We start from the raw sequence: 72,089 nt of genomic DNA, 5'->3' as shown, positions 1-72,089 counted from the left end.
AGGATGAGTTTACTCATGAACTCGGCGAGTCCCCCCATGGACTCGGCGAGTTCATCAGGCAGACAGCAAAAAATTCGACCTTTTTCACTATTTTGCATCAAGTATCAAACAAACAAGCCTAGGCTCTGATACCACTGTTGGGTTTTGAGCATTCTAACACTTCCTAAGTGTACATGCAACCCTATTAAACCTTGGATCTATGTTTGTCTAAGATACATGCAAAATATTATTTTCCAAGGTTTATAACCTATCTAGCATGGCATGGGGTACTTTTAACCATAAAAGAACTAGATGAATTACATACCTTTTGTTGATTGTTGATTCCTTGGAGTTTGAGAGCCAAACACCAATAATGTGAATGCCTCAAATGGAAATCACAAATCACCACAAACTTGGAAAATGTATGAGAGAGTATACTAACTCTTGATTTTGGCCACCACACTTACACACACCTTAGAGTGCTTTTCATGCAACATAAGCTTGTTTATATAGTGTACATGGTTAGGGTGAAACCCTAATAACCCATGTCTTTTCCTCTTCCAAGGATCCATGGGTAAAAGCTCCATGGATCATCCATGGACTTCCATATAAGCTTAGCCCATTCCCAAATGAGTGTTAGCCCACACCATATAAATATAATAGCCCATGATTTAATTAGTCTTCCTTTTAATCACTAAATTAATTCATAATTAATTCAAGATTAAAACTAATTAAGTAACATGACTTTATATTAATATATTATAACTTATAATATATTAATAAATCGTAAGTATACAACTCTCATAAAATTATCCATAACTAGTTTGGGTGAAGTACAACCCAAATGGACCATGTCGGGTCGGGTCAAGTATATACCAAATAAGTTATGGACTTAGACATCTTATCCAACAGGGATCTGCTGGGTTCTCCGCTGACGATACCCTCTTTGCTACGAGGAGTCCTTTTTCTATTCGATGTCTTATGAAGTGATATTTTCTGTCAATGTGCTTGGATCTGCCATGATCCCTTGGTTCCTTGGCTAAAGCAACCGCACTCTCGCTATCACAGAAAATCTCCATAGGCTCCTTTATAGCTGGTACAACTCCAAGGTCTCCGATGAATTTCTTCAGCCATATCGCCTCCTTCGCTGCCTTGCTTGCTGCTATGTATTCTGATTCACACGTTGAATCAGCTACTGTCTGCTGCTTGGAACTTTTCCAAGTTATTGCTCCTCCATTCAGGGTAAATACCCAGCCCGTCTGAGAGCGGAAATTATCTCTGTCGGTCTGAAAGCTGGCGTCACTATACCCCATCACTCTCAAGTCATCACTCCCACCGAGGGTAAGGACCCAGTCCTTAGTCCTCCGCAGGTACTTGAGAATGTTCTTTACCACAATGCAGTGAGCCTTACCAGGATTCCCTTGATATCTGATGACCATGCTCAAAGCAAAGGCCACATCAGGGTGAGTACAAGTCATATCATACATGATCGAGCCAACAGTGGAAGCATATGATACTCGACTCATCTCAGCTATCTCAGCCTCTATACTCGGACGCTGAGTTTTACTCAGTTTGGCATTGCTCTGGATCGGTAAGCCACATTTCTTGGAATCCATCATGTTTAATCTTTTCAACACCTTCACTAAGTAGGTACTTTGACTAAGTCCAATTAGTCTCTTACTCCTGTCTCTCAATATCCTTATCCCAAGAATATAGGCAGCTTCTCCGAGGTCCTTCATAGCGAAACACTTCCCAAGCTAGGACTTGACCTCCTGTAAGGTTGGGATGTCATTTCCTATGAGAAGTATGTCATCCACATACAACACCAGAAAGCTAACTATGCTCCCACTAGCATTGACATATACACAGGACTCATCCTCGCTTCTCGAAAAGCCAAACTCTTTGACTTTCTCATCGAAACAAAGATTCCATCTGCGAGATGCCTGTTTCAATCCATAAATGGATTTCTCCAGCTTACACACTCTATTAGGGTACTTTGCATTGACAAAACCTAGGGTGGCAGTTGATGACACGACACGACAAAAATACACGACACGAAAAGAAATTAGGACGAAACTGAAATTCGAATTCGTGTTCGTATCTTGTTCGTGTCAAGAATAAAAAACACGACGCCGTGTCGTGTCCTACTCATGTTCAAAATTCAACACGAAACTGACACGATTTAGCATTTGTTTGTCGTTTTTTTCGTGTTTGTCGTGATATGTATGATTAAGTATTAATTACATAAATTAGGTGTTATATTATGTCATCTTTGTCGTGTCGTGTCGTGTTTGTAATTTTTTAATTGGTTCGTTTTCGTGTTAGTTGAAAAAACACGACATCGTGTCGTGTTCGTGTTACAAAAAACCTTGTTGTGTCGTGTCATGTCATGCAAAAACACGACCCGATGGCCCGATTTGTCACCCCTAACAAAACCCTCTGGCTGACTCATGTAAACATCCTCAGCCAACTTTCCATTAAGGAAAGCGGTTTTGACATCCATTTTCCATATTTCATAATCATGAAATGCAGCTATGGCTAGCATAACCCTAATAGATTAATTTTCGCTACTGGTGAGAAGGTCTCATCATAGTCAAGTCCCAGAGTTTGAGTAAAGCCCTTCGCAACCAGTCGCGCCTTATATGTGTGTACTTTCCCATCCATGTCGGTCTTCTTCTTGAAGATCCATTTGCACCCGACTGTCTTACGACCCGATACATTGTCAACCAAGTTCCAAACTTGATTGTCATACATGGACTGAATCTCGCTGTCCATAGACTCTTTCCATTTAGCAAACTTGGGGCTTGCCATGGCTTCCTTGTAATTTTTAGGTTCATCCAAATTTACCAGTGTGCTATCACTGATAAATATGTCACCCTCAGATGTTATATGGAAACCATATAACACAGGTGGAACACTAACTCTACTGGAGTGCCTCAGAGGTACGGACTCGTCAACTGGATCAGCAGGAGTTTCCTCCTCAGGTTGATTGCTAGTGTTTGAGGTTCCTTCACCACTTGACTCTTGAAGTTCTTCAAGGTCAATTTGCCTCCCACTGTCTCCTTGGCCTATGAGCTCTCTCTCGAGAAAGACTCCTCTCCTCGTAATGAAGACAACATTGTCACTCGGTCTGTAGAAGAGATGACCAAAGGATTTCTATGGGTAGCCGATGAAAATACACCGCTCACTACGAGGTTAGAGCTTTTCGTGAGTCTCACGCCTCACGAAAGCCTCGCAACCCCAAATCTTGATGTGTGCTAAGGAGGGAACCTTCCATGTCCACATCTCGTGAGGTGTTTTGGCAACCTTCTTAGTTGGGACTAGATTAAGGATATGGGCGGAAGTCTCTAAGGCATACCCCCAGAATGAGACAGGTAACGAAGCTCGACTCATCATGGAACGAACCATGTCCAACAAGGTTCGATTGCGCCTCTCAGCCACACCATTAAGCTGTGGTGTCCTAGGTGGCGTCAACTGTGAAATAATTCCACATTCCTTAAGATAGTCAAGGAACTCGATACTAAGATACTTACCTCCCCGATCGGATCAGAGCATCTTTATCTTCCTGCCCATCTGATTCTCCACTTCTTGCTTAAAATCTTTGAACTTTTCAAAGGTTTTAGACTTATGCTTGATTAAGTAGACATAGACATATCTACTGTAATCATCAGTAAAAGTCACATAGAAGCGTTAGCATCCCTTGTGGCGGTTCTGAAGGGCCCACACACATCGGTGTGTATGAGATCCAACAAACCTTCACCCCTTTCACAAGTACCAGTGAAGGGTGACTTGGTCATCTTTCCAAGTAAGCAAGATTCGCAAGTATCATCCGACCTTAAGTTGAATGACTCAAAAACTCCAACCTTTTGGAGTTGGCCTATGCGCTTCTTGCTGACATGTCCGGGATGACAATGCCACAAGCATGCCTTATCCAATTCATTGGAAGAATCAATGTGCAACACATTATTTCCTAAGTTGTCTACAACCATCATAGTTTAATATATACCATTACAAGGTAATGCTTTAAAATAAAAAACACCATTATAAAAAGCATTAATAGCACCAATTTCATTATCAAATGAAAAACTAAAACCTTGTTTGTACAAACCATGAAAGGAAATAACATTTCTCGCCATTTCAGACGAGTAGCAATAATTATTCAAATCTAATTCTAACCCACTACTCAGAAATAAATAATAAACTCCAACCTTGGTGACAGGTGAAACCTTCCTATTCCCCATGATCAAGTTTATCTTCCCGTGCTCCACATCCTTACTTCTTTTTAGTCCTTGCAAATCAGAACAAATGTGAATTCCACAACCTGTATCAAGGACCCAAGAACAAGAATGTGATGAGTTATTAGATAGAATAGTATAAATACATGCATGGGTGGCCTTAACCTTCCCATCTTTGAAATCCTGCAAGTATTTGGGGCAGCTTCGCTTCTAGTTCCCTTTATCATGATATGAATCAACTTGATTTTCCCATCAATGAGATGATGTTTCTCACTGCTCAATATAAGGCTGTGAATAGATTCAAGAACAAGGATGATTTTTCTCACATGAAGCTGAGGTTCCATTGGGGAAGGAACAAGAAGAGGTTTGGTCATTGGTGAAAATTGTTCAAGTGCTCAGTATAACGAAAGGTGAACTTTTCGAAAATATGCTGCAGAATTTTCGATATCATGTTGTGAGGGCAAATAAAGTACCTTTCAATTTTTCCATTGTTGATTTCCCTTTGATTGTCACACCCCCGGACCAGACGGCGGAAACGTCCAGAGGCGGGTGACTTCATTGTGCAGTATCATAACAATTGAATATAAATGAAACAGAGCAATCCAAACATCATCCATTGAGATAACAAACTTACATTGTTTACATATTGTATTTGTTCTTCGAGTTACACAAAAGAGACATAAGTAGAAATTTCAAACTACACCTAAATAGTCCTGCACCTGCGTCCCTTGTTACCTGCTTACTAGATACCTGAGAATACAAGTCGTTTTGAAAAGCGTCAACTAAAAAGTTGGTGAGTTCATAAGCAGTTTTGTATAAAATCGTTTACACTTGTTTAGAATTGTTCTTATCGTACTATCAGAAAATCCGATATTTTCTATGAAATCGTTTGAAGTCTTGCCTTGAAAATCATGGATATGTGTGTGTACGACATTACTTTTGTTCATCCTTATAAGGAGTGATTTTGAAAAGTAGTGTGATTTGTAAAAGTGAACTGTGTTCGAGAATAGTTTCTTTTGAATAGTAGCATTCAACCGTTTCAAGAAAATCTCTTAATTTCAAAAAAAGAAATACGGTTGAAAATCTTGTTCTTCTTATCGAGTAACATTGAGTGTGTGCGTTCTAGTTTATCGTTATCGAAATCGCAGAAAAATCATTTTCCCCATAAAATCCTATATTTTCTGCTATAAAATAATTGTAAGTTCTAGTTTCCAACTATGTATATGTGTGGGTTAGTTTATCGTTATCAAAAATCGTTTACAAACGTTTTCCATAGAGTCCTATGCTTTTTAATTTGTAAAAATAGCAGTATTACGACTCTATACTTGTAGGAGAAAGAATCAACATGGCTATTGTGGACATTCTACGCAATGAAGAAGGACAGTCAACACAACAAATGCGGACCATCACCTATCATGTGTAGGACAGTCAACACAATGTGCCAAAGTTTATTTATGAGGTTTTCCTTACATAAATTTCTAGTTAATATAACATATTCTAGTGAGTCGTTATAACCATACTAATCTGACGAAGTGCCTGTTTTGGCGTTTCTCAGGCGCCCTCGGTTTGGAAAAAGACATTTGTCACCCTAGACTGGCCTGTCTAGCTGTAGCGAACAGCGAAGGTGCGGGGTGTCAACCCCGTATAGATCTATACACAAATTCCCACTCTCCCTCCAGGAGACTCTGGCTATAACTCCTTACAGGACTTAGACGTACACTAATATTTTTATATTTAGGTACTTTTGAGATTTGTCTGACTAGAATATTAACAACCTTTTGACCAATCATTAGAGATCCATTATTTGTTAGATAAATAATGAAACTTGTACTCATTGAATAAAAATATCGTTCTCGTTCCATATCGTTGATTGTGGTCGTTAACTAGGTGCTCGTGTTCGTTCCTTTTCGTTTATTCAAAAATAAGTCATTTTAATCAAGAAAAAAAGTGTCAAGTTATAATTTATATAAATTTATAACTGTCGGTTATGACACGCATTTTCTGTTTTATGACATATATAACATTACTTATGTTCTTGGAGGTTTTATGACAGCAGTTTATGACATGCAAATATTTCTGTCATAAAGGCTCTATTTGTGTATTTTCTTGACGCAAACTTTTATATTGAATATTTATAAAATACCCCCTGACAGTTTGCAAAATAGTCACAAAGTTCCATTTTCGAAAATTTACTAGAAATGGTGTCCACTTATCAAGATCCCTATTATAACTTTTATCTTCAGACATGAAAACATAGATAAATGACTTAAGTTGGACACATCCAATAGTTGGGAGGCTCTTTTGTACACAAAGTATCCTCTGTTCTTTATGAAATTGAGAATTCTTACGTTCGTAAGTATATTACTAAAATATTAATTTAATAATATTTCATACACACATACAATCATACGTATATAAGCAATTATTCAAGTATTTAGGCAAGATTTGACTTGTACTCTCCCCCAAAAACATTAAAATATTGAAAAGGTGGGGTATGAAGATCACCTTGAGTTGGTTGAGGAGCTGTTTGGAGTTATGGAGTGAAGATCTCAAGCTTAAACTCTTGCTGAGATGAGGAACTTCCTTGGGAGAAAGTTATCCTAAAGGTGATTTTTCACATATTATTATGAATAAAATAATATGGATTCATTTTGAAATATTATAAAATATTAGATGAGTGGAGGAATTTACCTTACAACTCCAGGGAGAAGTTTAGAATTTTGTTTTCAGCAAGTTCTTGTTCTTGCTTGGAGATGAGTTTTGAGAGGAAATGAGAAAAGCGAGAGAGAAAGTGGAGTCTAAACTTCCTCACTGTCGTTGTTTTGGAGTATAAGGAAAAGGAAAAGAATCTTTGATGCATGGGGATCTGGTGGTGCATGCATGGATATTTGGTGGGAAATGAGGAATTTCATCAAATCACAAGGTCAATCATTTTGTCCTTTTCTTGATTTAGGATAAGGTTTTCCTAAATCCTAACTTTTTGTTTTTATGAAGGATATGCTTAAAATAGTTAATTTTAGCATAAAATAGGAGTCTAAGGGGTTTAGGATAGGAAAAATACGAGTTTGGTGTAATTTCCGGCGTCAAAATGCCTTAAAATGATAAAATAGTCCGAAAATAATGAAAATCCGGAGCTAAGAGGTGCATTCCGGAGCTCCTCTTAGAATTCTGGAGCTACAGTTCAAATTCCGGAGGGGAGAGTCAGTCCTGCGAGGGTCCGAAGTGGCCACTATGAGTGTTCCGGAGGTGCTGTACAAGTTCCGAAGTCATTGCCCACTTCCGGAGTCGGGTGCGAGATCTGGTGAGTCCGGACCGAGGATGCGGATCCGGCTGGAGGTTCCGAAGCTGCTTCAAGCGAAATCTTCCGGAGCTGCGAACCTATCCGGATGAGAGGCTTCCGAGATGAGCTTCCTCTTGGCTTCCTTAGGAGACATTCCGGACTAAGAGGTTCCGGACCAGAAGGGTTCCGGACCAAGAGGGTTCCGGCCAAGAGGTTCAGGACCAAGAGGAGTCCGGACCAAGAGGGTTCCGGCCAAGAGGTTCAGGACAAAGAGGATTCCGGACCAAGAGGGTTCCGGACCAAGAGGTTCCGGACCAAAAGGGTCCTTTTGGGGTTTCCTCTTCCGGTTTTGAGCTGTTTTCGACTAAGGAAGGTATTTAGGGAGATTTGAGAGAGATTTGAGATCCGTGGAGAGATTTCACATACTTGGAGAGATTTGGGAGAGATTAGGGAGAGATTTCACATACTTGGAGAGATTTCGCATATGAGAGAGATTTGGGAGAGATTCACTATTCTTGGAGAGATTTAGCATACTTAGAGAGATTTGGGAGAGATTCACTATTCTTGGAGAGATTTGGGAGAGATTCACTATTCTTGGAGAGATTTGGCATTCTTGGAGAGATTTGGGAGAGATTCACTATTCTTGGAGAGATTTGGGAGAGATTTACTATTCTTGGAGAGATTTCGCATTCTTGGAGAGATTTGGGAGAGATTTCACATACTTGGAGAGAATTGGGAGAGGTTTCACATACTTGGAGAGAATTGGGAGAGGTTTCACATACTTGGAGAGAATTGGGAGAGGTTTCACATACTTGGAGAGTTTTCATTCTAATACTTCATGGCTCATTAAGAACTCAAATTGTACACTTAGAAGTGTTAGCACATGTCTCACAATAGTGCTTGCTTACTTGCGGACGAAATTTCCTAGCCAAAAAGGCTAGTTGTGACATTGATGAACTTGAATGATTTGATTCAAGTTGCAAATATACTCAGGGATTTGGATGCTTCTAAACTCCAAAACACAAGCAAGGATGTGTTACATTTTGGTCTGGGTCATATAAAGCTTTTCATAGACAATTACTATGATTGTCTAGCTTTGACAGACGTTGAGTTGGCTGCAACAATGGAAAGAGAAGTTACTTTTCCTCAAACCAAGACAATGAGTGAAGCTCAGTTGAAGAAGTATGTGGATGGTTAAATATGTTTGAAGCCATTTGGTATAGTTTTTGCTGGGAAGAGTAAGAAGGGAAAATCATCGGAGTTCTTTTTCCAAATAAGCGACATTGAAAGATATACAACTGCTCATTATACAAACTTAATTGTGCGTATGAATAGTTGTAAGAAGAATAACGATGGAGATAAGGCTGAACTAAAGAAGGTGATGAATTAGTATGCTGAAATTCGAAGAACATTACACATAGCTGCTCAAGTTTTGATCAACTGATTTCGACACTGCTTACAAAGGGGAAGATTATAAGGGTCAAAGTAGTGTTGTAAGGTGTCGAAATGTAATGTTATTTTGCAAATGTGTTTTACGTCGAAACTATGAAGTTTAGTCCTTTGTAATTTTTTGTATGCTTTACTGTTTTCCTATAAATAGGGAATGTTACTTAGAGTTAGATAAGACTTTTGAAGATTGTCTGGTCTATTTGGAATGGGCTAGGCTTGCATGGAAAGTCCATGGATACTCCATGGAGCTTTAACCCATGGATCTCATGGAAATGAAAAGACATGGGTATTAGGGTTTACATGGATGTAACCCTAATCCACCACACTATATAAAGGAGGCTTTGGTTCTTGAAATTGCACTAGTTGATGTGTGTAAACCAAGAGGCCGATTTCAAGAAGTTTGTGACTATTCTCTCAAGTTTCCAAGTTTGTGGTGATTTGTGACTTCCATTTGAGGCATCCACATTATTGGTGCTAGGCTCTCAAACTCCAAGCAATCAACTACTACTACAAGGTAAGTAATGTTGGATATAGTGTCTAAGTCCATAACTATATTTGGTATGTACTTGACCCGACCCGGCATGGTCCATTTGGGTTGCACTTCACCCGAACAATTTATGGATAATCGTTTGAGAATAGTATAAGTTATGATTTATTAATATATTATAAGTCCTAATATATTAATATAAAATCATATTATTTAATTACTATTGATCTATAATTAATTTAGAATTAATTTAGAGATCAAAAGTATGAATAATTAAATATGGGCTCTTGTATTTATATAGTTTGGGCTAATGCTTATTTGGAATGGGCTAGGCTTGCATGGAAAGTCCATGGATACTCCATGGAGCTTTAACCCATGGATCTCATGGAAATGAAAAGACATGGGTATTAGGGTTTACATGGATGTAACCCTAATCCACCACACTATATAAAGGAGGCTTTGGTTCTTGAAATTGCACTAGTTGATGTGTGTAAACCAAGATGGCCGATTTCAAGAAGTTTGTGACTATTCTCTCAAGTTTCCAAGTTTGTGGTGATTTGTGACTTCCATTTGAGGCATCCACATTATTGGTGCTAGGCTCTCAAACTCCAAGCAATCAACTACTACTACAAGGTAAGTAATTCTACTAGTTTTATTTGATTCAAGTATCCCATGCCATGCTAGTTAGGATAAGAACCTTGGAAAAATAATTATTTGCTTGTATCTTAGTCAAACATGGATCCAAGGTTTCTAGGGTTGCATGTACACCATAGGAGTGTTAGAATGCTCAAAACCCATCAGTGGTATCAGAGCCTGGTTTGTTTATTTGATACTTGATGCAAAAAAAAAAAAAAACTTGAAAAATCGAAGTTTTGTTCAAAAGCTCGTATCAAAATTTCAAGTTTTGTATATGTACTTACGATTCTTGAAATTTTTGATATGAACACTCATAAACATATGAGTTTAGAAGATCATAGAAATTATATGCTAATAATTGATTAGATTAATTCTTGATCTTTATGTGTTTTAATGGAGTCCATAACTAGTTCTTAAATTATGGATAACCAAAAGTCACATTTATAAATAACCATTAAAAGAACACATAGGTTACAAAAAATGAAGGGTCTTCATTTTTAATAACCATTAACTCATAAGTTATGAGAAATGAAAAGTTTTGAAAGTTTACAAAACTTGCCCTCAAGTTTTGGAACATGTAAAGTCATATTAAAAACTTTAGTTCCAACCCCTAGAATTTTAAAAGTTAAAATTCAACCCTTATACTTTATAATATTATAAGTTTAATAATATTTATATATGTATAAGATCAAGTCGTCTTACCGCTAGTACGCCTCATTCACGAAGCCGGTCTATAAGGGGGGTATAAGGTTGTTGCCTATAAAATGGCAACTTAATGGGTGTCCACTCTCACCCACCGCTTTCTTGATCGGTGGAGGGTCGTTAGTCGAACGGGTAGGACAAGGACTTATAAATTCTCATTAAAAGTATAATGATAATACTAAAGTAACTAAACTTTATTGAATTCCCAATCTTAGTTATTTTAGGAAAATGTGAATAAGGTGCTAATCCATGAAATTACACTTTACACTTTGTTTAAGTCGTTAGTGGAGCGTGTGTGGTTAACCGGCACACTAACTTGAACTTAACAAGGTAGGTAAAGGGTGACTTAATGTTTATCATAGTATCGATGGAGCGTGTGTGGTTAACCGGCACATCGGTTGAGGGGTAATACATTAAGGGTACCAAGTAATTTGCATGGTTACTTCACACCTTGTTTTGTGATCCTCGGCATCCCAGTCACAAAACTTGAAGGGCACACTCGAGATTGAAACATGCCATTGAAGAAAGTTCAATGAATCTCAAAGAATCTAGGAGTTTCTAAACCAATTAAAACCTAATTAAATATTTCATTTTTCATGGTGGATATTGGTGAATCGTCATTCACCTACCTTCAAATATCTTATAGCTTAGATTACGGCATCCCTCTTCTAAGTTATAAAATATTGTGTTGGGTCCTAGCCTTAATATTACATTTGGGTGTTTTGTTAAGGACTATCTCTATATCTAATCTAATCTATTCCCTCTTCTTTTCAGATGTCTTCCAATAACAATGCTTCTGGCTCAAACCCTACTAGCTCCTTCTCTCTCATGAATCTTTGTGGGAGAGTCATCTTTGATGGGTCCAACTTTACAGATTGGATCAGAAACATCAGGATGGTCACTCGGTATGAGAACAAAGAATATGTTCTCGACAAGGAGCTGAAGGTACCCGAGCCAACTGCTACTCCTGAAGAGCTTGCTGAATATGAGGTACATGAAAGAGATGCTACAAAAGTGGCATGCATCATGATGGCCACCATGACAGCCGAGCTCCAAAAGTCCTATGAGGACTATTATCCTTTTGAGATGCACCAGGACTTGATGGACCGCTACCATCAAAGTGCTCGTCAAGAGCGATATGAAATAATCTCCTCCATGATAACAACCCGAATGAAGGATGGTGAACCCATCACGGGCCACATGCAGAAAATGCAAAGGTATGTGGACCGTTTACTGAAGCTGAATGTGAACTTCCCTGAGGAGTTAGAAATAGACATCATTTTGCACTCCTTGCCATCGTGTTATGATCAATTCCGCATGACATATCACATGAACAAGGAAGAAGTCACCCTCAGCAAACTTCAAGGACTCTTGAAGACCGCCGAAAGTGGTCTAAAGGGTAAGTCGATTGTTACTACTCCTACTCCTACTCCAACTGCGGCCAATGTCTTGGCAATCGGGCATGGCAAAGGGAAGAAGAGAAAGAACCCTTCTAAGGGTACCAAGGGTAAGACCCTTGAAGGCTCCTCTTCAAGCAAAACCAAGAAAGGTTTTGTCACTCCTTCTGCTAACCCTAATGAGGCTGAATGCTTCTATTGCCATGAAAAGTCGCACTGGAAGCGAAACTGCCCAAAGTACCAGCAAGATTTGAAGGATGGGAAAGTAAAACCCAACCATGCAGGTATATACACTATATTGTCTAATAACTCACCTCATTCTAAGTCTTGGGTCCTTGATACAGGTTGTGGTATTCACATATGTTGTGATTTACAGGGACTAAAAAGAAGTGAGAATGTGGAGCAGGGAAAGATAAACTTGATCATGGAAAACAGGAAAGCTTCACCTGTCACCAAGATAGGAGTTTATTCCTTAGTGCTAAATAGTGGGTTTACATTAGATTTGAATAAATGTTATTATTCGCCAGAAATGGCAAGAAATGTTATTTCCTTTCATGCATTGTATAAACAAGGTTTTACCTTTTATTTTGATAATAATAATGGTAGTATTGATGCTTTCTTTAATAATGTTCTTTATTTTAAAGCATTACCTTGTGATGGCGTGTATGAAACTGTATCTGTTGTAGATAATCTAGGAAATAATGTATTGTGTATTAACTCTTCCACTAGCTTAGATAAAGCATCCTTATAGCATTGTCGTCTTGGACATGTAAGCAAGAAACGCATAGGACAACTCCAAAAGGATGGAGTCTTGGAGTCATTTGACCTAAAGTCAGATGATAGTTGTGAATCTTGTTTGCTTGGTAAAATGACAAAGTCACCTTTTACTGGCACTTGTGCTAGGGGTGAAGGTTTGTTGGACCTCATACACACGGATGTGTGTGGACCCTTCAAAACCACCACAAGAGATGCTAATCGGTTCTATGTGACTTTTACTGATGATTTTAGTAGATATGGATATGTCTACCTAATCAAGCATAAGTCAGAAACCTTTGAGAAATTCAAAGAGTTTAAGCAAGAAGTGGAGAATCAGTTGGGCAGGAACATTAAGATGCTTCGATCCGATCGTGGTGGTGAGTATCTTAGTACTGAGTTCCTTGACTATCTTAAGGAATGTGGGATTGTCTCACAATTGATACCTCCTAGGACACCACAGTTGAATGGTGTAGCTGAGAGGCGCAATCGGACCTTGTTAGACATGGTTCGTTCCATGATGAGTCGAGCTTCGCTACCAATCTCATTTTGGGGGTATGTCTTAGAGACTGCCGCCCATATCCTTAATCTAGTCCCTACAAAGAAGGTTGCCAAAACACCTCACGAGGTGTGGACTGGAAAAGTTCCCAATCTAGACCACATCAAGATTTGGGGTTGCGAGGCTTTCGTGAGACGCGAGACTCACGATAAGCTCGAACCCCGAAGCGAAAGGTGTATTTTCATCGGCTACCCACATAAATCCTTTGGTTACATCTTCTACAGACCCAGTGATAATGTGGTCTTTGTAGCAAGAAGAGGATTCTTTCGAGAGAGAGAATTCATGAGCCAAGGAGACAGTGGGAGGCAAATTGACCTTGAGGAAATTCAAGAGTCAAGTGGTGAAGGAACCTCAAACCCTAGCCCTCAACCTGAGGAGGAAACTCCTGTTGAGCCGACTGAAGAATCTATACCTCTGAGGCGTTCAACCAGAGTTAGGAATGCACCTGAGCATTATTATGGTTTTCATATTACTGCAGAAGGTGAGACATTTATCAGTGATAACACACTGGTAAATCTGGATGAGCCTAACAGCTACACGGAACCCATGGCAGGCCCTGACGCTGCTAAATGGAAAGAGGCTATGGATAGCGAGATACAGTCCATGTATGACAATCAAGTTTGGAACTTGGTTGACAATGTACCTGATCGTAAGATAGTTGGGTGCAAATGGATCTTCAAGAAGAAGACCGACATGGATGGTAATGTACACACTTATAAGGCACGACTGGTTGCAAAGGGTTATTCTCAAACTCCGGGAGTTGATTATGATGAGACCTTTTCACCAGTGGCCAAGATTAAGTCTATTAGGGTTCTGTTAGCCATTGCAGCATTTCATGATTATGAAATATGGAAAATGGATGTCAAAACCGCTTTCCTTAATGGAAAGTTGGCTGAAGATGTTTACATGGTTCAGCCAGAGGGTTTTGTCAGTACAGAGTACCCCAGTAGAGTGTGTAAGCTCGAGAAATCCATTTATGGATTAAAACAGGCACCTCGCAGATGGAATCTTTGCTTTGATGAGAAAGTCAAAGAATTTGGCTTTTCAAGGAGTGAAGATGAATCTTGTGTCTATATCAAGGCTAGTGGGAGTATAGTCAGCTTTTTGGTACTGTATTTGGATGACATACTACTCATAGGAAATGACATCCCAACCCTGCAGGAAGTAAAGTCCTGGCTTGGGAAGTGTTTCGCTATGAAGGACCTTGGAGAAGCTGCCTATATCCTAGGGATAAGGATTTTGAGAAACAGGAGTAAAAGACTAATTGGACTTAGTCAAAGCACCTATGTGGACAAAGTGTTGAAAAGGTTCAACATGCATAACTCCAATAAAGGAGAGTTACCCATCCAGAGTAACGCCAGATTGAGTAAGACACAAAGCCCTAATACTGAGGCTGAGATAGCAGAAATGAGTCGAATACCTTATGCTTCAGCTGTAGGATCGATCATGTATGCTATGACGTGTACTCGACCTGATGTAGCCTTTGCTTTGAGCATGGTTAGCAGGTATCAGGGGAACCCTGGCAAGGCATACTGGACTGCGGTAAAGAATATCCTCAAGTACCTACGGAGGACTAAGGACTGGGTCCTTACCCTCGGTGGCAGTGAGGACTTGAGAGTTGTAGGGTACAGTGATGCTAGCTTTCAGACTGACAGGGATAATTTCCGCTCTCAGTCGGGCTGGGTCTTTACTCTAAACGGAGGGGCAATTACTTGGAAAAGTTCCAAGCAGGAGATAGTGGCTGATTCCACTTGTGAATCAGAGTATATAGCAGCAAGCGAGGCAGCAAAGGAGGCTATATGGCTAACGAACTTCATCGGAGACCTTGGAGTTGTACCAGCTATAAAGGAGCCAATGGAGATTTTCTGTGACAGCAATAGTGCGGTTGCCTTAGCCAAGGAACCAAGAGATCACGGGAGATCCAGACACATTGACAGAAAATATCACTTCATTAGACATCGAATAGAAGAAGGAATCCTTGTGGCAAAGAGGGTATCATCGGATGAGAACCCAACAGTCCCCCTCACGAAGGGACTGACTCGGGCTAAGCATCTCCAGCATGCTCGGAGCATAGGGTTGAAGGATGATATTAGTTTTAGTAGTTAGATAATCTTGAAATTTGTAAAATGTAATTGACATTTGATGATAAATAAAAGTTGTTATTTATGAGTAAAGTGTTGCTATCTCTTGTCAATCGCTTACTATTATTTCTTTTTGCATGTTTTGACTTCCAGAATAATTATGTTTTGGTTTATATCATATTATTCAAACTCTCCACAGTCGGTCATATGTTGGAAGTAGATATGAATCAAGACTGTCATGGGTTGGCTTGTAGAGGTCTAAGATGTTAGACAAAGCGGGGCTACAACACTCATGAGTGCTCATAAGTTCTGAGTATTGGATTCAACCCACGCTCACTTGTATCACTTCATGGAATTTATCTCGAGTGATCGTGAGACGGTAATATCATATAAGTCTTCAAACCTAGAGATATGATTTGTTGCCTATGAGTTGGTTATGCATTGATTGCACGAAAACGCATTGGTAACTCGATGTTATAAACCGTGCTTTTGTGTGTAATTCAACAAGTAGTAGAGCAAACATATGAGTCGAAGTTTATCTGTTCCTTCTAGGATTAGAAGCGATATCTGGGCCCCTCGATATATTGTTTTGACCTATGTACCGGGCCCGGTCAGAACTAAATTGATGTGTTCAGTTAAGTTCTATGTCAAACAAATCGGAAATCGGGAAGCAAATGCTGGACAATAAGCAAGACCTTGTTCCATGTATTTGTCCGGCTGATATCTAGAACAGAGGATTGTATGATCACTTATCTAAAATGACGCTTCATAGTTCAACCGAGTTTAAAGAGCTACGATTGCTGATCGGTTCCTGAAGTCATACTTGCAACTATAGTTATTAGACTTATCCAAGTGGGAGACTGTTGGATATGTTGTCTAAGTCCATTACTATATTTGGTATGTACTTGACCCGACCCGGCATGGTCCATTTGGGTTGCACTTCACCCGAACAATTTATGGATAATCGTTTGAGAATAGTATAAGTTATGATTTATTAATATATTATAAGTCCTAATATATTAATATAAAATCATATTATTTAATTAGTATTGATCTATAATTAATTTAGAATTAATTTAGAGATCAAAAGTATGACTAATTAAATATGGGCTCTTGTATTTATATAGTGTGGGCTAATGCTTATTTGGAATGGGCTAGGCTTGCATGGAAAGTCCATGGATACTCCATGGAGCTTTAACCCATGGATCTCATGGAAATGAAAAGACATGGGTATTAGGGTTTACATGGATGTAACCCTAATCCACCACACTATATAAAGGAGGCTTTGGTTCTTGAAATTGCACTAGTTGATGTGTGTAAACCAAGAGGGCCGATTTCAAGAAGTTTGTGACTATTCTCTCAAGTTTCCAAGTTTGTGGTGATTTGTGACTTCCATTTGAGGCATCCACATTATTGGTGCTAGGCTCTCAAACTCCAAGCAATCAACTACTACTACAAGGTAAGTAATTCTACTAGTTTTATTTGATTCAAGTATCCCATGCCATGCTAGTTAGGATAAGAACCTTGGAAAAATAATTATTTACATGTATCTTAGTCAAACATAGATCCAAGGTTTCTAGGGTTGCATGTACACCATAGGAGTGTTAGAATGCTCAAAACCCATCAAGTAATTCTACTAGTTTTATTTGATTCAAGTATCCCATGCCATGCTAGTTAGGATAAGAACCTTGGAAAAATAACTATTTGCATGTATCTTAGTCAAACATAGATCCAAGGTTTCTAGGGTTGCATGTACACCATAGGAGTGTTAGAATGCTCAAAACCCATCAATAACTTGGTTCCTTTGGTTAATCGGATATTATGAGTTATCGGTCCCTTTCTTGGTGAGACCTTTTGAATGGTCTTCTAGGGATCGAAATCCTGGTGTCCTAGAAGTAGAGTATTCTAGGTCTTAGGAGTTGGTACTATGGTCACCAAGGTTGCGTTTGCGAGTGGTGTAGTTAACCTTATGAGTCTTATATTATCTTGGGGGTTTTCTTCTTATAGTTTTCCCGAGTTACTGGTAGGTCGAACTCTGCCAGTCCTTGCTGTTGGTTGGACATGTCTCCGATTCGGGGGTAGGGAGTATCGATCCTTAAGGATGGGTTTGTTTGGCTTATTCGTAGTCGGTGGTGCCTATGGTAATTTTGTCTTTCTCCCTTATGAGTTAGATATGTGCTTCCTGTGGTTAGGGACTGGGTCTGATGTTTCCCTTACCTATTATGTCGATCTTGCGACCAGACACTATCTGTTCTTGTGATTGTGCTAAGTGGTATCGAGTGTTTGGTTATTGGAGTGGTTCCAGAAGTCGGGGTGATTCTATCTCTACTTAGCACATGGTTAAGATGTCCAAGAGGTTTTGGGAACCTTTGGAGGAAGGTTGGAAGCCTTTCGGATCCCATTTTATGCCCTTTGCTTCTTGATTTTTAAATCTTTATCGGGGCTAGGGAAAAGCGTGTGGCAATTCTTGCACCAGGACTTAGGTGTCTGGTTGCTAGGGATTTGCCGTTACCGGCTGAAAGAGTTTCGTTACCCGGTAGAGTAGGAAGAAAGTCTATTGGCAGAGCTCGAGGTTTGTAAGGTGAGGATCAAGCCTGTCCGTGCCAATAAATGGCATTGGACTTCTTGTTGTTACGTCGATTCGAGGAGCATAGGTTGATAGGAATGACAGGGTGTTCTATGTTCATGTTCTTATCGTTGCTAGTTTTGTTTTCGTTGTTACCATTTGGGTTTACCTCGTTTCTGCTTGTTAGGAGTTCTAGTGTTTGTGTTCTTATCGTTGCTAGTTTCGTTTTCGTTGTTAGCATTGGGTCTATATCGTTTCTGCTTGTTAGGTGTTCTGGTGTTTGTGTTCTTATCGTTGCTAGTTTCGTTTTCGTTGTTACCATTGGATCTATCTCGTTTCTGCTTGTTAGGTGTTCTAGTGTTCGTTTTCTTATCGTTGCTGGTTTCGTTTTCGTTGTTACCATTGGATCTATCTCGTTTATGCTTGTTAGGTGTTCTAGTGTTCGTGTTCTTATCGTTGCTAGTTTCGTTGTCGTTGTTACCATTGGGTCTATCTCGTTTCTGCTTGTTAGGTGTTCTGGTGTTCGTGTTCTTATCGTTGCTAGTTTCGTTTTCGTTGTTACCATTGGATCTATCTCGTTTCTGCTTGTTAGGTGTTCTAGTGTTCGTGTTCTTATCGTTGCTGGTTTCGTTTTCGTTGTTACCATTGGATCTATCTCGTTTCTGCTTGTTAGGTGTTCTAGTGTTCGTGTTCTTATCGTTGCTAGTTTCGTTTTCGTTGTTACCATTGGGTCTATCTCGTTTCTGCTTGTTAGGTGTTCTAGTGTTCGTGTTCTTATCGTTGCTAGTTTCATTTTCGTTGTTACCATTGGGTCTATCTCGTTTCTGCTTGTTAGGTGTTCTAGTGTTCGTGTTCTTATCGTTGCTAGTTTCGTTTTCGTTGTTACCATTGGGTCTATCTCGTTTCTGCTTGTTAGGTGTTTTAGTGACACAAAGGCGCTGTTATAAGTCAAGGGAATTCGTAATCCGAATTCTGCCAGGTCCTTCCGCTATAGATGGATGTGACCTAACCGTACATACTTAAGATCGTTAGAGATGGTTGACTGTAGGGTTCTGTCCCAATCGCTATTCAGCCCAGGGACATAAAGTAAGGCGGAATCGCACGGTCTTAGCTTGTGGAATCCTAACTATATACGATACCAACGTTTATATGGGACCATTCATGGTCCATTAGTAAGGATTCTCTAGCTTCTCCGTGATTCACGGATTCAGTCGAATGGGGAAATAGTTTTTGATTACGTCTTCCATTTGCAAGACCTTTTTGTGAAAAATCGTTACATGAAGTTTATCGTTCGAAACGTACCAAAAATCTCGGTAGGGTTTCTTGTCGTCTCTTCATGCCTAGTTGTCAATTCCCTCATCAGTCATCTCTGTTGGACAATTTCTCTTGAAATGTCCTGTTGCACCGCACCGGTGACAAACTGGACTTACTTATGGGTTGAGGGTCGGAGTGACGTATGAGGCTAGGGCCCTACAGTAGCGGGAGGTGTGCCCCATCTTATTGCACCTTTTGCAACGAAATGTCTGGCAGGCTCCCCAATGATGGTATTTGCACTTGTTGCATGGTGGATTTGTTGGATTAATGTCTAAGTCCATAACTATAATTGGTAAGACTTGACCCGACCCGGCATGGTCCATTTGGGTTGCATGGCATCGGGACAATTGGATAGACAAGATGAGGAAAAAGGATACTAGTGATTTATATTAATATATTATAAGTTCTAATATATTAATATATAATCATATTATTTAATTAGTATTGATCAAGAATTAATTTATAATTAATTAAGTGATCAAAAGGAACTAATTAAATATGGACTCTAAGATATATGTGTGTGATGGGCCAAGTTCATTTAGGTTGGGCTAAGCTTTCATGGATAGTCCATGGAGTGTTTAACCCATGGATCATATGAAATGAAAGGTCATGGGTATTAGGGTTTAACCCTAATCTCCACACTATATAAAGATGTCCTTGGTTGGTGAAATGGGCACTAGTGTGTGTACACAAAAGGGCAAGGCCGATTTCACTAGAGAGAACCAAAGTATCCTTATTCTCAAGGTTATTCCAAGTGTTCATGGTGTTGTGTGAACCATTTGAGGTGTCACACTTGGGGCACTAGGCACTCAAGCTTCATGAAGACAAGTTACATCAAAAAAAGGTATGTATTCTATCTATTTTATTACCCAAGTATATGATATTTGTATGCTAGTATATGGTAATATCTTGGAAACTTCATATTTGCATGTATAATAGAGAAAACATAGATCCAAGGTATTTAGGGTTGTATGTGCACCATAGGATGTTGTAGTATACTAAAACCCAACAGTGGTATCAGAGACATGGGTTGTTTTCTGTTATATTCATGCAAATGTTTGATTTTCAAAGTTGAAAAAAAAAAGAAAAAAAAACACGAAGTTTGTCAAATTTTAAGATAATTACTTGTTTTGTGAAAAACTAATTATTTGTAAAATATGAATCATTTGCTATATGAGTTGAATTAGGTCAAATTTAGTAAAAGATAAAATGATATGATTATTTTATTAGTTTTAAAAGTTTGATCTAAATGTTTTAAGTAGTTACAAATTTTGTCATAAAATTTTGGAGCTCAAAAAGTTTTTTTTAAAGTTGTGATCTTATGTGTTTTGAAACCTCCATAAGTTATGGATATGAAAAGGTTTTAAAAAAAAAATTGATTCAAAGTTTTTATGGAGTTAAAAAATTTGGTGTTAATGTTTTAAAGAATTCCATAACTTATTCTTAAGTTATGGAACATGAAAAGTTTCATCATAAAACAAGCATTTAACTCCATAAGTTATGGATTTCCAAAAGTTCTATGTTTCCTTGATTTATGAGTTAGTTTAGATTAATGGAATTTTTTTTTTTTTTTGTGTTTTAGTTGTTTACAATCCTAATTAATCTAAAAGTTGTTCATAAAATGTTTTTTGTAACTTGTCCTCAAGTTATATGAAAAGTCACATTTATGAATCTTAAAAACTCATAAATATGCCTTAGGTTACAAAAAAATGAAGAGTCTTTTCTTATAAATAGTTTTTATGACTCCATAACTTGTCCTCAAGTTATGGATGTCCAAGAGTCTCTTCATTAAAAGTTTTAAAGTTTTACTTAAAACTCATAAGTTATGAAAATCCAAGAGTTTTGAATAGTTTCAAAACTTGCCCTCAAGTTTTGGAATTTGAAAATTTTTCTCTAATGAATACTTTAATTCCAAGTTAAGCCCTTAGAATTTTAAAAGTTAAAATTCAACCCTTATACTTTATAATATTATAAGTTAATAATATATATATATATATATATATATATATATATATATATATATATATATATATATATGTGTGTGTGTATAAGAGCAAGTCAGTCTTACCATTAGTAGGCCTCATTCACGAAGCCGGTCTATAAGGGGGGTATAAGGTTGTTGCCTATAAAATGGCAGCTTAATGGGTGTCCACTCTCACCCACCGCTTCCTTGATTGGTGGAGGGTCGTTAGCCGAACAGGTAGGACAAGGACTATAATTCTCCCTTCATTAAAAGTATTAATGATAAATACTACGTAACTAAACCTTTTATTAACTCCCAATCTTAGTTACTTAGGAAAATGTGAATAAGGTGCTAATCCATGAAATTACACTTTGCACTTTGTTTAAACCGTTAGTGGAGCGTGTGTGGTTAACCGGCACACTAACCTGGATTTAACAAAGTAGGCAAAGGGTAACTTAATATTTATCATAGTATCGGTGGAGCTCGTGTGGTTAACCGGCACATCGATTGAGGGGTAAATATTAAGGGTACCAAGTATATTTGCATGGTTACTTCACACCTTGTTTTGTGATCCTCGGCATCCCAGTCAGAAAACCTGAAGGGCACACTCGAGATTGAAACATGCCATTGAAAAGTTCAATGAATCTCAAAAGATCTAGGAGTTTCAAATCCAAGTAATTAAATTATTTCGTTTTTCATGGTGGAAATTGGTAAATCGTCATTTACCTACCTTCAACTATTTTATAACTCGGATTACGGCATCCCTCTTCCAGTTATAAATAGGTTGTTGGATCCTAGCCTTAATATTTCATATTGGGTGTTATATTAAGGACTTTATATCAACTATCTTGAATATCTCCCAAAAGATGTCTAGTTCAGACATCTATGATCTTCCCAAATCTCTTGGAACTTTACTTCCTCCACCTCCTCCAATTATTCTCCCTAACCCACAAGTTCAAGGTCACTCAAGCCCTAATGGCAAGCAAGGTCTATGTGTGATCACATCTTAGAGATGAAGTCACATATTGACAAGCCGGGAGAGTTGGGTGTCAAAGTCTTGAGAAAGTTGGATGTTCAATCACTTTCTAAGTCACATAGTGAGTTCCTTTGGGACTACTATGAAACAGACTATGACATGAACCTTAATGATCATATATATGTGCTTGGTGCTGCTGAATCAACAATGATTTGGAACGATAGTAAAGCAAATTTGATTAGAAGATCAACTTCCCAAAAACTTTATGGACAGTGACAATGGTGACACTGGAAATCCAGAAAAAGCATTCTCTTCCCAATGGAAAAGGGTTGGCCATAGTCAACCCGGTTGACCAAATGGTAAAGAGAAAGGCTAAGTCTGAGATAGTCCCATTACCAAAGGGTCCATATGTTTATTTTGCCAAAGGAAGGGGCGTTGATTGCAAAGCTGCCAAATTTACCTAAGGATGTTAAAGTCAATAAGTTTGACTCTACATCAGGTAGAGCCCATTATCTAACTCTGTTAAGTTCTATTCTGAGATCCTAATTACATGATGTGACTGGGTCACATGTTGATGTTTTAAGAATCAAATAATAGAGAGAAATCTTAAAGGAAGTATATGCTGATTCTGATCGCGAAGGTGGATTTCGATCGCATCAGAATTTTGAGCAGTTGCTTAAGAAGTTATGATATATTGCTAAAGAATAGATAACAACAATTTTCCATGTGGATTGTAAGGATAAGTTTTTCCGCAAAGTTTTAAAATAAAAGAAAATTGTTTAATTTTATTTATTTGAAGTATCCTTACAATGGCATTTGTGGAAAATTGTTGCTTATATGATTCCACTGACAACAATATTGGAAAATGGATTTGATTCTTTCGTTTGTGGTAGTGTCATAATTTACCAGATAAGGAAAGATTCTCATTCCCAAGGCTTCAGTTGGATAGAAACTTGGAATCATGCAAGTTGAATAGGATGATGAATGAGAACTTTCAAGCATTGGAAAATTAAGACTTGTTCACATGGATGTGTGAATCAAGTGAAGGACTAAAGGGATCGAGTACACATTCTTGTGCACTGGTCATGTCCACCACAAAGCTCGTTAAGACTATTCGTCATGATTTACTAAAGTTTAGTAAATATGGTTATACTTACAAGTTTAAGTATAATTCTGAAACATTGGAAAAGTCTCAATGTATGGCAGAACGAATGAGAAGAATCAAATTAGGCAGAAAGATAAAAGTTTCTCAAATCTGAAAAGATGGGAGAGTACTTTAGTATCATGTTTTGTGATCATCTTAATGATTAAAGAACCACATCACAATTGGTCTTCTAAGGACATCTTAGTGCATTCTTATGACTAAGAAGAGGAGTCATGAATTGTTGAAATGGTTAAATCAAGAAGATGAGTCATACTTCGTTTCAAAAAACGTCTTAGAGTCATACTCCAAGACTATAAGTTGAGTGACATATCTTAAAGAAATGTTTATAACACTTGTCAAATGTAAGAGTAAAAGTGTCCTACTCTTGTACATTTGAAGTTGGTAAGTTGTGATGTTTTGGATTAAACAAAGACCAACTAAGGCCAATTGTGTGAAGTGTTTGTCTTGATAAAGAATCCGCACTATCCCTTGAATATTTGACAAGAGAGTCTTATATGTCAAGAGGACAGTGGGAGTCTTAAAGGTCTTGAAAGTCTCAAGAACTAATCAAGAATAAAACTTGAGATTCTTCACTAGCACACGACTTGAGGTTTATAACCTATCGTGTTGACATATTCTGTGCCCATTCCAGTTAAAGTTGGCTTTGCATAGGAGTTCTGAAAGTTCTCAATTGGTTGCATAACAACTTGGAAGCAATTGCAGACCCTGTACTGCCAGGTGGCAAGAAGTTAAGATTGCATAAGTTCAGTCCATATGAGTTTGGATTTGTCATTATCCTTGTCTTGTGACTATGGTTTTGACGATTCACATGGATAAGAACACATACACCATAAAATCTAAGGGTCATAAGGTTTCTCTCCGATTCATGAAAATGATGGTGAGGAAACACTTCCGCCAAGTAGATTTGAAGCAGATGGCAAAAGGTCTAAACAATTGAGACTATGATTACGGCATCCCTTTTCATAGTTCTGAAATTGTTTAGACACACATGCATGCTATCTAAGGAAAGGTATATGATTTTGATAAAGTTTTATCAAAGCATCTCGTATCAGAAATCTGAACTTTGATAAGAAAGTCAATAAAGTATTGATTTCTAGAAGTCCAGCTGATTTCTGAGTACATGTCAAAGCTAGTGGGAGCATAAGTGTTATGCTAATAATCATCATGTTAGTGGGAGCATGATAATTATTGTTAGTGTTGCAAGTTAGCAATGTTAATTATAGAAAACAAAAGTTTCAATTCGTGAGGCTGCAGGGATTGAAAAAGTTGTTTTGCTATAATTAAGGGAGAGGATATACTTCATTTCAGTTCTAAAGGCTTAGATTGAGACCTTAATCATCTTTAGTCAAGAATATATATATGAATTTCATGTTGGATTGGTTCAACTTAAGGAAATTCTATATATTGAGTTCTCAAAATTCGATTATGATTACGACATCCCTCTTCATAGTCAAATTTTGAAAACATGGCAAATAAAAATATTGTAGCAAAAGACTGGTCTAGAATCATGTCTTTATGTGAGACATCATGAATCATGTACCATTTGCTTTGGGTACATGATCGATTGCATGTGCTATAATATTTGTCATTTCTAAATTTTTCCAAATGCCCAGAGGCATTAAGAAGGGAAAAGGTCTAGAATTGGATATGACTAAAATGATTAAGCAATTGTCGAGGACAATCTGAGGTTTACCAAAGATTGGTTGCTCAGGGACAGTTGGAAGTATAGTGCTAATTTTAGAAGGACCATATTGACATATTCTGAAAAGAGGCATCTCTTGTTCAGAAGTGATAGTCAAAATGAGAATATGGAGTTGTCTCCATAGGTGGAAGTTATCTGTGTAAGATTAGAAAACTTAATGCAAGAAGCATGTCCAAAGCAATGTACTTTGAATATGAGACTTAGTTTCCATGGAGTTGATCTCCATTGGAATACCTTATAATGACTGTTGACAAGTCTTTGTGACTTTGTACATATTCATTACAGGAGGGTCAGTGCATATAAGTTTAAAATCTAAACATATTTCGATAAATGATAGGAATTTGAAATTCTCACATTTTTCGATAAGGATTTGGGAGTGTGAAATTAGAATCATTGAAATTATGTTCAATTGGTTTATTTCACAAAGTAAGGATCATAGACAAACATAGAGTGCATACTTGGTGTATGGCAAAGCTATTGTTTAGAAAAACATAGTGTACATGCTTGGAGCATGGGATAACTAGTGTTTTTAATTCAGGTATAAAGTTGATAAAACCGAAACAATGAAATAATGAGTAATCAGTATGGTGATAAATAAAAGTGGTCTATTTATATTCATAGGGTTTGATACCATATTGGATTCATTTATTCTTGTGTTTCATTTTGCATGTTTTGACTTCCAGAATAAACTAGGTCATTCTTCCTGAATGACTAAGTTATTCAAACTATCCACAGTCGGTCATATGTTGGAAGTAGATATGAATCAAGACTGTCATGGGTTGGCTTGTAGAGGTCTAAGATGATGGACAAAGCGGTGCTACAACACTCATGAGTGCTCATAAGTTCTGAGTATTGGATTCAACCCACGCTCATTTGAATCACTTCATGGATTTTATCACGAGTGATCATGATACGATAATATCTTATATTCTTAAAACCTAGAGATATGAGTTGTTACTATGAGTTGGTTATACATTGATTGCACGAAAACGCATTGGTAACTCGATGTTATAAAACGTGCCTTTGTGTATGATTCAACAAGTAGTAGAACAAGTCATATGAGTCGAAGTTTATCCATTCCTTTTACCTTCGGGATAAAAGCGATATTTGTGGGCCCCTCGATGATTTAGCGATGACACGTGTGAGTGCTTGGCCAAGCCAGGACTGATTTGATTTGTTCAATCAGTCAGTCATCATAAATCGGAAATCGGGAAACAAAAAATGGACAGAGAGAATGATTGATAATCCATGTCTCAGTCCATATGATATCTAGAATGGAGGAATATATGATCCCTTATCTAATGGACAAGTCATTGACAAAGGTCAGAGTTCATCGGCAAGGTCAGAGTTCGACAGAAGCTTTTGAGAGCTACGATTGCCAGTTGGTTTTTGAAGTCATACTCAATAATAGTTTTAGACTTATCCAAGTGGGAGACTGTTGGATTAATGTCTAAGTCCATAACTATAATTGGTAATACTTGACCCGACCCGACATGGTCCATTTGGGTTGCATGGCATCGGGACAATTGGATAGACAAGATGAGGAAAAAGGATGCTAGTGATTTATATTAATATATTATAAGTTCTAATATATTAATATATAATCATATTATTTAATTAGTATTGATCAAGAATTAATTTATAATTAATTAAGTGATCAAAAGGAACTAATTAAATATGGACTCTAAGATATATGTGTGTGATGGGCCAAGTTCATTTAGGTTGGGCTAAGCTTTCATGGATAGTCCATGGAGTGTTTAACCCATGGATCATATGAAATGAAAGGTCATGGGTATTAGGGTTTAACCCTAATCTCCACACTATATAAAGATGTCCTTGGTTGGTGAAATGGGCACTAGTGTGTGTACACAAAAGGGCAAGGCCGATTTCACTAGAGAGAACCAAAGTATCCTTATTATCAAGGTTATTCCAAGTGTTCATGGTGTTGTGTGAACCATTTGAGGTGTCACACTTGGGGCACTAGGCACTCAAGCTTCATGAAGACAAGTTACATCAAAAAAAGGTATGTATTCTATCTATTTTATTACCCAAGTATATGATATTTGTATGCTAGTATAGGGTAATATCTTGGAAACTTCATATTTGTATGTATAATAGAGAAAACATAGATCCAAGGTATTTAGGGTTGTATGTGCACCATAGGATGTTGTAGTATACTAAAACCCAACAGGATTGTCCCCAAGGTATGATGTTCTCGATGGGGGAGGTGTAGGATTAATAGGGGTAGGGACTGGTCTCGCTTGTTGCCTTTTAGTAAGCCTTTGAGTCGAACTATCTCCTTTTTCGTTCCCGAACTTTCGTTTCTTGTTCTTAGGTTTAGGTTTTTGAGTGCATGGGTGGGTTGTCCTTCGTTGGTTTCCTTGGTTGTTGTTACGGTTGGAGTTACTAACACTGCTTCCAACTTCGCTTGTGTCGTTGGCATTGAAGTATGCCATGATGGCTGCCACAGCCGCTGTTACAGTGGCTTGGAAAGTGGCGGAGTCTATTCGTAGGACCGGTGCATGGTCGAGGTACTGGTTATCTTCATGAGAACACATGACGCTGCTGCACACGAAAAGTGAGCTCGTAAGTACTTGTAGCTAGTTTCAAGTGGGTTTACTCCTATAATCTTAACGTACTGGTGTTAATCGGGTCAACCTACATCCCCATGATGCAGTTATGGTATTGAGTGGGAACATGTATTGTCTGACGTAAAGTCCGTCAAAATAGCACATAGCTAGCACGATAGTTAACGGATTCGGTTGTATGGATTCTTGGAGGATGTACACCTATTGGTTTACTACTACTGGTTGCGATTAAGGGCATTATGAACCTAAGGCGAGTAGTGTGGTGATCCTATTTTGGCGCACAAGGTGCTTGGCCATTTTACTCATACTATGAGTGCCCTTTTTGTGTTCCTTACCCTGCTAAGGCTGTCTTAGCCTTGGTTTCTATGAGTTGTGGTCCCCAAATGACCATTTCCTCTTTTAAGGAGTGCACATGGTCTGCCTAGTTTTCTGGTCCTACTTGTGGGTTTCGCAAGGCATTTGGAATGGTGTTCTGGTTACTTGTTGGGGGATCGGATTTACATTCCCATATATCGGGCTTTGTTTATGGTCTTCATTACTCCATGACAGAGGGTTGGAAACCGGGAGTCACCTTGGGTTACTTGTGGTTTAAACGGATGTCTGATTCGTGAGGGCGTTGGCTATCGGAGTTCGGTGCACGTCGATTGCGGATCGGGTTGTCTTTTGTAGAGCTACACCCTAAATGGGATAGGAGTCAATTTCTCAACTTGTGTTTGCGTGGGTATCGTTTTGTTTGTAGGTATGTATATTCCATGAGTACCTATATCGGGTGTTTATGTATCTGGGAAAAGAAAGGTGAAAGGGTCTCGGGTCTACTCTCAGTTGGGCAAAGCTTATCAAGGGTTTCCTTGGCGCTTTTATCCTTGTTGGGTTCTTAATCGGAATTCTCCCTTTCACGATTTATCCCTTGATGTTCCTTAGGATCCACTTCTGGATTTTTCCTCATGGACTTCTTCTGGTCTCTCCTTGCCCCATCTGTAATTTACCGGGACATGGTAGTAGAAGTCTTGGCGAGGAATTTCAATTACTTGTTTGTGCGAGAATCGAGGTACGAGATATACGGGGAAAGTTTAGGTGTGGGAGGGGTTCATAGTGTCCTAAAATACTCCTATAGTATTTTAAACTTGATGTTCGATTCTAGTATTCTCTTGTACTCATAGTTGATAGGTTTTAGGTTTGTTGCAACACCACCATCACTCCCAAGCACATGTTGGTCATATCTCAAATAAATATAGTTGATCAGGCTATATTGATCCCAGATATGATTACATAACTGCCCAGGTTTGACTGTAGTGTTCAACCTTTAGTTACTTTCGGTTTCTTCTCGTTATGATACTGTGTTAGTAGATATGTATACTTTCATAAAATACTTATCTTTTTAAAGTATATTTTCAGGAAGAGTGTGTTTTAGTCCCATTGTATTTATAGTTGTATATCTTGTATGGCTAGATATACCAGTTCACTATAAACAATGCTCTGATACCAATCTGTCACACCCCCGGACCAGACGGCGGAAACGTCCGGAGGCAGGTGACTTCATTGTGCAGTATCATAACAATTGAATATAAATGAAACAGAGCAATCCAAACATCATACATTGAGATAACAAACTTACATTGATTACATATTGTATTTGTTCTTCGAGTTACACAAAAGAGACATAAGTAGAAATTTCAAACTACAGCTAAATAGTCCTGCACCTGCGTCCCTTGTTACCTGCTTACTAGATACCTGAAAATACAAGTCGTTTTGAAAAGCGTCAACTAAAAAGTTGGTGAGTTCATAAGCAGTTTTGTATAAAATCGTTTACACTTGTTTAGAATCGTTCTTATCGTACTATCAGAAAATCCGATATTTTCTATCAAATCGTTTGAAGTCTTACCTTGAAAATCATGGATGTGTGTATGACATTACTTTTGTTCATCCTTATAAGGAGTGATTTTGAAAAGTAGTGTGATTTGTAAAAGTGAACTGTGTTCGAGAATAGTTTCTTTTGAATAGTAGCATTCAACCGTTTCAAGAAAATCTCTTAATTTCAAAAAAAGAAATACGGTTGAAAATCTTGTTCTTCTTATCGAGTAACATTGAGTGTGTGCGTTCTAGTTTATCGTTATCGAAATCGTAGAAAAATCATTTTCCCCATAAAATCCTATATTTTCTGCTATAAAATAATTGTAAGTTCTAGTTTCCAACTATGTATATGTGTGGGTTAGTTTATCGTTATCAAAAATCGTTTACAAACGTTTTCCATAGAGTCCTATGCTTTTTAATTTGTAAAAATAGCAGTATTACGACTCTATACTTGTAGGAGAAAGAATCAACATGGCTATTGTGGACATTCTACGCAATGAAGAAGGACAGTCAACACAACAAATGCGGACCATCACCTATCACGTGTAGGACAGTCAACACAATGTGCCAAAGTTTATTTATGAGGTTTTCCTTACATAAATTTCTAGTTAATATAACATATTCTAGTGAGTCGTTATAACCATACTAATCTGACGAAGTGCCTGTTTTGGCGTTTCTCAGGCGCCCTCGGTTTGGAAAAAGACATTTGTCACCCTAGACTGGCCTGTCTAGCTGTAGCGAACAGCGAAGGTGCGGGGTGTCAACCCCGTATAGATCTATACACAAGTTCCCGCTCTCCCTCCAGGAGACTCTGGCTATAACTCCTTACAGGACTTAGACGTACACTAATATTTTTATATTTAGGTACTTTTGAGATTTGTCTGACTAGAATATTAACAACCTTTTGACCAATCGTTAGAGATCCATTATTTGTTAGATAAATAATGAAACTCATACTCATTGAATAAAAATATCGTTCTCGTTCCATATCGTTGATTGTGGTCGTTAACTAGGTGCTCGTGTTCGTTCCTTTTCGTTTATTGAAAAATAAGTCATTTTAATCAAGAGAAAAAGTGTCAAGTTATAATTTATATAAATTTATAACTGCCGGTTATGACACGCATTTTCTGTTTTATGACATATATAACATTACTTATGTTCTTGGAGGTTTTATGACAGCAGTTTATGACATGCAAATATTTCTGTCATAAAGGCTCTATTTGTGTATTTTCTTGACGCAAACTTTTATATTGAATATTTATAAAATACCCCCTGACAGTTTGCAAAATAGTCACAAAGTTCCATTTTCGAAAATTTACTAGAAATGGTGTCCACTTATCAAGATCCCTATTATAACTTTTATCTTCAGACATGAAAGCATAGATAAAGGACTTAAGTTGGACACATCCAATAGTTGGGAGACTCTTTTGTACACAAAGTATCCTCTGTTCTTTATGAAATTGAGAATTCTTACGTTCGTGAGTATATTACTAAAATATTAATTTAATAATATTTCATACACACATACAATCATACGTATATAAGCAATTATTCAAGTATTTAGGCAAGATTTGACTTGTACTCTCCCCTAAAAACATTAAAATATTGAAAAGGTGGGGTATGAAGATCACCTTGAGTTGGTTGAGGAGCTGTTTGGAGTTATGGAGTGAAGATCTCAAGCTTAAACTCTTGCTGAGATGAGGAACTTCCTTGGGAGAAAGTTATCCTAAAGGTGATTTTTCACATATTATTATGAATAAAATAATATGGATTCATTTTGAAATATTATAAAATATTAGATGAGTGGAGGAATTTACCTTACAACTCCAGGGAGAAGTTTAGAATTTTGTTTTCAGCAAGTTCTTGTTCTTGCTTGGAGATGAGTTTTGAGAGGAAATGAGAAAAGCGAGAGAGAAAGTGGAGTCTAAACTCCCTCACTGTCGTTGCTTTGGAGTATAAGGAAAAGGAAAAGAATCTTTGATGCATGGGGATCTGGTGGTACATGCATGGATATTTGGTGGGTAAAGCATGGGATACCGTGATTTGCATGGGAAATGAGGAATTTCATCAAATCACAAGGTCAATCCTTTTGTCCTTTTCTTGATTTAGGATAAGGTTTTCCTAAATCCTAACTTTTTGTTTTTATGAAGGATATGCTTAAAATAGTTAATTTTAGCATAAAATAGGAGTCTAAGGGGTTTAGGATAGGAAAAATACGAGTTTGGTGTAATTTCCGGCGTCAAAATGCCTTAAAATGATAAAATAGTCCGAAAATAATGAAAATCCGGAGCTAAGAGGTGCATTCCGGAGCTCCTCTTAGAATTCCGGAGCTACAGTTCAAATTCCGGAGGGGAGAGTCAGTTCTGCGAGGGTCCGAAGTGGCCAGTATGAGTGTTACGGAGGTGTTGTACAAGTTCCGAAGTCACTGCCCACTTCCGGAGTCGGGTGCGAGATCTGGTGAGTCCGGACCGAGGATGCGGATCCGGCTGGAGGTTCCGAAGCTGCTTCAAGCGAAATCTTCCGGAGCTGCGAACCTATCCGGATGAGAGGCTTCCGAGATGAGCTTCCTCTTGGCTTCCTTAGGAGACATTCCGGACTAAGAGGTTCCGGACCAGAAGGGTTCCGGACCAAGAGGGTTCCGGCCAAGAGGTTCAGGACCAAGAGGAGTCCGGACCAAGAGGGTTCCGGCCAAGAGGTTCAGGACCAAGAGGAGTCCGGACCAAGAGGGTTCCGGACCAAGAGGTTCCGGACCAAAAGGGTCCTTTTGGGCTTTCCTCTTCCGGTTTTGAGCTGTTTTCGACTAAGGAAGGTATTTAGGGAGATTTGAGAGAGATTTGAGATCCGTGGAGAGATTTGGGAGAGATTTCACATACTTGGAGAGATTTTGCATATGAGAGAGATTTGGGAGAGATTCACTATTCTTAGAGAGATTTAGCATACTTAGAGAGATTTGGGAGAGATTCACTATTCTTGGAGAGATTTGGGAGAGATTCACTATTCTTGGAGAGATTTCGCATTCTTGGAGAGATTTGGGAGAGATTCACTATTCTTGGAGAGATTTGGGAGAGATTTAGTATTCTTGGAGATATTTCGCATTCTTGGAGAGATTTGGGAGAGATTTCACATACTTTGAGAGAATTGGGAGAGGTTTCACATACTTGGAGAGAATTGGGAGAGGTTTCACATACTTGGAGAGAATTGGGAGAGGTTTCACATACTTGGAGAGTTTTCATTCTAACACTTCATGGCTCATTAAGAACTCAAATTGTACACTTAGAAGTGTTAGCACATGTCTCACAATAGTACTTCCTTACTTGCGGACGGAATTTCCTAGCCAAAAAGGCTAGTTGTGACATTGATGAACTTGAATGATTTGATTCAAGTTGCAAATATACTCAAGGATTTGGATGCTTCTAAACTCCAAAACACAAGCAAGGATGTGTTACATTTTGGTATGGGTCATATAAAGCTTTTCATAGACAATTACTATGATTGTCTAGCTTTGACAGACGTTGAGTTGGCTGCAACAATGGAAAGAGAAGTTGCTTTTCCTCAAACCAAGACAATGAGTGAAGCTCAGTTGAAGAAGTATGTGGATGGTTAAATATGTTTGAAGCCATTTGGTATAGTTTTTGCTGGGAAGAGTAAGAAGGGAAAATCATCGGAGTTCTTTTTCCAAATAAGCGACATTGAAAGATATACAACTGCTCATTATACAAACTTAATTGTGCGTATGAATAGTTGTAAGAAGAATAACGATGGAGATAAGGCTGAACTAAAGAAGGTGATGAATTAGTATGCTGAAATTCGAAGAACATTACACATAGCTGCTCAAGTTTTGATCGACTGATTTCGACACTGCTTACAAAGGGGGAGATTGTAAGGGTCAAAGTAGTGTTGTAAGGTGTCGAAATGTAATGTTATTTTGCAAATGTGTTTTATGTCGAAACTATGAAGTTTAGTCCTTTGTAATTTTTTGTATGCTTTACTGTTTTCCTATAAATAGGGAATGTTACTTAGAGTTAGATAAGACTTTTGAAGATTGTCTGGTCTATTTCTCTCTGTAACCATGAAGCATAATACGAGCTGAAACATGATCTTATTTACATTCTATGTTCTCAATTCTCGATACTCTGATTTTGATTTCATTACTTGATTCAATACTTCATCAATTTTGTTTAAATGTCAAACCTTCATATCTTTCATTGACAAAACCGGAATATAATGATTAAATGACAAAAAAAAGACCAACATATTATCACTTTTATGTATATTGCCCTAGATTTCATTTGTAGGAATTCTATTTTGCAACGCAATTTGCAATAGAAAACGCTTCATACAAACTACATTTACACCTAAGCTACATTTTTCTTCTTAAATCAACACCCTAAACATCATCCACCTCCATCAACTCATGTGATAATCTCAAATTCTTGTACTTTCCTGTAATTTCCTATGGGCAAAATGCCATTAATCGGGTCAACCCGTGTCCATGAACCCATGTCTGATTCTGAAAATTGTATGATGATGATGATGTCATGAGAAATCACTTGCAACCGATCCATACATCTCTGATTGTTGAGGACTAACATCCGGTCAAAGTAGTGTTCTAAGGTGTCGAAATGTAATGTTATTTTGCAAAGGCGTTTTATGTCGAAACTATGAAGTTTAGTCCTTTGTAATTTTTTGTATGCTTTACTGTTTTACTATAAATAGGGAATGTTACTTAGAGTTAGATAAGACTTTTGAAGATTGTCTGGTCTATTTTCTCTCTGTAACCATGAAGCATAATAGGAGCTGAAACAAGATCTTATTTACATTCTGTGTTCTCAATTATCGACACTCTGATTTTGATTTCATTACTTGATTCAATACTTCATCACTTTTGAAAATTTACTCTCTTTAATTTACTAAAAATAACTTCAAAACCATGGACCGTTGATGAGTACTTGGTTCTTAGTCGTGCATATATTCATGTGTATGAGACCAGCAAGTTGAACGATACAATGTTTTGGACTCGTTTAACCTATATCTTCAACGCTGAAACTCGAACGACTGCAGCAAACCATCGTGACAACCTAGATATCACAGCAAAATGGTATGAAATGAAAACTGAAATTCTATTATTCAATGATCTTTATACAAATATTAACAACGCCCGTTTAAATGCTACTGAGGAGGTCATCTTGGAAGTTGCTAAGGAGGAATACAAATCATTAAGTGACGAGTTGGAATTCCAGTATGAAACCCCTTGGAATATTTTGAAATATGTGCCGTTTATTTAATATCTATTTCTATCTATTAGGTTTCTACTAGGTTATTTACATGTATTTTGTCTGTATTAGATGTACCTCCTCGATGTTTACATCCATCCATTTATTGACAATATCTGATTGTAGCCGGTGTTGTCCTTCTCCCATCTCATAGTTGAACAAAGTTGTTATGCGGGTCCATTCATCACCTACCAGGCAATACGGGGGAGCCAGTGGCCTTACACCCTCCTTAACACTAAGCCAACATCGCGTTACAACCAACACCTCGTTTGTCGTTCATGGTCGTGGAGAATTGGAACCATGTACTGCATTCGAAGATGTTGCTACATTCGACGACATTTCTGAATATGGGTGTTCATTTCTTATAGATTGTATCAGTGTTCGTTTCGTATAGATTAAACGTCTATTTATAATAGAAAAAAGGAGAGTTAACAAGGACTTGACAAGTGTAGTGGAATGTCTGTGTACTACAATGACTTATCATGTCAAACAATCATTTATGTGTTGTCATTTCGAAGTTTGACTACGATTTGCAGGTTACTACAGTGACTTGTCATTTATGTGTAGTCATTTCCAAGTTTGACTATGAATTCCAACTCTGACTACAAAATGGTTGCATTTGGACTATGATTTGCAGATTACTAGGATGTATAAATACGACATATATGATCATTTTCTTATTAAAAGTACTATATATAATCTGAACTTTATTATTGTCACACCCCCGAACCAGACGGCGGAAACGTCCGGGGGCTCGTGTGACTAACAATTGAATTATCATTACAATGAATACACATGAAACATAACACATTCAGCACCAACATTTCATATAACAACCAACATTGTTCACATCAGGTACATTGTTATACATTACATAAATTCAAAGTATTAATTGTGCGATGAATAATGTTACACAAAATAATTCCGTACATACTTGAAATTCTTCCGGCTTAACGATTTCCTGAGAATACAAGTTATTTTGAAAACGGTCAACATATATAATGTTGGTGAGTTCATAAGTATGGTTGAGTAGAAGTATTTGTATCTTTCGTAAAAACCTAGAAAATCCGATATTTTCTATAAAATGTTTGAAAATGATGTGGAAATCAAGTATAAATGCATGTGTGAATTTCACAGTAGTGACATATATAAAAGTAGCTTGGATTTCTTTGTATTGTAAGTAAGTGATAATTGAACAATTGTATTTTTCCAGGAAATCCGATATTTTCTGATTTGTTATAATGTCGAAGTTCTTGTATCGTTTAATAAGTTTTTTTGTGTTGACACAATCGAAGGGTTAATCTTCGAAATGTTTATTTTTGGTATTTGATCTCTACATGAGCCGTTATAATCATACATGATAGTGACTAGGTTGCTTGTCTTAACATTTTTCCAAATGTTGGTATTCGCTCAAGGTTTTGTCACCCTAGACTGGCCTAGTCTAGCTGTAGTGAGCAACTAAGGCGTGGGGGGTCGCCCTTATAGATATATACACAAACTCTCGCTCTCCCTCCATGAGACTCTGATTATAACTACAAGCTACGATTGTACACTCAAAGGCCAACCGACACGTCTCACTAGATTCTTAACCTTTCGTACTATGTTTAATGTTTACGTGCATGTTGTATGTTATCGAATCCAAAGGTACATATATAAGTGTATGAAGTTCAATAGTTATGTAAAGGTATAATTACAATTAATCAGGCATGTGAATTTCAGTCCAAGCCCAATTAGCATGCAAGCGGATCACAAAGGCCCAATAACATGTAAGTGGGTAATTTGGGCCAAATAGGCATGTAAATGGACCACGGAGGCCCAACAACATGTGACCCATAATTCAGGCCCAAATTAACATGTAAATGGGTTGCATGGCCCAATAAACATGACATGGAAAAATGTTGGGCTAAATATACACTTAAATGGGCTCTTAAGGCCCATTGGTCATGTAACATGAATATTTGGCCCAATAAAGTTGTTATCGATGTATTTCACCCATTTGTTATTGTTTTGTTGCTTATTTTAGTTCGAGGTTTACCAAGTTGATTATAAAAAGTCTCCTTTTTGTAACAACATTTTTGGTCCAAAAAGCCTCAAATTTTCAATTAAGGCCCAAAGTTTTGTAAAAATGACACTTTAGTCCATAATGTATAAAAATTTGTAATTTTGTCCCAAATGTCTAGAAATTCACGGATTTAGTCCAAAAATAAATATATTGACATTTGAGGCCTAGTTTTACAGAAAATGGCATTTTCAGCCCTTTGTTTGTCAAATTGACACTTTCGACCCAATTTTTATAAAAGTTACATTTTTGGTCAAATTTAAAAAAAAATGCTATTTTTACCCCAAAATTTGGTTTATTTACATTTATGATTCAAACTTTGGCCAATTTACATTTTTAATCCCCAAAACCTCATTTTTTTCGCAAATTTTAGGCCCAAAACCGTGAGGCCCAAATATTTGGCCCATTAAGCTAAAATTTACATTTTGGGCCCTTTGGAAAGTAGGTTTATCATAAAAATCCCTTTTTATACAAGTAGGACCTGTTTGGTCCCTATAAAAATATAAATGTCACTTTTTGCCCTTATCTTTTGTTTTCTTGACAATTTTTTACCTTTAACAAGGTTTTTGTTGAGATCTTTGGTATCTTAAACATGTAATCACTTTTGGCTTGATAATGTGATGTATATAATGTCATAGTTCATAGATCTTGGTTCAATATTACTTAAAATTTCGAGATTTACTAAGATCTAACACATTTTTACCAATAAACTAAGAATTCACACAAAACATGCATATAACACATAGATCTACACATTTTACTTGCATTCTCCCCCAAAAATCATATGAAAACCGAAAACAAGGGGTATGAACTCACCTTTGCTTGATTTTTCGGTTTTTGAAGAAGAAGTGGAAGAGATTTTTGATCCTAACGCACCTTTGTTGTAGATCTCGAGCTTATGTAGGTTTTCTAAGAGTATGATCACCAAAAATGTTTAGGAGAAGTGATCTATTATGAGAAAGGAGTTATATAGCTTGGATATGTGAAAACTTACCAAGAAATGATGTTATTCTTGTGAGAATCCCTCTTGAACACAAGTAAAATTTCAAGATTTTGGAGGAAGAAGAAGAATGATTCTTGAGAGTGATAGAGAGAATTTTGATGTAGTGTGTGTGTGTGTTTTTGCCTCTCGGTCGAGAGTAGAAGAAGAGAGGGGAGAGAGGTAGTAAGGTGACTTGCATGAAAGTATGGGGGATCTAACATGGATACATGGTGGACAATGTGGATGTGGCACCTCCAAAGTCAACCCTCCCCTTTCCATTTCACTTTTCATTTTTTTATATTGATGATGGGCCGAGGGTTCTTGGGATAGGAGAAAGGTTGGAGTAGTTTGGGCCTTGACTTTCCTTTACTCGAGATCATGAGGCCCAATGATTACTTTTCAGCCCAATGGGCTCATTAGATAGCTCACAGACCATTTTGAAAGAAAAAGGGAGTTTATGGCCCATTAGGGCAATTAATTCATTAATGGCCCAATCAAGCCCATTAAGGGTAAACCAATTTATTTTGGACCCAAAATGGCCCAAAATGCTAAGTTTTATGGAAGTGGGTCCAATTAGACTCCAAATAAGGTTTCCAAGCCCAAAATGGTTGAATTGGATGCTTATTAGTCCATTAGGCCCAATAAGGAAATCCTAGTCCAATATGGACTTAAACCATGGTTCTTAGGGCTTCAGACTCTTTGATGAACATAATTGATGAATCTAAATGAGCATTAAGTGATATTTACTTGGAGTATATGTTTTACAGTAGTTGAATGATTACACGAAGATAGAATTTCCTATCTAAAATGCTAGTTGTGACAATTATGAGTTCATTCTCAAAGTTCAAAATTTGCTCATGCAACGATGTAGATTGTTACTACTGTGATCCAGTCGACCCATTTTTACACCCTTATATGTCGGATGAAATTTTTCAAGAATTGAAAACGGTTGAAGAACAACAAAAACATGATAAAGAGTCATCATGACTTCTCAGTGAACGTCGTAAAATTATTGCATCAGAATGAAAACAGGCTCAAGAATGGATAAACCTTAATAAAAAGAAATCAAAGAGCATGAAGAATGGATAAAAAAAGACTAAGAAAACTATCAAAATGACTGAAAATGGCTTGCTGACAAGGATGCAGAGATGATACATCTTAGAGTGCAAAAGGATCATTTGGAAGATAAAATGAGAATTAGGGATGACTATATAACAATCGAGAAAGAGAAGTACCCATTGAAGTTCCCTGAGTTTAATAATTAGTTAAAAAATTGTTGTAACATTAGCATGTATTGGGTTTCCTATTATTTTTTTAAAATTAATATGTTTGTTTACCGTTAATTTCCAAGTATAAAAACATAACAACATCTTAGAATATAAAAGCTTCATTTGTTGTTATAATGTTCAAACTAAATTAAAATATAAAAGCATAACAACAACATATTAGAGAATTAATAAAAACATTACAACACATAATAAATTAACAACTCTTCAATTTAAGGTTGTTTTAAATCAAAATCGGCGTGATAGGTCTGTGAGCAACTCACAGAAGCCCCACTATTAAATATTGTTTCCATAGTAGGAATTCTCGTGCGACGTGCTCCACCGCCGGACGCCCTTCCAGAACAATTGTTTCTCGTGTGTCCTACTTGACCGCATGTAGAACACTCTTTTCTAATTGGACCCTCGCCTTGGGATGGAATTCAGTCTGTGTTTCTTGGCCTGCCTGGCTGGCATTTATCCATTATAGGTGGCTTAACAATCATCAAATCATCAGGGATCTCCCATTCGGATGGCTTTGGCAAAGGATTTACTGATTCCTCATATGTTTTTCTCAATGTTTCGGTATGGTAAGCATTTAATGCAACATCGAGCAGTCTTGGTAATTGTTGATTGTTAATGCTCTTATGACATGACCACAAGGTATGCCGTCAAGTTGCCAATGCCTACATGTACATGTCATTTGTTGGAAATCAACAATGACATTTTTTGCCCCCTTTTTGACCTCACATTTCTTAGCCCCCTTTTTGACCTCACATTTCTTACTTGAGATCATGCGAACATCCCAATTATTAAAATAATTTTTATTTTCTTTTACAATATCATCGGGCCAAGGGGTGAGTGTTGTTGTTGATTCCACTTAAATAGTAGACAAAATTACACAGTTAAGATCAATAACATTTAACACAAACATTAATATTAAAACTCAGTACCTGCAAAGTTACGTCTTTGAAACCACCATTGTTGCATTGTTGCACGAAAAAAGTCGATCAACATCAGTATCAGCCCCTTACGTGCATGTCTAGATAATGCATTTATAGACTCCGCACTGTTGGACGACATAAGATTGTATCAATTCGCTTTAAAATGTGTCCTAGACCAAGTTTCAGGATTTATACTTTGTAAGTATTCCCATACCGGTTCTTTTGTCTTTTTCATAAGGTCCATGACAGCATCAAAACCATCGACTATATAGGCTCTACAAGCCTCCTAAAAAATTCCTTTAACTGTCTTACTATTCCTGTATCTAGCTACTATGTTGAAATACAAATACACACCTCATATTCCGTGATGAGCGTGAGGAAAAATGTTGGCAACAGATGTCGCTATAGATGGAGACGAATCAGGTATAATTGTAAGCTCATCCATATTTCCTATGCAATCACGTAGTTTTTTAAAAATCCATGTCCAAAAATCCATACGCTCATTTTTGCATATACCATATACAACCGGTAATATTTGGTTTTGTCCGTCCTTAGTAACTAAAAGTAACATGGTACCTTTGAACCCACCCTTTAGGCGGGCTCCATCTACTACAAGGGTCGACTTACAAAAATTGACAAAAGCGCGTACCTACAATACATTGTATATTTATTCAAATACACTGATTATAGTTAGGTACACCAAAATAAAAATAAAAATAATAAAATATAATAATACTAACCAAGCAACCAAGTGTGACGTACAATAACTCAAACCGATCATCACTATCTGTTTGAATATGTGTCACCATACCCAAATTATGTTTGACCAAATTGTGGAAATAAGCCGGAAGTTTGGTAAAAGAATCCTCTTTCGTACCCCCTTAACAACAACAGTGCATATTGCTTCGCAAGCCAAGCTTGATGGTATGAGATATTGATTTTCAATTGAGAATTCATATCATTAATAATATCTTGTCCCCGATATACTCTACTATAATCTTCATCCAAAACATCAGCAAGATATTCACCCAAAACATATTTGTTTGCTTGTCGATGATTAGGTTGCAAAATTTTTGAAGAACATGTGTGTACGTCAATAAATTTTTTCACTTGGAAAAGTCCGCCCGAATTTTTAATTCCATTTGCTCTTAGTAACCAAGAACAATTTTTCCCAACACACACAACCTCATACCTTGATTTGGTCGATCTACTTGTCCTTGTCTGAAAACCTTCTCGAAGACATTTGTTCCCAATCGCCCGTTTTAGAAGGTCTTTGTTCTTAAATATACTGAAACATTCAATCTTTTGAACATTGATGTCTACCATCTGTGTTGGGATATCATTAACATCAAGTGGACATGCTAGTATAGGGGGCATACCGTAAAAAAGGTTATCGAGAAACTTAGCTTTAACTTCATTACCCAACTCATCTCCATCAGAATTGCTTTCTAAGTCGGTTATATCTAAAGCTACATCAGCAACATCAACATAATCCCCGTAAGCATGTACATTTTTCATCTTTCTAAATGAAAACTTTTTTTCTTTTTACTATTATCTACTTCACCCCTATTCATAACTTTAACTTCTTTTTTTGGGAAAATCAACACAACGACCACCCACGTCATTAAGATATGTACCAACATCATCATCACCAACACACTTGTAATTCTCAGGATCCACATAGTGAATACCTCACATTAACATTTTCAGCAACACTATGAAATTGAGGTACACTAGGAGTCATGAAAGTACCTATTGGCAAGGTTGTAGAACTCGTTACCCGTTACCTGTTCGGCCGACTACCGAGTAACGAGTACTCGGGAGTACTCGCGAGTACTCGGGGAGTACTCGGATTCGGTAATTCATGTAAAAATATTTTTAGGGACATTATATATGTCAAAATCATAAGTTAAAATCATAAGTTGATTGAAATATATAACAAAATTAGATACATATGAATACACAAAAAATGAAAAACACATAGTGGTCTCACTTTGTGAATAACTACTGAAGATTTAAGATATATATGTAGTAATAATCACATGTGTGTGTTAAATAATAAATCATTAAGTATATTATACATATTAATCATCGAGTTGACCGAGTTTTACAACATTGTTCAATTCAGTAAGTGGCCGATCGGGGAGTACTCGGGATTCTATAACTCGCCTCGGTAAAGAGTCGAGTAGCGAGTACTCGGAGGAGTAATCGGCCAACTCTGCGAGTTTTACAACACTGCCTATTGGATTGTTGTTCCCTTTATTGTTGCGTAAGTTAGCAACCGACTCATCTCCACTCTCGCCACCCTCCGTAACCACATCACCTTCACTAGCCACCATAAACACTTTCACACTCCTTCCTCCAATCGATTTGATTACATTGATCAACATTCTAACATTCATGTCTTCAACTATGGCTATATAATGATTCAATTCAGGATGATGGAAACGAAGACTAATTTTATATTTGTCTAACAAACCGATTTTCCTTCTCACCAAAGATACAAACTCACTATAACTAATATACTCATAAAATATCAAAGCGAATTAAGAAATACCTCCATGTGGACATACGTATTCAAGATTTGTCTCAATAACTTTCCATCTCCTACCAGTTACAACGCAAACCAAAAATTCATTCATTTTTTAGAGAGGTTTTAAACAAAATTTCCAAAGAAATAACAACTAAACTGGTAATTTTTTGCAAACGTTTATATATAATAAGGTTGTTTCGTAGTCAAACCCTATCAATTTCTTAGTCAAAATATTAAAAAAACAATCACACATTCGCAGTTGAAAAGGAGAGGAAATCGCAGATGGACAGTCCATCTGCGATTTTAAGGGGTAAAGAAGGGTATTTATACAGCAAAAAAAAAAAAAAAAAAAACCGTCTTCAACTATGGCTATATAATGATTCAATTCAGGATGATGGAAACGAAGACTAATTTTATATTTGTCTAACAAACCGATTTTCCTTCTCACCAAAGATACAAACTCACTATAACTAATATACTCATAAAATATCAAAGCGAATTAAGAAATACCTCAATGTGGACATACGTATTCAAGATTTGTTTCAATAACTTTCCATCTCTTAGCAGTTACAACGCAAACCAAATATTTATTCATTTTTTTAGAGAGGTTTTAAACAAATTTTCCAAAGAAATAACAACTAAACTGGTAATTTTTTGCAAACGTTTATATATAATAAGGTTGTTTCGTAATCAAACCCTATCAATTTCGTAACCAAAATAATAAAAAAACAATCACACACTCGCAGTTGAAAAGGAGAGGAAATCGCAGATGGACAGTCCATCTGCGATTTTAAGGGGTAAAGAAGAGTATTTATACAGCAAAAAAAAATCTATCTGTGAACGTACAAGTGGCTTAAGCACAAACGTGTTTTAGCCACTTGTACGTTCGCAGATGACTTGCCAAAATCGCAGATGAGCTTAATCAATATGCGATTTTGGTGGCTAAAAATGCAATTTCGTTTTTTTTTTGCTATTTTTCACAAAGTAATTAATATTTTTGGCTAAATTTGCAATTTTCTTTAAAAATTATTGTTATCTTGTGTTTGCTCGTATGGATACTCATGGAGTGGTTCATAGTTTTAAACAAAGTTTCTATATCAATTCAATGACAATAATATATTTCATAAAAACCTATTAGAGTTGATTGTTGGTTAATTTATTAAATTCAATTGGATCCACTCTTTTGGTAAATTATTTATTGTTTTTATTGCATGTAATAGCTTGTAAATTGTTTTAAGCAATCAAGAATTCCCAGCACCAACTAGTAATTAATTTACATCTCCAAATGCGGATTCAATAAACGGAATCAACACACTTGAAGAAGACTTACAGATGAAGAAATTTTAAGGTATTAGATTGTTTCCATTGTACATTTAGGATTTAGCGATTAATCATTTTCGTGTGAAATTTTTTGCTAATATTGGTTATTTATACCAAATTTTCAAGCATGGGCTTGAGTCATTGGGCTCATTAATTTCAATATTGAGAGCAACAATCTTGGGCATACGCAAGAAATCTTGTTTTGGGTTTAAGTCTCATTAGTTAATCCATAGAATATCCAAAAGATAAAAGTAATCTCTCTTATTTCAACCTTAATATGAAGTTTTAAGGAGCAAATGTGAAGAAAACATTCAAATCTTGCAAATGATTAACGATTATGATGGCATAAGATTTCAAAACTAGTGTTTCAACGTCTTATAACGCTTCTATATCAATTAAAATAGTTATTTTCAAGTAGGAACCGAATGGAAATAAATGTTTGGACCAAACCCCTTAATAATGTGGAGTTGTCAAGAACCCTACTAAGTTGACATGATACAACTATGGTATCGAAACCCATGGAACCATGGGTCCACATTGCTAGATTAGATGTGTTGTTGGTTGACGTCATCATTTCAATACTCAAATCCATGACCTTGTGATGCACATGAAATTGGTAAAAAGTTAAAACATTATTTGTAAATTTGTAAGTCTATTTCGTTGCATAAATTGGTAACAAAGTAAAACATGGTTTCATAAATATACATTCAACCCTTTACTAAAATGCAAGTAGAAATCACAATTCACAAAACAAGTATTACGATTAACAAGTTTTTTTTTTTTTTTCATATAATACGCATTTCAATAATCAAAATTGATTAGGATACATAATATACAAAAGAAACACGCTACATAAATAATATATACTCGATTTAATTTATATGCTATAATTCCAAGATTCGGGATAAGGATCAACCCATTCTTTATCCTCTTTAACAGCGGCTTGCCATCTACTTTTGAATATCTTGTATTCATTATGTGAATGCTTTCTCACCTAAATAAATACATTAGATATTAATTGTATTCATATAGTAATTCTAGATAATAATATAATAAAAACTTACTTCCATTCTAGCATTCGTAGCAGAAGAATTACAAGGGTTTTCCAGCAACTACATTGTTAATAAAAACTTTAGGGAATACAAATATAAAATCTTAAGAAATTTTTATAAAATGAAAAATGATGAATAAATTTGACCTTGCTTTGACTTTCCCCGATAGTTGGGAAACCAAAGTGAACTATGTATTCAGCATCCACAACCCCGACATTTTTGGTTCTATCTCCCTATAAAAAAAATACTGATGTCATCAACAAAATGCCCTAAAAAATAAAATCAAAATCAAAAAGAGAAGAAAGGTGTTTAATTACTTGTGCACAATAACCAAACATAAGATCTAGTCCCCATGCATGGTTCAAATCATTCTGACAAAATATAAACCAATCAAATTATTTTAGTGTAAAAAATTAAGACAAAGGGAAAAGACGTAAATGCCCTTATAGTTTACCTGGATCATATACCACATACATCTCCATGCAGCTCTAGAGAAAACTGGAGCCATTAACTCTATCCACCTTCAAAAAAACATCATCACATAATCTTATCTCTATATCTCCATGGTCAATAAATAGCAATGTACTTTTACCAAATTAAAAATAAAGTAAAATTAAGTTTCTATTTATAGCAATATTTCCTTTTAGAAATATTATATCAATATATCCAATGTGAAGTTTTATTTTATTTACCCTGTGCAAGGAGGGTATTGACTAGTCCAATCACATCCATTTTTGTTGCCACCAGTTTTAACCCTCCTAAACATCCAACAAACAATAGTTATTTACAAAATTGCCCCTGTAATAATTATTTAAAGAGAGAGAAGATTAGATAACCTGTGAAGTGTTGAGTTTTTCCATCGTGAAGTAATCGCATGATGCACCACTGACTTTTTTGTATCAAGTGCTGGTTGTGAGATTTCAAGCCCTTCATCTTTCACAATTGACACATAACTGTGAATATCAAAATACTAAAAACAATATTCAATCTCATTTTCTCACATAATTATAGCAATTTTCAATACACAAAAAAAAAATTCAATTTTTTTATTAAGCCTAGCATACCGGCCAGGGTCAAAATTGTCAATTCCAAGATCTTCATCCCATAGAAAAATATAACTGTATTTGGTCACGATATCTGGATGTAAAAACCGCTTTGCAAACCACCTGTGTGTCACCATTAAACATGACATTCTCACACAATGAGACATGTATGTATGTATGTATGTATGTATGTATGGATGTATGGATGTAGGATTTAGGGTTTTTACCATTTTGTTTGATTAATTGCGGATACATGTATGACATTATCGGACCAATCTAAATCGTTCCATGCATCAACAACACCATCATAATGGAAAAGCATGACACTGAAATTACTTGATAAAAACTGCATTAGAATATAGAAGGAAGAGATTACCTAATGTGTTGATTAAAAAGTAAAAACTAAGATAGTTTTTAAAAGAAAGGAAGAGAAATTTTTACCTTGGTAACCATTTTATCTACTGTTTCCTTTTGTTTGATACCAACGGCAGCAGTAAATAAGCTTGTTGAAGAATTTACTTTCTGTTGATAAGGATGCATATTTATTTATTAATTTAATTATATTTGATGATTTTAATTTTGGGAAAAGATTAAATTACTTTACGTCGTCCCCATAGGGGTTGCATTTGTAGGTCGGAAATATTGGCGACAAGTCCTTTAGGTAATGCCTCTTTTCCACGAGGCCATTTGTGGTCCCCCTGCGGTGGTGGTGGTGATGGCGATGGCTGTGTTCGTCTTTGTGGTTGCAGTTGTGGTTCCGGTGATGGTGATGGTGATGGTGATGGCGTCACTTGTGTTTCCGTTTCCGGTTGCAGTTCTGGTGATGGCGGCTGTTGCTCTGGTGGTAGCGGTGGCTGTGGTTGTGGAGACGGAGGCGGCGGTTGTTCTGGTGGTGGCGGATGTGGTTGTGGATACGGCGCCGGCGGTTGCTCTGGTGGTGGCGGTGGCTGTGGTTGTGGAGCCGGCAGTGGCTGTTGCTCTGGCGGTGGCGGTTGTGGTTGTGGAGACGGCGACGACTGTTGCTCTGGTGGTGGCGGATGTGGCTGTAGAGATGGCTGATGTTGTGGTTGTAGTTGCACAGGTGGCGGTGGTTGCGGTTGTGGAGATAGGTTTGGTCGCACCGGTGGTTGTGGAGATACCTGTGGTTACGGAAGTGCTTATATTAAAACAAAACATTTAAAATTTTAAAAAAAAATAATGTTATACACTATGATAATCAACTATAAGAAAAACAATTTATAGTGGAAAGAAATATATAAAATTAAATTACATAGGAATCGAAAAAAAAAACTAACTTAATTAAAATAATAAATGATAAAGCAGTTTTGATGTAATCATGGATAAACTTATTTTGTGATTGAGAGAAAATAAGACAAAGTTAGCTAAATACTTGAATATGAAGAAAAAACAAACCTCACTTGTTTTTGGATATCTCGAGCCTCGTATAAAGTCTATGCCCGATTTAACAGACCTCTGCATAGAAACACCCAACTTCATTAAGGGGGTGTTTGGATAGAGAAAAAATAGACTGCTTATTGCTTATTGTTTATTGCTTAATCCCACCGCAATAAGCAAATTTAAGTGTTTGGATGGGAGTCTTTAAAAATCAGCTTATTGCGGTAGGAATAAGCAAAATAAGCTGATTTTAATAAGCAATGGGGGAATGCTTATTGCTTATTGCTTATTGGTCATTTTACTCATATAAGCTATTTTGTTTGCCAAACACTTAAAATGCTTATTGCTTATTGCTTATTCCCACCGCAATAAGTTAATCCAAACATATTTTAAAAAAAATGTTTATTCCCACCGCAATAAGCAAATAAGCAATAAGCTAATAAGCTAAAAACTATTTATCCAAACACCCCCTAATATATATACAACAAATCTCAAGACAAGTATTCAAACATCAATGATAGAAATGAGGGAAATGTATTTCAATTTCATAACATAAAACTTAAAAAAATCAAGTTTCATAAATTTCCCTTCCAACTTTCCCATTATATGTGTGATAACTTGACATTAATGAAGGTGACAAGGAACCAGGTACAAATTCTATTTAAAGTAGTTAATATGACATGACAAAACAAAACATGACAGTCTTATACTGTGTGGGACCGGGACCGGGACCAGGATTGAGGCCAACACAACAAAATTTGATAATTTTTGGTCCTACCCAAGTGGGACATAGACTTTTTCTCGATCTTTCGTGTGTGTAAAAGACATGAATACCCTCCTCATCATTCTTTAGCAGTAAAAAGATACATTATGAATTAAAATAACATGAATACCTCTGTATTATCTTTACCAACAAATATAGTACTAAGTAATAAGGCTAGGCATAGTAGAAAAGCAGCTGGTAGAAAGAAGCTATATAATGCTCATGTGTTTCTTGGACTTTTCAGCCATGACACCTAAGATAATAAAAATCATTTAAGTATTGTTTAATCAAAAAGTTTCAATAAGTATCAAGAAGATGACACCCTTAATGCAGTATATTTCCAACATGGTATCAACTTGTACCCTAAACCCTAAACGCCCTTCATAATGTCACAGAAAATAAAGCCTTGAGCTTGAGATTTCACTTATGGATTCTCACTTCACTGATTTTAATTTTCCTTTCAATATTAAATTTTTTGGTTCTTTCTTGTATGTGAAAAGATTATCATGTTTTCATTCATATGTGCTTGTTAAAAACAAAATTCTTATCCGTTTCTGATAAAAACTTTATCCCCAACATGATTATAGGATGTGTAATGCAAGTAATTATCAAGTTTCTCCCAAAAATAAATATTGGCTCAAAAGTTAAAGATTTTTTGTTTTTCATAGGACGAATCTTCAAAACCTTCAATTTCTATGTGAACCATATGTATATGAGAAACATACAGTAAATTATCAACGTCAATAAAATTAGGCAAATGATTTTTTGTTGATTGAAATCCAAAATTCACAAAATTAACATAAATATCAGTCTGTGCATGTAGGAATCGAGATAGAGAGAGATGGTGCTTACAAATCTTGACGCCATTGTCTTTCATTGAAATCAATATGATCCTTTTCACCTATGTTATGATATTAAGATCAGTTTAATCATTCGAACATGAAATTCCCTAAAATGGAGTGAAAACAGAAGTGAAAGAAATTAATAAAGTATGAAATCGATCAGAATTTTGGGAAAAAAACCCACCGTAGTACATTGGATTGAGTAGAAATTGTACGAACCCTAAAAGACAGAAAGGAAGAGCGGAGAATCTGCCGATTTGGAAGGAGAATTACAGGGAACAAATAGAGGGTGCAAATGTGCGAAATCTGTCATCGTGTCTGCAATCTCTCGAGTCTCGATTGTATTGGTCTATTAATACGTTTGGGGTTTTTTTTATATGTCCGTTTTTACATGTTCGTTGCATCGGCAAAGTTTGAAAAGTTACAGAATTAGTCCTTAGCTTATACACCAATGGATAGGTTTAGTCATTATTTTTGGTTTTATGTTTTCTCTTAGGTTTCAAATCAACATTTTATAATTCATGTCACTTTGCCACATAGGCTTCAAATCAACATTTTATCTTTCATGTCACTTTCATCTTTTTCTGCCACTCCTATCTTTTTCAACCCACAAGGCAGAAATCCATTTTCCCTAACCAACTCTTTAATATATAAGTAAGGTTGTAAACGAACTGAACTTTCAACAAACTGTTCGTGAACCGTTTAGTGGGAACTTCATTTATGTTCTTTTATTTAATAAATGAATGAACATGAATACAAATTTTCGTTCGTTTAATTAAATAAATGAACATGAACAATATTATTGTTCATTCAATTAACACGGTTATGTTAACCGACTCGTGAACGTTCGTTAATATTGTTCGTTTAAGTTGGTTCATTTAAGTTTCTTTTATGTTTGTTTACATTACTATAGTATATGTTTGTTTTTGTGCATTTATGTTCATGTTCACATATATTTGTTTATATATCTTTGTTTATGTTCGTTTAACATGTTCATGAACATAAACGAACGAACTTGAACAATATAATTTGTTAAACAAACGAACATGAACAAGAAAACTTGATTGTTTATCTGTTCATGTTCGTTCGGATTTAAACGGACGAACATAAACAATCATCGTCCGTGTTCGTTCGATTCGTTTACATCCCTATATACAAGTATTGAAACCAAGTATACAAGTTGGTAGAGAAAAAGTTGAGCAGGTTAGTCAGCACCACCATTTTGAACCCGCTCAAGGGGTGGAGCCGTGAGTACTACAAAAATATATGGTCTAACCTAACAAATCCATTAGGTTCTCCAAACACTAATGGTTGATTTTCAAAAATCCTTCTAACTGGGCCACTACAGCCAACCCGAATGAGCATCATGTGACAAGTAAAATAGATTTGTTCAGATCGCAAAACCAACCCAGATCTCGATTGACTTGTCAGCAAAATACTATAAAAATGAGACATCGCATTTGCAATTGATGTACTTCGTAAACCCCAAATCCCACCTTAAACACTATCTTTTATGTTGACTACATTAAATTTTACTGCTATAGGCATGCCTACCGTTGTTAGATTTAATCAAATATATTTGTTGACGGTGAAAACAAGAATGTTTAATTTGAGAGAAAAGAAAAGAAAAATATTAGAGAAAATAATATAAATGTCTCCACTCTTATTATTGATGATTTATGTTAAAATAATTTGATTAGAAAAAATTTATTTTAAATTATGTTGTATCAAAATAAACTTAGTCGTTTATTTTACAATTAATTGTGGAACATCTTACCATTTCTTACAAGTTCGCATGAAAATCCCCAAAGAAACCCTGGAGAAAAAAAGTTCAGATCAAATGCTCAACTCTTCGTTTTGTATTGAATGACCTAAAAATAGCGGTGGAAAAATGTTGCATTGGATTTCTTTCATACGATGAATATTCTTGTTAGAAGATTCAACTCCATTCCAACTTCACAACAAGATACGAAACTTATCAGACAGATCAAAGATTTGATCTTGCAAGGACTACATGTTGAAGCTCTTCATCTCTACAAAAACCAACTGCATCTCCATGTAGACACTTTCACACCCATTATTCCTTCAGTTATAAAAGCCTGTTCACTCTCCCAAACCCACCATGGCTTTGGTCTTCAGCTTCATTCTCACTCCCTCAAACTGGGATTTAATTCAGAATCCGTCATTTCGAATTCAATCATCTCTTTTTACGCTAAATACCACGACATCAACTCTGCACGTAAACTATTCGACGAAATGTCTCAAAGAGACTCTATCTCCTGGAACTCCATGATAAACTGCTACACTCAAAACGGGAATTGCCTCGAATCTTTACAGATGTTTAAGAAAATGTACGAATGTGGATTTGTAGCAAAACCAGAGCTGATTGCTAGTATTCTTTCTGTATGTGCTCAATGTCAACGTACAAAATCAGGTAAAATGATCCATGATCTTTCCATTGTTGATGAGAGATTTGAAAACTCTGTATTCCTATCAACAGCTCTACTAGACTTGTATTGGAAATCCAGTGATTCAAGAATGGCTTTTCATGTTTTTGATTCAATGGAGGACAAAAACGAAGTCTCCTGGACTTCCATGATTCAGGGATATACTGGAATCCATGATTCCAACATGGCAATTGACTCTTTTCGAAAAATGCAAATCAAAGGAATTAAACCTAACATCGTGACACTAATTTCTATTCTACACATTTCTCTTGAGTTAAACTTAAACACAATTAAAAGCATTCATGGGTATGCTTTTCGCCATGGATTCCATTCAGATATCCGTATTTCATCATCTCTAATTCACCTCTATTCAACTCACACTTCTTCATTACCTCTCATTAAACCAATCTTTGAAAACTCAACACAAAGAGATTTAATACTTTGGACTTCCATCATCTCAGCCTACTCTCACCATAAAGAAACTGCCAAAAACTCAATATCACTTTTCAACCAAATGCAAAAAGAAAAATTCCATCCGAATTCCATAACCCTATTGGGAATACTCGATGCTTGTACTAACATTCCATCAATAACCTCCGGAATCGGAATCCATGGATACATAATCAAAACCGGTTTCGATTCCGACATCTCCATTACAAATTCCCTAATCAACATGTACTCAAAATGCAGGTCCCTTAAAGATTCATTAAAAGTTTTTCAAGAAACACCAACCCCAGATCATGTTTCATGGAGTGTGATTATAAACGCATATGGCATCCATGGCTATGGTGAAAAAGCTTTGGAAATCTTTAAAGAAATGAAAGAAAAGGGAATAGAACATGATTCCATTACATTGGTTTCTGTTTTATCGGCTTGTAATCACTCTGGTTTAGTTGAAGAAGGAGATAGAATTTTTTCAGAAGTGAAAAATGATGGAAAGTTGATAAATTTGGAGCATTATGCTTGTTATATTGATCTTCTTGGAAGATCAGGAAAGGTGGAAAAGGCTAGTGAGGTGATGAGAAAAATGGGTATGAAACCGAGTGTGAAAATAATGAGTTCTTTGGTTTCAAATTGTAGGATTCATGGAAGATTAGATGTTGCTGAAAATATGTTGAGTTGGTTTATAGAATTGGAAAGTGATGATGCTGCTAATTATGTGTTGTTGAGTATGATTTATGCTGAATTTGGTAAATGGTTGAATGTGGAAGGTGTTTGGAGGGATATGAAGTTGAGGGGGTTAAAGAAAAGTTGTGGTTTTAATAGGGTTGAAAATTGAAAGTTAAAGAAAGTTTAAAGGAATGTGATTCCTTTTATGTTGATTGGTTTTTCTTATTCCATTATGGAATGGTATGAGAGTTGTAATATACTAGTAACATAGTTTTTTTATGTACTTAAAAACTAGGAAATATATTTATTTATAATTTTTCTTGAGTTTATGTGAGTTTTGTTTTTAGCTTTTTAAATAGAAGGTAATAAACAATGTATAAACTAGTGTAAAAAGTTCATAAATATATATATATATATATATATATATATATATATATATATATATATCACGGGGACGGTGGATAAACACAAAATTTTAGAAAACAAAGAGGAAAAAAATGACAATTTACAAAAGTTAAAGGTGGAGGGATAAAAGTGATATTTTAAAAAGCAAGGGATAGAAAAAATAATTTTACAAAATAAAAAGGTTACAAGTGATAAATAATTCAAATACTTGGGGGATTAAATTCGCCATTTATGCTTTGATGTAGTTGTATATTATGCATTGAGAGTGGTAATATTAGCTACAATATCACTCTCTCACGTACTCAACTTTGCTATTTGTTTGTTCTGTTTTAAAATTATTATCTACAGATAAAAAATATATAAATAAAAAAATATTAATTTCACTAACTTTATTAAATAAAATGATCATTATAATCTTTTGTTACATTTAGTTTAATGGTAGATTAACTAATAACAACGAAATAAGAAAGAAGTATTTTGATAAAAATAATATTTATTTTTAGAATCAAGTATTAATAAGGAAGGGAGAAAATATATGTTTATAGTTTTTATACCAAATAAGCATCAGCCCAATTTATGACGAAATAGTCGTAGGCCCAATTTGAACCCACGGGTCAACAATTTCTGCCCACGTTAAATGACCCGAATTGAAATCGCCAAATCCCAACATGGCAAGTTGAACAAAAATCCTCTTTGCATAAATCAGTCAATCATACGCAACCCAGAAAAAACCCCAAACCAAAAATCGCAGAAATTCGATTATACAAATCTAGGGTTTCAGAAATCGCGAAGGGAATTCCTGTTTGTTGCTTCCAACATGAGTCTCACCCAATTCTCAATGGTAAAGCGTTCTTCTTTATGTTTCTCCCTTGTAGATGCTGATGCTAATCCTTCCGATATGTTAATACTCTATGCTGTAGTTTGCAGGGGAGTGTATATTGAATATTCAACTGGAATCTTTCCTTTTGCTCATTGAATTGCTTTCCTTTATACTACGCCATGTATGAAACTTCATAATTCTTTTCTTAAGGATGTGAATCATGATTCATGAACGTATGCACGATTACGCTACTTTCAAATATGCGTTTGAGTAGTCTAAAATAGCAAGAGGAAACTTTAATTACCTGGATTTCAAGGATATCAGTATGAGAAATTGAGAATCAATATCTACATGAGACCCAAACCAATTAGGGTGTGCAATATTTTAGTTAGAACCATTGAGGAAGCTTTCTTCTTCACATTACTTTTCTATTTTTGTTACATAACGTTAGTAAAATTTGATCTAATTATTACATATTTTAAAACCCAAAATCTGTTGTTCTGATATGTTTGTCTGCTTGAACTACATAACAAAAAGTGCAGGTTGAAGAATTAGCTTTTCTAGTAAAAGACAATCTTCCTTGCAAGCACCTTGTTCTATCAATGGAAGATATGCTAGTCGATTTCCTTCAAGATGATACGAGGTTTGTTTGCTTCTTTTTAAACAGTAAAACTCAAATCTCATTGAAATACACTTCAAATTGGCAAGTGTCGTGACTTTTCAATTCAAATTCTTTTTCCTCTTTTACTATTTGTTTCCCTACATTTTCCTTTTCTCAAAAGATTGTGCCAAGATAATCTAACTTAACAAAATCATATTTTTACAACATTTGATTACAAATTCTGTTGGTTAAAACTAAATAAAAGCCATGTAATTGTGATATTAGTCAAGGCTATTTCTTGCCTTTTACCCTTTTGAGTAATTTTACATCATTCTAAACTTCATCCTAATAAATAAAAAGATTTATTTTCACAATTTGTCGATGTATTGCAGCTTAGATGAAGAGCTAGAGTTACAGCCAATGAATCCCTACAATCGTCTTCTCCTACATCGCCTTGCTGATATTTTTGGGTATCTTTCTTTTCATTATTTTATATAATTTATTGTTATCACTTCTTAAAATGTTACATTTTGTGCTTATCATCTTAAAAAAACCTCATTTTTTTTTTGTTGCAAGATTTTCTCACCAATCTATAGGTGAAGGAGATGAAAGACATCTTGTTTTAAAGCGTTGTGAGGACACATCAATGTATGTCTACAACACTAATTTTTAACAATTTTATTTTATTTTGACCACTTTAACCAAAATATAGTGAATGTTATGTATTTTTCCCAAAAATAACCGAGGGCAAATTTGTAAATAGTCATGACATTGTGGGAGTCAAAAAGTCGTGAATGTCCTCCTCATCTTCATAGTAAACTAGTAGAAGAAGGTGAGGCATGGACTTGCTCTAGATCTCCCATTTGTGCAAAAGACTAAAATACCCTTCTCATCCTGATCATTGAAAGTAGCTTTTGAAAGCATGTCGAGTAATGTCATGTCATTTGTAATTGTAAACAATTAACACAAATTTAAGATTATAATGAGAGACTTTTCACATTATTCTCTCTTAAAATACCCTCTAGATCTCCCGTCTGTGCAAAAGACTAAAATACCCTCTGCTTAAATGGCAGGCCTTCCATTCTTGTTTCAGATATGTTATGGGAGCATGATGAATACCAATCTCCAATCACATCACAACTCTTATCAAGACGAGAAGATGGTTCTCCCGGTATTTTTATTTTATTTTATTTTTATTATTTCTTCCATTACAGACAGCCTTATACTGTGTTTGGCATGCATTGGATTGATACTGATGTTAATGAGACAAAAAGTGCACCTTTTTGTTTTCCCCAAAAAGGTGGGACTGAGAATCATTCTTGATCTCTTGTTTGTGAAAAAAGACGAAAATGCCCTTCTCAACGTCATCACATAAAATATCCTTAAAAAGCTTGTTCAATCCACTCTACTCGTGCAACTTTCATATGTCTATAGAAGTATCAAATTGATTATTCTTATTCTCTTAGGGACAAAAGTGGAAACTTTATCTTTAGCTCATGTATCTCTAGAGGACAGAGAGGCAGCTTACCTGGCAGCCCGAAACCGTATTTTCTCAACAGAAGATGATGACGTGGCATCACTTGATAAAAATAGGCCTCGAAATAATCCGATTGTTGCTCGACGTATGATCGCACATGCACTTGGTCAAAAAGTCAAACAATCTAATCAAGAAGGGTTGAAAAGTCAAAAGGGTGGTCAAAGTCAAACCGTTGGTCCAAGCTTGCAATTGCAAACTCGTCCGAAGTCAAACGGTCAAAGTCAAACTAAGATATATTCAAATAAGAAGGTGCCTCAACAAAATACCGAAATTACCCTTTCGAGTGCAAGAAAATGTGAAAATCTAAAAGAGGAACATATTGGGGCTGCAAAACGGATGTTTGCTCATGCCTTGAGAATGCATAACAGAAAAGATAATGTAGTTTCAAAGGGTACCCAAATTAAGCAAAATGACAATCTTACCCCTTAGGTACTTTTCCCTTTTTGACTTAATGGACTTAATTGAGACATGTATATATATGATTGTTTCTTTTTGGCTTAATGCATAAAGAACAACCTAATACTAAAAAAAGTCTTTAAAGTCTAAAAAATATAGCAATATATTATCTTACCTTTAATTTCTTTCTATTACAACATTGTTATTTCTTCTATTACTTGCCTTCTAACTAAATTGTTCCATGTAAAGCTTAGGGCATTTCATACTTGAAACCAACAAAAGGAAAATAGAATGTTTTTGATGATTCCTCTATTCTTAGAAGACGTATTACAACAAGTTAACCACAAGATCTTACTCTAAAATCATGCGAAAAAAGAAGGTGAAATTTGGGAAGTGGATCTTTCGATGTTGAAGAAAAATTTGCAAATGATGTCTTGATGTAGGGCATTGGAAAATGGTGAATATTTGCAAGAAAAGTTTTGCCCTCTGTTTTTGTGTTCAATTTTAGCAATGTTTTTAAGCTAAGTTTTTATAATGATGTTATGGTGAAAAGAGGGTGAACTTATGTCCTTTGTATAATACAAGATGTGCATGTGATATTGAAGTTGGAATTTACCTTCTCTTTAATATTTATTTTGTCTTGAAGTAATGTTGATTGATTTGAAATTGAAGTTGGTGCCCTTTTTCCAATGATTTTGGTTATTGAACGAAATAGTTATCATTTATATTTGAATGTAATAGCTTTATGCATTTAGGAGTGTGTTCCATTGGTCTAACTAGTTTAAGTGTTTCATGTAAGAGGACAACAATCTTTAGGTCTAATTCTTTAAATGATTGCTTTAAAGTATTCAAGAAAATCACAACACACTTGATCAAATGGAAGTAAAAATATAAATAAGCCTCATTTCTCTAACTTCTTTTATTTAGATGTTTTTTTACATCGAAGTAAAAAAGAAACACTCGTAGCTTACATAAAAACAAAAATATCACCTAAATATACATTGTGTTTATCTCAATCCTTGTTATAAAACACCATTTGGAATCATAGCAACCTCATTATGTACATAAGAAAAACTTATTCCTAATCACCACCTTTAGAGTACTTTGTCTTGTAAATATACTTATAGAAAACAATCTTGATTTTGGCTTTCAAGCTTCACTTCTCCTCATCTCAAAGTGGAATCACTTGCACTTCCAACGATTTTGTTGTTGTGAACGTCTTCATCTCCCTCTTTGCTCGCTACATTAAACCAAAGTGGTTAATTTTTTATTATTAATGCATTGTAATTAAACAAATCTACCAAATTATAGCTTAATACATTGTTGTGAACGTCTTCATCTCCCTCTTTGAAATTTTTTTTCTTGTCAGGACATAATAGTTTAAAAAGTCTACCTACTTATAGCAATGAAAATTTCACTTGCTTTATAATGTGCGTGACATTGCTAAAACTGGGAAGATTTTATAAATTACAGTGGTGTATGTGAATAAATAAAAACGATAATAAGCAAAGTATGGCAAATTACAGAAAAACCACTATATTTCGGACAATTTTGCGGTTTAATAATTTATTATGTATTTTTTTACAATCAAACACTTTTTTTAGATTAACCATTTTGATCTTTAATACATATCAAAATGGTTAATCTGGAAAAATACCAGTGAAACCTAACATAACAAAATCACAATATAATAAAATTACCGTGAAACATGATATAACAGTTTAAAATGGTTAATTCCAAAAAGTGACCGAGACTTATATGGTTTGATTGAGAAATAAAATAAAATATTACCGGTTAAATTGCAAAACAGCCCAACTGTAATATAATGTTTTTTTTTGCAATTTCTTTGAGACTTTTATGATTTGATTGGAAAAAAAAATAAAAATAAAGTATTAATGGTTAAACTCCATAACATCCTTGCATAATATAATGTTTTTTTTTATAATTTTCTTTGAGAATTTTATGTTTTGATTGGAAAAAATTAAAATATTAGTGGTTAAACTGCAAAACTATCCATCATATATATATATATATATATATATATATATATATATATATATATATATATATATATATATATATAAAATTTGTCCAACAAATCAATGAAAGTATTATTGATTTTTCTTGCATGGGACAAATACATCACAATGTTCCTAAAGGTGATACTTGATATCTTATCTCAGTTATACATTGTCACATTCTTATAAAAAATTGATAGTAATGTATTGTTATAAAATTATACTAATATTATTATTATAAAAAAAAATAAAAAATAAAAAATCAAGAATGTTATTACTTACAATATCGGCGGCTGTGTTTTGCCATGCTTTATCCATTTCCCCAAACACAATATCTATTGTTGGCCTACCTTTACTTGATTTAGCAACACATAAAACCGCGATTTGTAGTATGGCTTCAAAATCGACCGTGTTTAGATTCCCATTTAATCTAGGATCTTCAATATCAGTCAATGGACGTCTTCCCAAGCTCACATCTTTTGCCTTTTAAAAAAATAAAAATTAAATAATAACAACGTAATATAATTGGAAAGTTTTTGCAATGTACTTTCGTTTATTTGTTCAATTATCCTATCCTACTTTCAATTTTTTCTTATTACAATATTGTACTACTTTGAAAAGCTACCCACTTATATCAATAATGTTCATTGTTAGTACATTTTTTAGAATCTTTGCTAAAAATATCGAAACAAATACTACCTTTCTTGTAAGTTGGTCTCTTGCTTCAAGATCAAGTTCAATAACTTTTTGACCCGAAAGAAGTTGAAGGGCCACAATACCAAAACTATAAATATCACTAGCACATGTTAATTTAGCATTACTCATATATTCGGGGTCCATATACCCAATTGTACCCCTAACATCTGTAAAAACTTTGCTTTCTTCCATCCCCAAAACTTTTGCCAATCCAAAATCTGAAAGCTTCGGTTCTAAATTCTCCGTAAGAAGAATGTTTGTAAGCTACAAAGAAAAAAAAATATATGTTTTGAGTGTTTTACAAATTTTGATTATTTAATGAATATATAAATTAGGTTTCCTAAATGAAAAAAAAAAAAAAAACCCAAGTATGAGAATAAGATTACTTTAATATCTCTATGAACAATGCATCCATCTATATAATGGTGGAGAAATCGTATTGCAAGTGCACAATCTCTTAGAATCTTGACTCTTTTTTCCCATGGTAGAACACTATCCCTTCCTATAAAAATATGGAAGTAAGTATAGATTAGTCCACTTAGGTTTAGTTTATTACACGAAATATGATTTTAATTCAGACAGAAAGATAAAATGGTCATTTATTCTCATTTATTAAGTCCAAAAAAGAAACATTATTTGTTCATACAACACTTACTCCAAACAAAATTTTAATTTTTTGGTAGGGCCACTCATAAAGCAAATTTACGAGAAATACTCAATTTTTTTTCTTTTTAAAAAAAGGCTATCATTTGTAATAATGTTCAAAAGATTGTCACATGATGACATAACCTTTCCACTTTTGGTCATTTTAGCAATTAACCCTCATTTTTTTCTCAAATACTTTTGGGGTTGGCTAAAAAGACATCCAATTTTAACGTATAAACCCTAATTAATTTTTGAAATATTTTTATTGGTTGAAATTGCATTGTTTTTCGAAAAAGTTATAGGTTAACTTTTTATAAAAATATAAATGAGATGTTTAAGAGGTGTCTTGTTAGTAGCACCCATACTTTTTAAACATTATAAAAAAAAATCCTTACTCAAAAGATGATGTGCAAGATTTCCTTCGGGACAATACTCATAAACCAAATACTGTTCCCCATCTTCAATACAACAACCAAACAAACACACAAGATTCGGGTGTCGAATCCTAGAAAGTCCTTCAACTTCTCGTGTAAAAGAATCCGAATTATTTCCATTACTTATTTGTTTAACAGCAACCGCTTGTCCACTTGGCAAAATCCCTTTATAAACTTCACCCGCACTTCCCCTACCAAGACACTTTTTTTCCTCCGAATAATTTATCGCGTGGTCTATTTCGGCTTTTGAGAATCGATATAATCCCGACCATGTTGTTGGGATTTCTTTTGTGTGTAATTGAGAGGATTTGTTTTCTTGTTTTTTTCGTGTTACGTATTTTACAAGCATGATAACAAGTGTTAGACCCATACTAGCGAGAATTATGCCTAATAGTGTCTGGAAAATCGAATCTGAGAAAATAAAAAAAATGTTATTTGAAATTTTGAATGATAGTAAAATATTGTACTTTTTTTTTTATGTGGAAGTGATTAGACATATGATGTGATTACTATTTAATGTACAAGAGAATAAAATGTTTGAGGTACTAAGTTTGACAATATGTGAAACTTGGTTACTATTTAGTGAAAACCGTTTAAAGATGAAAACTTTATAAGACATGAAGTGACTTACGTTTGAGTTTGATGTAGCCTGGATCTGTGACAAAAAGAAGACAAGAAAAGAAATCCAAAATCGTTAGTTGTTTGAATGTTTGACAGATTTTGATAATTTTAAGGAACTTTGGCCTAATTTAAAATATATAAACTTCTTATTTTTTTTTTATCGACTATAATAATACTTTCATATTGTTTATCAATAAATTAAGTAAATTTGTTATTGTAATTCCAATATTCTTTTTCCCGATTGAAATATAAAAGATAGCAGTCATTTTCCTTGAATAATCTAATTATATTATAGCCAAAAACTGATTATCAGCATAGTTAAACAATCAAATTTATACCCATTGTTTGTAGTTTTAAAAGCATAGAAATCCATAAAGATGTTATATTATTATTAAATCAACAGATAATTTCAATTTTTGGAGTATTGATAATCTGCATAGAAGAAGTTATCAAGAAATTGTTACCATGAACATCCAATACACGCAAACACCCATAGAAATCATCAACAGGAGCTAACGAGCTCTCATTCCATCTCTCGGAAGCAAGTGCAGTGACAACAGCAACTCCACAAATTTCGATCTCCGTTTGATTCCCGCTCACTCCCAAATTCCTCGACAACGAATCCCTCGCCTTCAACACCGCACGACTGCAATTCCTACAGATCTCATCAAACGAAGCGTTTGATTGTTCAAATTGACCGCAGGTCGTTGTCGCATCATTGAAGCTCTGATCCTTCTTGAGATCGGCGACGGAAACCCCCGAACAATGCATCGCCTCTTTGAAGAAATTTTTGAAGTTACAGTCATCGAAATTGACGGATTCCTGTTGGGTTTTGAAGATTGATGGGTTGTTACAGTGTGACCATTGATTGGAATCGGGGAAAATTGAGGGGTTTGATGAATTGGAAGATAATCGAGCGAGGGATTTGGAGATTAGGGTTAGAGGGGATTGGCAACAAAGGGTTGTTGGGAGAATTCCCCATGCTTTGATTTTGAGTTGCAGTTCGGGGCTTATGCAGTCTCCGTTTGGTTGATAGGGTAGTGATGTGAAGTTCAACACACATCCTGCAAATAACAAATTTGTAATATTTTGATAATTTTTTTTTTAAATTTAAAATAATCAATTTTTTAAGAAAGATATAAAGGAGTATTTGTATTTTCTTTACAAAAAAAACATTATAATTTACATGTTGTAGTTAAATATTTGATTATAATTCTTGAATGTTACAATCATTTGTTACATAACAACACATGATATATGAAACATTGTAAAAAATCATTGACACTCCCTAAAAATATATTTATACATCCATATTAATTTTGTATTCCACTTTAATTGAACTTTTCATATTATTTACTCCGATAGTGTTTTTACTTTTCTCGTAAATTCTTTTGTAATTTAATTTATAGAATGTTAAGGTTGATTTTCTACTATTAATATTATGTATGTTGAGAATCTAGGAAGATAATATTCAAAACTCCATTAGTATATATCATATACATAGATCTATAGCCAATCGATTTTATCATCATCTTTTGTGTAAATAAGAGTACGTGAGTGGTTCACTATTATCTATTTTTAGAGAAAACTGATGGAATAAAAGATAATATGGAAGATTAGTAGGTATGTTCTTGAAATGGATATATGTAAGGTCGAAAAATATACCTGCATCATCTCCATGTGTAGGTGAAACATATAATTGAAACAAGAAAAATGGTATATACAAGAAGAAGAAAGAGAGGCCCTTCAAACATTGCAATGTTTTATCCATCATGAGAGGTAAACAAAGTCTTCATGTTTAAATGGTTGTATATATAGAGGTGAAAGAGATTGGATATTCTTAGGGAATTTGTGAATTCTTTATTTGTAATTATGTAATATTTAATTGTTTTTAATGAATGAGAAAATTGTATATTTTTATTAAATCATGACAAAATTCGATCAGAAAGAATGTAAGTACACAACTCAGAATGTGTTGAATGGAATGAGGTCGGTTGACAAAGGAGTGGAGTTGTTTATATCGGCATGTGAAGTGTCAAAGGTGAAATTCAAATTGTTTTTTCGTGTTATTTCTGTAATAGAGATAAGAAGATTTATATTTATTGATAGTAAACAAAATAATATATTGTAAGATAGATTATAGACCTTTTATGCATTACAATATGCCTTCTATCAACTAATTACACAAATATTTCGCAATAATACTTATACGATTTATTTGTATATTTACATATTATTTAATATGCACGGGGTAGGCCTATATGAGATTATAACTTTCCTACACCAGCATTTTGCTACTTTGTTTCTAATATATTTATGCCCTTCCATAAAAAAGGTCTATATGTTGCTCCATTGAAAATTTGGGCCCTATTGTAACAACTTTTGAAAATACAAAGTTCTTTTAGTCATTTTGTCTCCCTTAAAGTTGGAAATAAAATTGATAATCTATTATTTGTTGTATTAGGTATATATTTTCATAATATAAGACATATTTAGTGTTTTGAGTTTGCCTTCACTTGGCATAGTTTTTTTTAGACAAGATGATAATAAAAGTTTTAACCTTTTGGGTATACAATAACATCTACAACATATTTTCCTGATATGTTGCATACTTAATAATTCTTCTTTGACATCATGGAAAATACACAACATTTCTGTTTCTTTAATGAACATTTCACCATTTTCAACATATAAAGTAATCCGACTCGATCGTTATCAACATTACGTTTCTTTATGAATGAAACTTGCTAAATATAATTATTCAAGAATTGTCCTTAATATAGTGCTATGAAATTGTGAAGAAGCATGTGATATGTACATCAAACATAGTGTTAATGAATTGAGAATTGTTTATGTAATAAACCTATATTGGTTTTATCAATTTATGTAACAAAATATACTTGTACCAATTATACAATAATGTTTTAATTCTACACAAAATTTGTAATAAAGTTGAAACATGTCTATATATAATGAGAAATTCACTTCACTGCATGTTTTACTAAAAATAAATATAATTTTATTGTATCAACAAGTCACTAATCTTAGACATGAGATACATTTTTACTTCGCATACTTTTATAATAAAAGTTGATTTAAAATATATTATTATTGTAATCATCTATGAAAAAGAAATAACAGAATATATATAATCTTATCATTTGCATAGTGATTTAGCGGGGTTTACTAAATTAAGAAACTTAGGAATTCACTACCACCATCCTGTTCATATGCCAGCATATGCTCATATGGTTGATTGGTTTCTTATACTTTTCCTCATTAAATAAATAAAACAAATACATAAATGGTCCCTATAGTTTATAAAATAGACCAAATGTTAGTTTCTATTTTTTTTTTCTTGACACAGGAGTGAATGAGTGATTCCAAGATTTTGATATGAACCCACTTAATTGATTGTTACCAAGTTGATACATAGTGCAACTGATTATTTGGTTCTTTTTGCATCTCATGATATGTGTTATGTTTAATCTTTATGAATTATGCTTTTAATAAAACGAACACATAACACTTTTCTAATTTGCATACATGACAAAGTATCGAGACCATTTCTTGCTCCATCTTTCTGAGCCGGGATGAATGTATGAAAACAGCAAAAAGGGAATAGAAGAACTCAAAAGTGGTGAGCGAAAAACAACTACAATGACGATCAGAAAGTATGGCATATAAAGATGGTGAATAGTGTGGGGGCAAAATTGAAAATATCAAAATAATAATAATAATAATAATAATAATAATAATTTTGAAACTGTTTTTTTTATATGATGAATTTTTGAAATTGCAAAATGGATTTATCTATCTTAATTTAATAATACATATAACAAAAGAAAATATATAATAAAATGAAGCTGACAAAAAATTAAAATAAAAGAGTGTATTGGTTCCCTATTAGGATAATGAGTTCAAAGAGTAATATATTTTTTAATTTGTACATATTTAGTCATTAATTTTTTTATTTAGCCCTTCAACTTGCTTAACAATACATATTCAGTCATTATGACTATGATCGGCTACTGCAGGTAAGCCAGAAAAAAAAGACTTAATAGGGTAATATATTTCTCACTTTGTATTTTTTTGCACATTTAGACCTTAATATTTTTTTATTGCAAAATAAGTCCTTATTGTAATAGTGTAATGTATTTCTCACTTTGTACATATTTAGTCCTTAATACTTTTTTACACATTTAGTCATTCATATTTTTTTGTTGCAAAATAAGTCCTTGTTGTTTTTCTACACATTTTGTACTTATGGCTGGTTTCTTTAGGGTTTTCTCACGACAGCATATGTTGTACAACCATTAGTAAGGTGTTCGGAGCTGTTGATGCTTATGGCACAACGCGACATCGGCTGCTTGGCTGCTTAGATTTTGTGTTATGAACGTCGTAACTTCTTAATATGATCTCAGATTTAAACGATTTTTGTATACAAACATTTATATTTGAGTCTACTAAAAATTTCGTTTAGCCCATTAAAAAGTAATATATTTTTACTTATGATTTGTATATCCATGCGTTCATATATACACACATAAGGAACGTGTGGATATAAAGATCGTAAGTAAAAATATATTACTTTTTAACTGGAGTGATTTAAACGAAAGTTGTAATAGATTCAAATATGAACATGTGAATATAAAGATAGTTAAAATCCGAGATCGTATCAAGAAGTTACGACGTTCAAAACACAAGACCTAAGCCAAACTACAAGACCTAAGCAACCAAGCAGTCGAGACCATATTGTGCCATACGCATCAACAACTTCGACACCTTATTAATTATTGTACAACATAGGATGCCGTGAGAAAACCCTAAAAAAACCGGTCATAAGTACATAATATGTAGAAAAACAACAAAGACTTATTTTGCAACAAAAAATATTAAGGACTAAATGTGTAAAAAAAATATTAAGAACTAAATCTGTACAAATTGAGAAATATATTACTCTATTAAGTCATTTTTTCCGGCTTACTTGGAGTAGCCGGTCATAAAGACTGAATGTATACAGTTGAACAAGTTAAAAGGGTAAATGTAAACAAAAAAAACTCAATGACCAAATGTGTACAAATTAAAAAGCATATTACCTTTTAAGTTATTATCCATTTCTAATAATATTAGTAAAAACAGCTGTGCAAGGTTTTGAACTCACAAAGACTATGTATGTCAAAAAAAATTAACAGATACTATATTTGGTCTACTTTGTAAACCGTAGGGACCATTTGTGTACTTTTGTCTAAATTAAAGAATATAATAAATATCAATTTGGCCCTTATAGTTTGTAAGGGTATATGAGTAGTCACCCGAAGATAAAAAAACGTTATAAACGCGCCCTTGAAAGCTACATGTATATTCCATCGCATTATGCTCTTGGATTTAGAGAATTATGTTCTTGGATTTGGAGAAAAAAGAAAAACAAAATATATGAAAGGACACATAAGGGGAAGAAAACCATAACAATTTTATAAGTTCTCAAGTAAATTTTAATTGACTTTCATTTTTTTGTTTTAGATGGAGATATATAAAATTAACTTCTTACAAGTTATATGATACATGTGTAGACCATTTCTTAAATCAGAGTAATATCGCCGGGGGAAATATGCTAATTAACTTTCATTTCTTAAATCAGAGTAAATGTAATATTGCCTATTGGTGGGAAATATGCTAATGAGACTTTTATAAAATTTATAAAGTAAAATCCCTAATCTAAATATTTCTTTGAGACAAAATAGAAATATTATATCCAACCATACAATTATTTGTACAAGCAAATATAAAAGAGTTGAAAGAAGAAAACAATTTCAAACCGAACATCAAGATTTAACAAGTTTCACCCTTTATGGCTATGTCCTTACTTTAGTTAATTCATCGAACAAATCTGCTGTACAAATAGCTCTTTATAGTAGAGATCAAACCATATTACAAAAGTCACACTTGGTAAATCAAACTTATTAGGAATTAGTTTAGTAAATTCAACATTCAAGTGAGAGAATCCACCCATAATTCGTCTATGTGATGAACGTACTTCACGAACCCTACCTACATTGTGAAGAAATGATCCACCGAAGGTTTGTGGAATGAGATACAAAGTATTCTTACAATTTTAAGAGGGTATTATGGTTTATCTAAGTTTTTTATTGATAAAATGATTTTAACTAACAAAAAAATGATTAGAAATGTTTAACTAAAAGATTTTTTGCAAATATGATATTTTCAAAGTTTATTTGGGATATATATGATATCTAGATATTAGGTATGGAAAAATGTGACATCCCCATTTTCACGGCCAAAAAAGACCGATTTTGTTTATGCTTTATAAAAATCAGAGTACCTCTTTTAATAAAAATGTTGCGGAATTTGTTCCCAGTAAAACATGATAAATACGTTATCAAAGCATTTATGAAGAAAATTATTTTTATTCATTTTAAAACATTTGGGATGTCATCGTCAATACAGAAACATAAGCATAAACAGAACTTACATTCATTATCACTAGTGATTTATATCTCCTTAATCTCTCAGTGTAATGTGACTTCATATCAACACCTGTGATATAAATAAACTGAGTGGGTCAGGTTGGGAAACCTGGCGAGTACATAGGGTTTTCAACCAACAATAAATAAATTTATTAACTTTATCAAACCAAACAAACTCGATTACCCGTTCCCGTTATCCTCACTTTACGTCCCTAAAACATCTAACACAAGGACCTAGTTTAAGGACTTTCATCGGGATGACAACACATGCTTCAGGGGTTCCTCAGCAATTCATGTCAAATAAGGCAACCATGTGGGGGATGGAGTACTGCTGGTGAGCACACAGTTCAAATAAACACCTACAGGTTGCGAGCCTGCTAGCGTTCCACTGGACTGTCTAGAATAGTCCGTGGTCGTCATCTATACTCCGCTAGATGACTGGATCATCAATAACATCTATATCGAGGCCTCTCATTATTTTATTTGGTCACACAGAAACTATTACATCTACCCATGTTTTACCCAACACGTTTTGTAGATATAAAATACATATACAATTTAAATCATTTAAAACGTGTATAAAAATATTTCATACAGCATAGACAGCAAGTATTCAGACAATATGCACACATAGCACGCAATTTATATTAAATACTTCATATCTATGTGTAAGATGAAAGGGACCATACACTCACTTGAAAATATGGTGATTCCGAACTCAGACAGCGCTTCGCTTCTTAAAAATAATTTCCTTCGACGAAACCTAGTATTATTACCACTAGAGTTTAGTCTATTATTCGCCGAGACTAATTAATAGTCTAGCTATTATTACTATTATATAAGCGTTAAACAATACTTATATAACTCATAATAATAGCCCAAGTACTCATTATAAGTTCCTAATAACGTTACTATAATTAAATAAAAGCTATATTAAAAATAGCGTAGGCGTAGCTCACTTACAACGGGTTTTCTAGAAAACCGGGCTTTGCTTGGAGCAGCATTCCCAAGCCGAAAAGCTATTCTTCTCGGAGCCATCGAGCACTCCGGGGCTTCCGCCTCGTGCTAGGGAGGTTCCCTAGGCTTTTCGGGGGGTTTCGGGGCTAGAGAGAGGTTCTAGAGAGAGAGTAAAAAGAAGAAAGAATGGGAAAGGTGTGAAGAAAATGAGGGTGGAAGAGGTTCTATTTATAGGGTGAAAAATGGCTGAACTTGGTGTCACATGTCACCATCTAGTGGCAAGACTTGGGGAGAAAGCAATGGCCAAGATTGTGCCACATCACCCATTTTCGCACAGCACACTCCGACTTCTAAAATCCGTAACTTTCACATACCAGCTCCGTTTTTGACGTTCTTTATATCCACGTGTAGGTAAAAATAAGATCTACAACTTTCATTTTGACTCTGTCGGCTAATTCTCGACCGATCTTAAATTTAACAGTACGAGGAGATTATACTGTTAAATGTCCGCGTAAAATTCATAACTTCTACATACGGACTCTGTTTTCGTCTGTCTTTTTACCGTTGAGTTCCTATTAATGAGATCTTCAATTCTCATTTAGATCGCGTAGGCCAAAAACCGCTCGATCTAAAATTCGAGTTTCGGGTTGTGCACTGTTAAGCCAAATCTTAGAAAATTCATAACTTCCTCATACGAAGTCAGATACGGGCGTTCGTTTTTTGTGTGTTCTTGGTTTAACGTATACTACAACTTTTGTTTATATTTCTAAGGCTAAAAAGTCCTCCATCGTAAATTCACTATTTACGTCTCCCGGTGTCGTGCCGGTTTTGCCGTAAAACTTCGACGGACCATAACTTCTTCGTTATAACTCGGATTTCAACGTTCTTTATATGTACGGAACCCTTGAGACGTATTCTACAACTTGGTTAAGATTATATATTCTAAATAATATTTTGTCAAAAAGTCGTTTTCGACCCCTATTATATTTAAATTGACTAGCCCGGATCTACGGGTGTTACAATTATCTCCCCCTTAGGATGATTACGTCCCGGAATCATCAACGAAACAGGGCTCACATGATGACTCCATACGTTATCTCTTCATCCTAAGTAATAACCGTAACTTTAATGTTTCTTCGAACGAATATCTAACTCTAAGACTTCCTGATTGCAGGCGGTGCTTGATCTTGCACTTGCTCCCTATCTCACGTTAGACTCCAAATTATGACCTTCAAGTCACAATCTCGATCCTTACTAGAGACTGCTTCTTCTTCTTAACAAACTTAAGATAAGTTATTTTATTACTAAAATGGACTGATGTGTCATATTCTAATGACTTATCATCGTATGTTCCCACGCTTAGACTTAGGTCTCTTAGAGTCTTCCAGAACAGACTATACATTTCTTCATGTTCTAATCACATCTTAAAAGGTAGCATTTCTAGCTACAAGCAACTATCGCGATACCTCTACCGATCGCTTTGATTATCCTTTATTTCAATCTTCCGACTTAAGTCAGATGCTACATCAAACTTGGTTCTCTAAACCACGTAACATACTTATCGTAGTCGGACTCAATTCGATATGACCACTAGGGTTGGAATAACAATAATCTTCTTAGTCATTACCGAAACGATGGTAACGACATATTTGAATAAAACAGTATCAATTACTAGCTTCTTGGTAACCTTGTGACTTTCCCTGATCCAAGCGTGAGTCATGTGCTTCCGGTAGTATAGGCCTCTACTACCTTTCACACCTACTCATACTCGTCACAAGTATTGTCTCGCAGTTCACCCAAGTCACCATACAAGAAAATCACATAACGACTCGAAACATTAGATAACAAAACGAAGGTTTTATATTATTCCTTAAAACGATTACATAGGTGTTCAAGTTCAACCTATACTATGCCTCTAATAGGCTACACCACATGGTACTATTTACACGACTACTTCATAGATCCTCATTCCTGATCCCTTTCATTTCCATCTTCTTCGTCAAGGATTATATGGAACGCTCTTGCCTTCGGTTTCGGTGGAATGTTTGGTCTTGCCGCCTCTTTCTTCTTCGGGCAATCCTTAGCAACGTGCCCTTCTTCACGACATTCATAACACACCCTTTTGCTGGCGGTGCACTCGTTGGCGTAATGTCCGGTCTTCCCACACTTGTAGCAAGTCACTTCCTCGCTACATTTCCCAAAGTGCTTCTTCTTGCACTTCTCGCACCATTTCACTTTGTTTCTTCCTCCGCTAAACTCCTTTGAACCAGACTTGATCTTCTTATTGGGCCTCGTAGACCCCTCAAACTTCCTCTTTTCGCCAACCTCAATCTTGTTGGCAGCTCTTCCCTTAATCATATCCTCCACAGACTTGGCAGCCCAGATAGCTGCCTCCAGAGTAGGTGCCTGACGCACTGGCACCGCGCACTCCCATCGAAGTCCCTTTGCGTACTTGTTGATTTTCGTCAGCTCATCCGGAAAAAGACGCAAGGCGAACTCCATCTTCTCTGTGAAGTTGTTGGTGTATTCATCAATTGACATGCTTCCTTTCTTCAAGGTCAGGAACTGGTTCTCTAGCTCGAGCAGGTTTTGGGCTGAGCAGTACTTGCGTGTGAACTGCACCAAAAACTCTGCCCATGTCAGTTGCAGGGGCTCATTGGGGCTCAGAGTCTTCCCCAGGGTATTCCACCAGCGCACAACACCTCCTCGGTATTGACGTACTGCAAAGGTGGTCTATAACTTGCCTCTGCAACCACACGTCATGAAAGCTAACTCCATCTCCGAGATCCAATCCATGACTCCGATCATATCTTCCTTTCCAGTGAAAGTCGATGGATTGCAAGTCATAAAATCCTTGTACTTGCATCCATTCCTCTTGACTCCGTCATACTGGTTGTTTTGTCGAACTATTGGTGGGTTGGCTTGACCAAAGGTCCCACTGTAGTTCCCTCCTTCAGACTGCCCATCGTTCAATTCGGGCTGTACAACTGGCATTGTAGGTTCGTCCCTATTTTCATGCAACATTTGCCTCATCTCTCCCCGCTGTTCAGCCAACATAGCCCGTATCATGGCTTGTACTCCGGCCATTGTAATTGGCTCAGGAGCATCTGCTACAACAGGTATTTGTTCAATCACTGGTGGTTGATTCCTGTTCCCATTTGCATTCCCGGATCCACTACGGTTTCTTGCCATTTCGATCTATATACCAAATAAGACGTTCGGTGCGCAATGACGAGAATTAAGATTGGAAAGATTTTATTTACGATCGACGTGTAATTCTCCCTATTTCTCCGAAAAGTTATATGCCAGTTCTAATACCGTAATTAAACGTTTAGAAATCTGAACACATAAAGTTTCTAGATCCGATCGGCAACAGACCATAGATCTGATCATACAATGCATATCATAAATCATTTAGCACATAAAAGCATGTTAGGCATTTTCCCTAAATTAGCTAGTGCTTGTGTTTATTCAGGTGCTTTACCTAAATTTTATTAGACACACTCCTCACAATCCTTGCTTAGTATTCTAAGTTTAAGTCTAGAAATAAATCCATATTCCTAGTTCGCTTAAACTAATGCTCTGATACCAACTGTGACATCCCCATTTTCACGGCCAGAAAAGACCGAATTTGTTTATGCTTTATAAAAATCAGAGTACCTCTTTTAATAAAAATGTTGCGGAATTTGTTCACAGTAAAACATGATAAATACGTTATCAAAGCATTTATGAAGAAAATTATTTTTATTCATTTTAAAACATT

General features: G+C 35.4%; 4 protein-coding genes across 4 annotated transcripts; 2 read left to right on the top strand and 2 right to left on the bottom strand.

Annotated features, from left to right (window-relative positions):
- Window positions 1-44,837: 44,837 nt before the first annotated feature.
- LOC145156335 (uncharacterized) lies at window positions 44,838-49,268 on the bottom strand. The gene is made up of 13 exons (XM_079075751.1): window positions 49,162-49,268; window positions 47,565-47,624; window positions 46,751-47,290; window positions 46,593-46,673; window positions 46,379-46,497; window positions 46,173-46,274; window positions 45,945-46,061; window positions 45,801-45,866; window positions 45,563-45,629; window positions 45,426-45,479; window positions 45,255-45,341; window positions 45,121-45,168; window positions 44,838-45,050 (listed from the first exon to the last, which is right to left on the bottom strand). The coding sequence occupies exons 1-13, from the start codon at window positions 49,174-49,176 to the stop codon at window positions 44,934-44,936; spliced, it is 1,473 nt and encodes a 490-aa protein (XP_078931877.1). The 5' UTR covers window positions 49,177-49,268; the 3' UTR covers window positions 44,838-44,933.
- A 1,784-nt stretch (window positions 49,269-51,052) lies between these two features.
- On the top strand, window positions 51,053-52,877 carry LOC145156334 (PPR superfamily protein). The gene has a single exon (XM_079075750.1). It carries the CDS (start codon window positions 51,069-51,071, stop codon window positions 52,875-52,877), a length of 1,809 nt encoding a protein of 602 aa, XP_078931876.1. The 5' UTR covers window positions 51,053-51,068.
- An 873-nt stretch (window positions 52,878-53,750) lies between these two features.
- Window positions 53,751-57,138, top strand: LOC145157423 (uncharacterized). The gene is made up of 7 exons (XM_079076462.1): window positions 53,751-53,954; window positions 54,476-54,576; window positions 54,927-55,004; window positions 55,111-55,182; window positions 55,608-55,705; window positions 56,001-56,500; window positions 56,717-57,138. The coding sequence occupies exons 1-6, from the start codon at window positions 53,751-53,753 to the stop codon at window positions 56,498-56,500; spliced, it is 1,053 nt and encodes a 350-aa protein (XP_078932588.1). The 3' UTR covers window positions 56,717-57,138.
- A 212-nt stretch (window positions 57,139-57,350) lies between these two features.
- Window positions 57,351-62,652, bottom strand: LOC145157422 (putative receptor-like protein kinase At5g18500). Its single transcript, XM_079076461.1, has 8 exons — window positions 62,547-62,652; window positions 61,346-61,945; window positions 60,892-60,915; window positions 60,222-60,671; window positions 59,568-59,683; window positions 59,185-59,445; window positions 58,768-58,968; window positions 57,351-57,707 (listed from the first exon to the last, which is right to left on the bottom strand). Exons 1-8 carry the CDS (start codon window positions 62,650-62,652, stop codon window positions 57,639-57,641), a joined length of 1,827 nt encoding a protein of 608 aa, XP_078932587.1. The 3' UTR covers window positions 57,351-57,638.
- Between the last annotated feature and the right edge of the window lie 9,437 nt (window positions 62,653-72,089).

Source organism: Lactuca virosa, chromosome 2, assembly GCF_052849685.1.
Source record: "Lactuca virosa cultivar CGN04683 chromosome 2, Lactuca_virosa_CGN04683_v6, whole genome shotgun sequence".
In the NCBI taxonomy this organism is placed as follows: domain Eukaryota; kingdom Viridiplantae; phylum Streptophyta; class Magnoliopsida; order Asterales; family Asteraceae; genus Lactuca; species Lactuca virosa.
Note: the sequence above shows the minus strand (reverse complement) of the source record. Positions and strands in the feature narration are given on the sequence as shown.

Bases quoted from the DNA above. Each gene is read 5' to 3' on its own strand.
- LOC145156335 (XM_079075751.1), bottom strand. The intron at 46,275-46,378 runs GTAAAAACCCTA...GGTGACACACAG, and splicing joins GCAATTAATCAAACAAAATG to GTGGTTTGCAAAGCGGTTTT. The intron at 45,867-45,944 runs GTTATCTAATCT...TTGGATGTTTAG, and splicing joins AAAAACTCAACACTTCACAG to GAGGGTTAAAACTGGTGGCA.
- LOC145156334 (XM_079075750.1), top strand. From the start codon at position 51,069: ATGAATATTCTTGTTAGAAGATTCAACTCCATTCCAACTTCACAACAA.
- LOC145157423 (XM_079076462.1), top strand. From the start codon at position 53,751: ATGACCCGAATTGAAATCGCCAAATCCCAACATGGCAAGTTGAACAAA. The intron at 54,577-54,926 runs GTTTGTTTGCTT...GATGTATTGCAG, and splicing joins TTCCTTCAAGATGATACGAG to CTTAGATGAAGAGCTAGAGT. The intron at 55,183-55,607 runs GTATGTCTACAA...CTTAAATGGCAG, and splicing joins CGTTGTGAGGACACATCAAT to GCCTTCCATTCTTGTTTCAG.
- LOC145157422 (XM_079076461.1), bottom strand. From the start codon at position 62,652: ATGGATAAAACATTGCAATGTTTGAAGGGCCTCTCTTTCTTCTTCTTG. The intron at 61,946-62,546 runs GTATATTTTTCG...TGTTATTTGCAG, and splicing joins TACACATGGAGATGATGCAG to GATGTGTGTTGAACTTCACA. The intron at 60,672-60,891 runs GTAAGTCACTTC...TTATTTTCTCAG, and splicing joins AGGCTACATCAAACTCAAAC to ATTCGATTTTCCAGACACTA.